Genomic DNA, 66,916 nt, shown 5'->3' on the forward strand with positions numbered 1-66,916 from the left:
AGTGTGCCATAGGATGGGAAGTGTTTACATTGTTTTGCGTGTAAATCTATCATTATCTTTATTTTTCAGAATTCCCATTTGCAGAAACCCTACGAGATTAATCTGATGGAGGAGCTGACTTTGAAGGGAGTTACTCAGTACTATGCCTATGTCACTGAGCGTCAGAAAGTGCACTGCCTCAACACGCTCTTTTCCAGGGTAAGGAGTAGGGCTTCATCAGAAACATACAGAAGCTTTTTTCCTCTCACAACTAAGAATAAGACTGAGTGTTTCGAGGGTGGCTTAACAAAACATTTTCTTTGTCAAAATGTGTTATGTAGCTGAAGATAAAAATGCATTCTTCTTGTCATGCACCTTTATGTTACAGAATTTTGTTAATTTTTTTTCCTCTGTACAAAAATACATCCTATGTAAATTACCAGCAGCATACCTGCCATGCTTTCTTTATGGTAGGGATTTAGACATGTCTGGGATCATTTGTTAGTGAAATGCTGCATTTACTGAGCACTCTACTTATATGTTCAGCTCCAGATTAACCAGTCGATCATTTTCTGCAACTCCTCTCAACGGGTTGAATTGCTAGCCAAAAAGATCTCCCAGCTGGGCTATTCCTGCTTCTATATACATGCTAAAATGAGGCAGGTGAGTATGAAGTCTGCAGTGGTTTATTCCACACCACCCCAAGTTTACTGCATAGCTGAATTAAGTCCCATGCTTTCTTTAATTTTGCATGTTCTTTGTAAACTGAAACATATATTGCTTTGCTATAGGTTTGTTTTTAGATGCCCACTGCCAGCCTCCCTGCCATGTTCCCCCATCCCAGTCATCTTTCCAGACTGTTCAGTGTAGCTGGCCAGTTGGTGTTTAGGACTACTTCAGGTCAGGTTAATTTGTCCACCGACTGCAGCCAGAAGGCACAGTTCTTTCTTAGTGCTGCTGCTGCCTTGCTTTGGCAGCATGGGAAGGCAGGGTAGGCCACACAGTGTAACTGACACAGGTGAAAACAGGCTTGATTTCAAACAAATGACAAAAAACCCAATGCTTGGCCCACCGAGTGCCATGTGTGTCTTTGCAAACAGAAATCTTGCACTGTGACTGCAGGGGAATCTGAGAAGTCGAGGAGGTGGCTTTGATGGAACTTCTTGGAGAAAGCTGCATCTGTTGTGTGGTGACCAGGCACTTGTGCCCTTGATGTAGATGATGAAAAATGCTATTGCAGCTTTGCTGGTGAAGAGGTTTCTGTTAATTGCATGGTAGCTCACATGTCCTCACAGTACCTCACATGATATTAAAAGATGTCAGAAGGTTGAAATGATGTGTGTAGAACAGAAGTATTTTGAAACATTTTTTTCATTTTATAATTAAGCTAAAACAAATTCAAATGAAAGCTTTCAGTCTAGCTTGCTGCTCATGCAATTGACAGGTAATGCCAATGTTTGGTGGGCCAGACCAGTAATTAATTAAGCAGAAATAGGGGTGGTGTTGGTATTGAGAACAGAGAGATATGCAAGCGGATTCCTTGAAGTTTGATTTTTGTATGCTTTTGATTAGTTGGTAGATGGTCTTTGTGGCGAAGTGCAGCTCTGTTTTTGCCAAATGCTTCAGCTTGTTTATTCCCTCTCTAAATTTCACTTCTTAACAGTGATATTACTTAATCTTTGTGTGAGGAGAGTCTTCACAGAACATTGACTCATCCCACACCTAATTCTGCATCGGTAGTGAAAAACGCTTCATACTAGAAAAGGAAGTTTACTGCTGAGTTCATTTTTTAAGGGAGTGAATAAAATGTGTTAAATTCAGCAAGGGACCAGGGAAAGGCAATAGTCAAAATACCAGTTTAACTTCCTTGGTGTGGGTTTCATGTAATTGTAACTTCAGATAGTCGTTTTCTGAGATGGCTCTGATGCCACTGTAGGAAGCTTTAAAATGCAGTCAGTTAAGTGCCTTTGTCACAAAGTGGGATCAAGGCCCTCTTGGCTAAGTTCTTTAGAATACGTGGTAAGGAGCGCTAAAAAAATATGTACTGGCAGCTTGTTTCAACTCAGCTGTTTTCTAATGAGAACTAGGAGAAATTCACATGATTGAAGTTTGGTGTTTGTTACGTGAATATACCTGGTTGGTTGGTTTGTGGGTTTTGGTTTTTTTCCTCTCTGTTTATATGTGTGTATTTCCAGGAGCACCGCAATCGTGTATTCCACGATTTTCGGAATGGCTTGTGCCGCAATCTCGTTTGCACTGGTAAGAGCTGCTCAAGGTTTTCCCGTTTCTAAAAGATGTAGTAGAAAGTGCATTGGCCCAGGTATAATAGACCAGTTATTTGTAATAAACCAAAACAAGGTGTTTTGGTAGATGTCTTTGTTAAGCCTGCATGTTGCAGGACACAACACTCCTTTGGACACGTGGAGTTTTGTCTTTTGTGACAAACTGTGAAAGTGCACCTTTGCCAACAAATCATTTCACTGCGATAGTGTTTTCTGTTTATTTTCACATGCAAGGGCTCCCTGAGATGTTGGGCCATAAACTTTATGAAATATCAGTAGAACTCTGACTAGGAGGATCATGTGAATAAATTTTGTTGATTCTTTAGGTGCTCATAGCTCATTTTTTTTCTAAATACTTTTGTGATTTTGATTGGCCTGTGTATGATCCAAGTTCTCTATTTTTATGGCCTGTTTGGGCAGTACCCGGCAGTGTCTGCTATCAGTGGATCATCTTAACAAGTCACTGCTATGTCTGGATCGTCTTAACAAAAATCACTGGAAACGGAATAGAAGTAGTTGAGGTAGTGGAATGTAGTTGAGGTCTCAAGTCTGTTGTGACTTTGGCAGCGCACAGTCCTGTGTGAGAAGATGCTTGTTTAAGAAGACCTGTGCTGAAATAGTCTAATGTGGAAAAAACTAGCTTAATGTGCAGATCTGGTGGTTTTGATAATTTTTCTTATATTATTCATGTTTATAGTGGATACAGAGCAAGAGGCTGTAACAGGATTGTATGTAAACTGTCTTTGATACAAAGAAAGCTTATATCTGGAAAATAGTGTGAGGCAATGTTAATCTTTGCCCCCTAAATACTGTCAGGATTTGATCTCATTGAAATAAACTTTCTTTGTGACCTGGATTTGTCTTTCAGATCTGTTTACCCGAGGTATTGATATCCAGGCTGTGAATGTGGTGATAAACTTTGATTTCCCAAAGCTGGCAGAGACTTATCTCCATCGCATTGGCAGATCAGGTGAGAGGAAAGACGTGTTTTAGGTGCAACTTTGCTGATGACTGTGATGCTTCTTAGCCTTGAATTCACTTTTGGTTTTTATTACTGTATCTGAGAATTACCTTAGATAGCTTTAATTTTTCTGACAAATTTATTTTTGAGTATCACCTCAGATGGTTATCCTCACTGAGGATTTTATCTAAATAAAGGCCCATTCTCTTGAAACTGACCTGACTGACAAATGAGAAATAAAGGCTTATTTTGATTTTTATCTCGGGAGACTTACTATTGCCCCTGTTTGCAGGGAAAATTCTATACTGAAAACTTAGCTTCCAGGGTATCTCAAGCATAGACATCTGTGCTTTCTTCTCCATGTATTCTGAGGTATGTTTCTGCTGACTGGACATCAGCAAAATATACCCCTAAGGAAGGCAGTAAACGAACTCAGTATACTTGAACTTTGTAGTTCAGCCTTGCTCAAAAACTCTGTTACTGAAGAAGGGTTGGATGTGCATAATGCAGGAGTGGAAGACTTTTCTCTGATAATTAACCGGGAGCTTTGGTCAGAGTGTATTGAACCTCCTGAGTTTTCTTATTCCTGCAGCAGTATGAAACTCCTCACCAAAAACTGATGTGAAACATGTAGAAACCTGCAGCTGGATTTGTTTTTACCATCAGAGAGCAATGTTAACTTCACAGTCTGTAGACTTTTTCATTCAGCCCTCTGATACTCAGTTCAGTTCAGAAGTGTGTTTCTTTTTTTTTTGTCAAGGTCGCTTTGGTCATCTTGGCCTGGCCATCAACTTGATCACCTATGATGATCGATTCAACCTGAAAAGTATTGAGGAGCAGTTGGGAACTGAAATTAAACCCATACCAAGCAACATTGACAAGAGCCTGTATGTGGCAGAATACCACAGTGAACCTGTAGAAGATGAGAAACAGTAAACATGTATGTTTGTAAGTGTCTCCTGAATACCAACATTGTGTGGGATGAAAGGAGAGTTGATATGTCAGTAGTAGCGCAGGGGAAGAGGGAAACTGATGTGATGAAAAGGCTCTGAATTTGAAAACAAGGGTTTGAAATAGACTGTCAGTGCAAGGAATTCTGTGGACATGCTAAGCTGGGAGGGGAGGAGGAGTATTTTTTAGTTGTTTTAATTTAAATGCTGACCGTATGCTAAGGAGACCAAAAGTGGGGGAAGGGGGAGGGGGGAATGCTGTTGGGAGAGGCCATGGTGGGGTACTAGTAGCCTAAGGAATTCTTTCTGTATTGCTTAGCTAAAATGAGAAATTGGTGAGGGGCAGAGAGGAAAGTGGTCCTCAGAAAGGTGAGGAGAGAAAATGGATAGCTGTGAGAACAGAGCACCAACAGAAGAGCTAAGCACCTCACCAGTCAGACGGAGCAGGTTCCAGTGTATCCTTTGGTTCACAGAACTCCTGCAAGTGAACAAAGTAGGGAGCGAAGCTGTAATTCATATTTGCTGCCACTCGAGGTCGTCTACATAGTTTTAAAAGAAAATGAGGTTGCACTGCTGGAGACTCCTAAGTGCTCCCTTTCTGATCATTGTCTGAGAAAAAGCTGCTGAGTCGAGCCCTTTTATAGGAAGACTACTTGCCCTGGACTGCAGTCAAGCAAAGTAGCTGCAGGATGACGTTTGATCTGGCCTTAGTTAAGATGCTGTGTCGTGCAAGATCCAACACCATACAGTTTGGGCTGGAAATCAGTCTTTTGTGTATTCTTCTCAGAGATCATGAATTAGAAAGCGAAGCTGCTGAAATTTGCCTCAGGTGACCAATAAAAAAAAAAAATGGCCGTAGAAGCAGACTGCTTGATAGTGTTAGAATGAACTGTGGTTCCTTCTTTGAAATCATCCAAGGACAGCCTTAGCCAGTCATGCCAAGCTGACTTATAAACCTCTGCTTTGCTGGTTGAACCTCCTCCAAGTTTATAAGTAAATAAAAAAAGGAAACAAGTGATGAACTTGGAACAGGCTCTTGGGTGGCTTCTTTAAGGGGAATACTCTGACCTTGCCAGAGAACAGTTTGCTGCTTCCTAAAAGGCAAGAAACCAGGAGATAATTGTGCTCCTAAGTACAGTAGAGCATTAGCAGCACCTCTTTCTACAAAGCTGAGGCTGAGGTTGAGCTGTTCAACATGCCCTTTGCTTTTCCAGAGCTGGTGCATAGTCAGTGTGAATTATCTCTTACATTCTAGTTTTGCATAGAACTGATTTAACTGTGGGTGTTGTGGTTGTGTTTTTTTGTGTTTTTTTTTGTTTTGTTTTTTTTTTTCCATAGGCTTTGATTACACATGCCAGAAGGTGAAGCCCTATGATCCAGATCTGTGACACATCGTTTCTTTGGGGATACCCTTCTCTTTGTGGGTTTTTCTTCGTCTTTTCATTTCGAAACTATGAAGACTAAAGAGCTCGGCCTTTTTTTATTTTTAAATTTGGCAGCAAGGAAGAAAGAAGATAAAAGGAGGAATGTCTTTTTGTTTTTCCACTTGTTTGCACTGTGTGCTGATTGAACATTAGTTGCACTAACTGCTGGTTTTAAATTTTGTTTTCTTTGGGTGGGAGGGGCAGCAAGGGAAGAAGAGAAACCCTGAAAAGAGAAGAATCTTGATGAACGCGAGCTTGTCTGCTATTTCAAATTCTTTAACCATCGACTGAGTGCATTTCAACTTCTCCCTGGTTACTCATCTGTTTTTTAAGCTAAAGAGCTTGTTACTTATTCGTGCAAAGTGCCTTATGCTATGAGACCATTCAGAATATCACCTTTCCAACACAGCCCAAGGAATCAACAGCTGTTTTTGGTTTCAGGTCAAAGTTCCCCTCTCTTCCCCTTCTCCTCCTTCCCAAGTACTCAAGCCCAGGGCTGGGAGGTGAAATGTATTGGTAATACTACTTTTTTCTTCAACTTTTTTTTTTTTAACTGGAGGAGTTGATATGCATCTGCAGTTCACCCAAACTGTAAATATCTGTATTTAAAATGAAACCAACTTAAAATCTGGGCTGATTAGGTGCAGCATCATAGCTCCAGAAGGAAAGAGTAGCCTGTCATCCTTTGCAGGAGCCATAAGAAAAGCCCTGTGCTCTAGCAGAACACTAAAAGACTGGTTTCCATAAGAGTCTCCATTCGTAGTTACAGCACTTGATATGTAGACTTGTTTCAGAGCCATGGCCCTCTTTCCTCTGGTGCAGTGTGTCCCATAGAAAATCAGATGTGTATATTGTACAAACTTTGTAAATATTATTTTTTTTCTCTTTGGGTTCATATATAACTTTTTCTTTTGTGATGAAGGTTGCTGGGGTTAAAGGGATTAGACTGATTATGGGAGCAGCTAAAGATGAGAGGGGCTCAGTTTTCTGCAACACTAAACAGTGAGAAGTGCTCTGACCTCTGTGAAGTGCAGGCCTCCACAAGTGTCACTTGTCAGCGTGGCTGTGCTTTGGTGCTGGCAACACTGTCCTGTACCACTCGTATGGAAGAGATCACTTGGGGGGCTCCAAGGCCTCCAAATCCATAGCTCAGCCTTTTTGGAGATGCTCTTTGATTTCCCCCTTAGAAACTTCAGGAGCTTGACAAGCTCTGAAGGGGCCCATGACCTGTGTTCCACCATAGTGGGAGGGGGAAATCCAGTGAGTGTCAGAATTTCTGAGCAGTGGATGTTTAAGATGTGGATTTGAGTTTAAGAGAGACCATAGAAAACCAGTTTACATGCATAAACTGACAGTTCTGGAGCTTTATGGAGTCGATTCACTTCCTGCAGCACTGTGCATTTTCTGCCAGGAGCAGCCTCTGTGCAGAACTGTGAGCAGGTAAGGGCAAACCCCTGTTAACGTCAGAAGCTGCAGGAAGCTGCTTGCCATCTCCTCTGGTTTGGCATGAGTTGCTGTCTGTCATTTTGCATTGTATATTGCTGAAAAGTGCTATCTGGTCAAGTAGTGTTGCTTTAAATTGTGCCCCTCCCAACATGCTTGATGTTTGGCCTGATCTACAGGCAAAAGGAGTGAGACAAATCAAAAACTACTCTTTTTAAAATCCCTTTTAGCCTGTTCACCACCACTGTCAGGAGGCACCTGGATGAATGCAATCCCTTTTGCTCATTTGTTTATTGCATATACAAATGCTGCACTCACCATGCTTGCTTACCTTTGAGGCAGGAATTAATTGTCTTAATTTCTCCCATTTTGGCCCTTTTTCTTTTTTTGAATTGGAGTAAAATTGTTTGGAACAACAAGGCGGACTTAAGCCATCTGTTTCCTTGAGGATCATACATAACAAGCCAGGTGCCTCCTGACAACAACTTTACAAGATGGAAAGGTTTTTGTGTTTGGGATGTTTTTCTTCCTTTTGTCAGCAGTGACTCCATAATTGTAGCAAATGCTGCACTAGAGTACAAACTCAAGAGCTTGGTCACAGACACACTGTGAGCCACACAGCTTACATCTGACTGGCAGGTACTAAATGTAAACAATTTTGGGGTGCTTTTTGGGGGTGGGGGGTGGGAATTTGTGGGTGGTAACTTTGACCAAAAGTAAAATCTTGCTCTTGTACTGCAGCCAGCTTATGATTTTCCAGACAGAAGAGGGATCATTTTAGTGCAACGAAGACATGACAAATGTAAATAAGTTTTGTATCTTACCAGGGCATGCACATGTACCAAGAACAGGATAGCGATGTTGAGTCAGGTGTGTGTGCTCTGCTTGGATTTGTGGTAGGTTAGCCTGGTGCCATGCGTTGATGGTCCCTCTTGAAGCACAGAATTTTTGAAAGTATTACTTTAAGCTTGGCCTCTCGTTGAGGATTGGCACTTAATCTAAACTATCAGGGCACCATCTTTAGGTGGCTTCTTGTCAAGAAGGAAGCAGCCTATTTTTGGTGCTAGTAGGCTATCTTGAACAGATGCGATCTTGCAAATGGAAAGATGCTCCAAAGGACTAGGATAATCCTAGTTTTTTTTGTTTGGTTTGTTTTTTTTTTTTTTTTTTTTTTTTGGTTGTTGTTGTTGTTGTTTTTTTTATTATTTTGTTTTGGGGTTTTCTTGGTTGTTTTGTTCCCTGTACAGGAGTAAGGAGTATGTATAAATCTTGGCTTCCTGAGATTCCTTGTGAGCTCCAGTTCTTGCTGGTCATGTGCCAGCCTTTACATATGCATTAGTTGGAGCCTTCGGTGGTGAGCCCTAGGTCAAATACTTCCTCTGACAAAGTTGATGTGAATGAGAACCTGATGTATTCTGCACTTTTTAACTCGGAAGTCAAAAGCGTCACTCCATGAATCTGTGAAATGGAGTTTCACAGCTGGGCGAGGTGGCTGTGAAGAGAGTGATGGAACCTTCAGCCACTTGAGAGAACCTGTAGGGTGGTCTCTGGGTGTGCTGGGGGGCACTGCAGCTGCTGGAGGCCTTTTCCCAAAGGGAGGGGGGTGGGTTGGTCTCAAATACATGTTCCAATTTCCAGAATGAGATGGGAGCATCTTTCCTTTGTCCTCTGTGATTTTTTTTTTTTTTGTGGGTAAGAACAGGGAAGCTCAACATGAATTCATGTTGTGTATATGGTGGTATCAAATCATCTCATTCTGATCTTCTGTTTATTTTCATTTGGGGTGGGGGGGAGGGTGTCTACTCCAAGGATTTAAAAATGCTTCAAACACTGTTTCTCTTTACAAATGACTGATAGGACACAAATCTGAGCAGATGGCTGTCTTGCCTCAGTTTCTGTAGGAGAGGTTACAGAGATGCCATGCCGTGTCTCCTGAGCTGCCGTTGTGGTGGTTCTCGCCCTGGTGCTGAGCTTTGTAGTGCTGCTGGGGCCAACTGGTTGTTGCTTTCTGAGGACAAAGTGAATTTTGTTCCCAGAAACTCCAGCAGTACAGCTGCCATGGTAGAGGTTGGGCAACTGTAGTCCCTGCAGGGAGTTTTCTGGTTGCTGTGAACTTCTGGTCCATCTTTTTTGCATCACAGCTTATCTCTGTAATAAGCCAGGTCTCTGGACCAAAGAGCATGCATCTGAACTTCATAAGGAGGCTTTGGCAGATTAGGCTGTAAGTTTTGCTCAGTTCATTGTTGTGTTGCTGAAATGCCTCTATGGGGAAGCATTGTTAAATTCTGCTGTAGACAAGTTAGGGAAGGGTAAGGAGGGAAGGGGGGGGATGGGTTTATTAAGATACAGCCTTGCTGTATTTTAACCAATAATTTTGGGGAAGGGGTGTCAGGAGAAGGAAAATAGTCACTATTCCCTTTATTGAAAGAAACTGGAACTTTTATTTCAAGAAAAGAAATTATTTGCGATTTGAGTGGTGTCATAATCCACTGGTCCCTAGACAAGGGGTTGGTATTCTTACTGTTAACCAGCAAACAACATGGTCTAGTCCTTGAAAACAGTCGGGGGAGGGAGGGGAAAATTGGCGTTCTGTTAAATTGGCAAACTCTCCAGTGGAGCTCAGATTTTGTTGAGATGTGTTTTTCTGGCTGTATCTGTGTTGCAGCACTGACTTGTGAAGAGCTTCATGAGTTGCAAATGCAAAAAAGATGAATGGTAAAATCCTGATTTTGTTGATTTAACTCAATAAAAGCTCCCTGGAACTCCTGTTTGTTCTGGTTTTTTTCTGTTAATTGTGCTGTGTGAAAAGCGTGCTGATGAGACCTGTGGCACTTGACAAGGGGAAGGGTGCTCTGCCTGCGCAAGCCATCTTGGGTCTGCATGGACCCTCCAGCCTAAGTGGCAGCTGCTCTTCCAGGCTCCAATGCTCCACAGTCTTGTCTCTACTAGACCAGTAGACTTTAACTGGCATCTGGTTGCAGATGCCAGTGGGAGTTTCTGAAAGGGGCCAGAGCAGCACTCCGGGAGTCTGTTGGGGCTGTGTTCTCATGTCTTTCATCAGGAGTCATCCTGAGCTCGGCTGCTTGTGCTGCAGAAAACCTGTGTGCTGTGGCTCTGGTTGCTAGGAATGAGTGTTTTAAAGTTGCTTAAAAAATCATGAGCAACAGTCCTATGAGGAGGGGCTGACGGAGCTGGGGCTGTTCAGCCTGGAGAAGAGGAGGCTCAGGGGAGACCTCATCACTCTACAACTACCTGAAAGGAGGTTGTAGCCAGGTGGGGGTTGGTCTCTTTTCCCAGGCGGCTATCAGTAAGACAAGAGGGCATGGTCTCAAGTTGTGCCAGGGGAGGTTTAGGTTAGATATTAGAAAGAATTTCTTTACAGAGAGGGTGGTCAGACGTTGGAATGGGCTGCCCAGGGAAGTAGTGGGTTCTCCGTCCCTGGAGATTTTTAAAGAGAGACTGGATGTGGCACTTAGTGCCATGGTCTAGTAACCGCAGCGGTAGTGGATCAAGGGTTGGACTTGATGATCTCGGAGGTCCCTTCCAACCCGTCCAATTCTATGATTCTATGAAAAGCAGGTTTAATACAATAGGGGAAGCAGATTTAATATAAAAGCACGACAGAGTTTGTTGGGAAGGTTCACTCTAGTGCTGACTAGATGGTTAAAGCATAGAGAAAAAGCAGACCACAATCAATCTAAAACCAATATCAACCCAGAAGTTATCTACGTGGAGGCTGGGGGTGAGGAAGATAAGGGTAGATTGAGTCACAAGATTCAGATCTCTGTTATCTCTGTTACAATCCACCCTAGAAGGTGAGGGTAACCCAGGTTCTTGTTAATAGATCTCTTTGGTGGTCCTAACGATGTTTAAGCCATTAACCATTTCTGTTTCTCACAACCCCCTTGTTCAGCTGGGCCCTGGATGTGACCAACGGTTTAGGCCTAACATTTTGTATATACTACTGTGGCCCTGTTGGGGAGAGGTGAGTTAAAATTTGATGGTCTCTCAAAGATTAAATATTAGTTACTACACTGCAGTAGTAACTGCAGTAGTAGTAGTAATAAAAATTATAATAGTAATAAAATAGTAGTAATAAAAATTATAACAATAATTTTTATTATTGTAAAATGAGTCCTTCAAGGTTGTAGACACCCGGCTGAATTTTAAATCTCTAGCAGGCTCAGATATGGGTTTTTTTTCCCTCGATAAGTGTGTTCGAAATTCAACCTTTAAAATTAAATTTCTTGGCACCCCCGAGGGGCGGGGGCCCTGGTCACGTGATGCCGGGCCCCGGTCACGTGAGCGGCGGGCGGGGCCGGCCCAACATGGCTGCGTACCTGCAGTGGCGCCGCTTCGTCTTCTTCGACAGAGAGACGGTGAAGGAGCCGCCGGGCTCGGATGGGGCCGGTGCGAAGCCCTTTGCGCTGCCCCCGGGCATCGCAGTCTGCGACTCGGGCCGGGGCAGCCTCGTGTTTGGGGATATCCTGCCCGGGGCCGAGCGCTGGGGCCTGTGCGGGGCTCAGCGGGGCCGGAGCTGGAGGGTGCTCCAGCTTCCTGCTCTCCGCTGTCCTTTGCTTTAAACACGAACAAAAAAACCCTGCTGAATGTGTTGGTGCTCCAGGGTCGTTCTGCAGAGGTGTTTACTGAAGCCCTACGAGGGGTCAGCGAGAACCATTAACCTGTTTGATCCTACTATGACTGGAGGTGTGGGGGTTTGGGGTTTTTTGTTTTTTTTTTTCCCTTTATGTGCCTTAACTGTGATCTAAATATGGAAGGTCAGATTTGGTTTTTGCCTCGCTCCCTTCAACTCAGTAGTTTCCAGGCTTACAAGCTGAGGGTAACGCATCTGTACCAGCTGAAGCAGCACAGCATCTTGGTTTCTGTTGGAGAGGACGAAGAGGGTATTAACCCCTTGGTAAGTCAAATGACAAAGTGAGGAAAATGTATTTGTAATATGTGTCTTTCTAAAGGCTACTGCGATTATCTCAGATGACTTTTCTTACTTTAGGTACCTTGATCATTTTGGGCACTGTAACATTTGATACCAGGTCTTGGCCTTCTAATACCACATGTTTTGCTTATGGCAGATCGTTGTTGTTTGTAGGTGAAAGTCTGGAACCTGGAGAAGCGAGATGGTGGCAATCCTCTGTGCACACGAATTTTTCCAGCAATACCAGGTAACAAGCCCACGGTTGTATCCTGCCTAACTGTCCACGAGAATCTTAATTTCATGGCTATTGGTAAGTAAAACTGAGCTGTAACAGCTTAAGAAAAATATTATGAAAAATAAATATTTTGAAAATTAACCCTTACTCAGATGTAAGGGACACAAAAATCAGCACTGAACACACCGATGGGTTTTCTTCTTATGCAGTTGTTACGTTATGCTCTCCGAGAGATCGTGTGTCTTGTGCTGTCACAGAGCTTGAGAAGATAAATGTGTAAATTTAGCCCGAGTCTGTATATTTTACACAAATAACTTTGGTACTTAAAAGGGAAGCACATATTTTTAGTTGATATCCTCTTTCTCTGCCAGTTGGTCAGGCTATGTATTTATTGAACTTAGTACTAAATTCAGCTTCTGTTGGTACAGGAGAAACCATAGGTTTTGTGATACCTAGTGTTACAGAGAAATTTTTTTTCAAGTATGCTGTAAAAAACTTTTTTTAAAATAAGAAAGCCAGTTTCGCCTTTTGGATTTACCCATTCCTTTGTAATGTTTCTTGCTTAACTTCTGTCAGACTAAGAGCAGTAATGTTGTAAGGTTACATGGTCCCTGCACTGAAATCAAAAAGCTTTCCCTGTGCGTGTGATGGCCTCCCATCCTGGGACAACTTACAGCATTGGGGCTGTTGGCAAGTTGTGAAAACTGCATGATTTCACATAGAAAATCTTCCTCTTGTCTTTTTACAGTGTGTTTTGAATAAGCAAGGGAGTTAAAATGATCATTACAGTTGTGAGATGGGAAGGCTGTTCATAGAGCAAAATACAGAGAGACTGAAAACAAAATTAACCTGTGCATGAGATTTGTGTGTGGAAAGCAAGCTGACCCTTGTTGAGCAGTGCCCTCCTGTATGCAGTAATGTGACAGCTCTGAACTGGAACAGGAGCACTGGGAGGTGGTTTGGCCAGATTGACTTGACACAAGAACCTGTGGCAATCCCATCACTTCATACCTTGCCGGTGAGCAAGGTGTCTTTGCCAACTGGAGCTGCCCTGACTTGTGCTGAATAAAATTTCAGGTGTGCTGTATAAGTAATAGTTCAGTCTGTCCACTTCACCAGGTTTTGCAGATGGGAGTGTTGTTCTTACAAAAGGAGACATCACTCGAGACCGGCACAGCAAGACCCAGATCCTACACGAAGGCAGTTACCCAGTTACCGGCCTTGCATTCCGACAGTCTGGCAAAACTACACATCTATTTGTGGTGACCACAGAGAACATCCAGGTGAGAGGTTAATTGGAAAAAATGAGACTCTGACTTGCAAATTTCATTGGTTTCAGAGTCTAGGCCAGAGCAATCCCCAAACCCTTGAATTTCCTCTGTAGTCTTATATGCTTTCAGTGAAAGACTATCCTCACCTGGAGCTGGACACTCACGGTTGTGGATTGCGCTGTTCATCTCTCAGTGACCCCTCCCAGGATCTCCAGTTCATTGTGGCAGGAAATGAATGCGTGTACCTTTATCAACCAGATGAACGTGGCCCCTGCTTTGCCTTTGAGGGGCAAAAGCTGATTGTTCACTGGTACCGGGGGTACCTCATCATCGTCTCCAAGGACCGAAAGACTTCACCAAAGTAGGGCTTCTCGGAACAGATGAGTTGTTTTTGCTCTTGCAGCTTCCTGCTTTCCCACTTTTTCGTTCTTCCCTGCGAAGCTTTGCTCTTGGAGGCCGATTGCAACTTTGTCAGAGGCTGTTGAGGTTCATCCAGACCAATCTATCAATTAACTTCCATTGCAAGAGCAGCATGGTTAAGCATGCTGAATGAATGGGAATTTTTCCCGGTCCTATGAATTTCTCAGTATAACAGGATAATGGAATTTGTGTATAAATATGAGATGTTTTGCCTCTAGGCCCACTTAATTTATTGCCCAGGTGAACCCTGCTTGTCTTGCTCTCTGTACGTCCCTAGTTGGCACAGGTATAAAGAGTTCAAGTTACGCTGTCTTTGTTTTTTAAAACTTTCTTCTGTTCTCCAGGTCAGAGTTTGCTGGGAATGAGGCACAGAATTCGGACAAACAAGTCCTGAATATCTATGACTTGTGCAACAAATTCATTGCATACAGCTCAATCTTTGATGATATAGTGGATGTCTTGGCAGAGTGGGGTTCTCTGTATGTACTGACCAGAGATGGGAAGATCCATGTACTACAGGAGAAGGATACACAAACCAAACTCGAGGCATGTAAATCTATTTTTTTATTAGTCTCTGCTTTATGTCTGCAAGATTGTACTGGCTCTGCAGACTGAAAAGTTGAACCATTGAGGTAGGTGAGTTACATAACAAGTGACCTAATAGCTTTTCAGCATAACCAGTGTTATAAGGCATTTGCTGTTTAAAAGCCTAAAGGCACATATGCACTAAAAGGAAGAAACAATTCGTTTTCCAGGTGTATTTGAACTTGTTTCGTGGGGTGGTATTTCCCTTACGCAGCTCTTACTATGTGTTTAACAGATGCTATTCAGAAAGAACTTATTTGAGATGGCCATTAACCTGGCCAAGAGCCACCACTTGGACAGCGATGGTTTGTCAGAGATTTTCCGGCAGTATGGGGATCATCTCTACAACAAGGGGAACCATGACGGGGCCATCCAGCAGTACATCCGGTAGGTCCTGTGGAGCCAGGATATTGTAGTGCAGGTAGGAGCTACAGAGGCTTTGATTTCTGTTTCACCCCAAGAATAAAACAATTCCGAACCAAAAAAAGCGTGACTTGAGGTGAAAGTTCTACCCATAGAGAGAAACATTTCAGTGAGATTATAAGTCTTTGAACACATTGCTTGAAAATTGCTCTGTACACCTTGGGATGAAGTTCCTTTTGATCGTATTTTAACATGAATAATGTAGGCACACTGAGATGGAGTGGGGCCTGATGACATCGTTATAAAGAAGGAATCGCTCTAGGTAGGATTGATGATGCAATTTGACCATGAATGGCAGTCCTTTTGGAAAATACTCAAACAGTTCAATGTCAGCTTTAAAACATTTTGGGTATTTTAGAACTCAAACTTGGAGCAGCCTGGGCTTGGGGCTTACTGAAAACTTCATGCTCAGTTTTTAAAATGCCACACAGTGTTAAGTTAATGTGAAACTGAGCCTCTGGAGTCCCCAATGTCTAATGACAGTTGACACGTATTTTTACCTTTGTATCTCTGTGCATGCAGATGGGTAGTCTTACACCATAACTAGTTGTTGTGTAGCTGAGTGATCACCCGTGGGTTAGTGCCTGCTGAAATTAAGGCTTCTCTGTGCTCTGTTGTTAATTGTTCCATTTATTTTGACTTCTTGGGTATACAGTATCTTGTAACATGACTCTTTCCCTCACAGAACTATAGGGAAGCTGGAACCATCATACGTTATTCGAAAATTCCTGGATGCTCAGCGTATCCACAACCTCACTGCTTATCTACAGACGCTCCACCTGCAGTCCCTGGCCAATGCAGACCATACTACACTTCTGCTGAATTGCTATACCAAACTCAAAGACAGCTCCAAACTGGAAGAGTTCATTAAGGTACTGGGGGGAGGTGAAATCGTGCCACATTAATATGTCATCATATTAATTAAAAAGAGATAGCGGTGACATTGTAAATTGGCTCCTGTAGGGCTATTAAGACAGAGAAGAATGGATTTGTCACTCAGTACCCCTTCTTTACTCCTTGACTTCCAAGGTCTTGCTTACATTCTCAGTTTGGTTGGCTTGCCATCTGGGTCTGAGTGTGCTTGCTTCTGCCAGTGCAACTGGCAAGAGAATGAGAGGTGGTCAGACTCCTTCCTTTCTGCACATGTGACCTTACCCTTGCCTGAGAGGTACCGAGTTGTTCCTGCTCATGCTTTCTGTCTCTTACATAAATGACTGCTGCTTCTGAACTGTGGGAATGTTCCTGAGGGACCATCTTTCTGCTTTTGTTCTTGGAGACGAGTGACAGCGAGGTCCGCTTTGATGTGGAAACGGCCATCAAGGTGCTCCGCCAAGCAGGTTACTACTCCCATGCTGTGTACCTGGCAGAGAAGCACGAGCATCATGAATGGTACCTCAAAATCCAGTTAGAGGACATCAAGGTGAGGAGACATAACTGCTCCCATGTTCTTACTTGGGAGAACACCACATCTCTAGCCTCCTCTTCAATGAGAATACCATTTCACTGACCTCCTTCCTGAGGGTAGCATGCTGGTGGGACTGCTGAGGCAGCAGCAACAACACTTGATGCTGCTTGTGTGATGCCTTTCTCCTTTTGGCACGTGTGGTGGACTAGGGGTGGAAATCAGAGAGTCTTACTTGTTCTGTTTCAGATGTGGCTTTTTACAGTGCCCTTTAAGAGGAGGGAGAGGTGGTAGCAAGGGACTCATCTAAATTTCTCCCCCAGGCCACATCCAGTCTTCCTCCCTGAGGAGAAAAACAAGTGGGAATAGTGAACTAGGTTATAATTCAGAGCAAATGGTGTTTGTGGCATACTCACAGTACGTCTTCAGTGCTTTCTGTCCTAACCTCAGAGTGGAGAGCAGAGGCCAATGTCCTGTGATTGTTTTGTTGGCTATCTCCACAGAACTACCAAGAGGCTTTGCACTACATTGGAAAGCTGCCCTTTGAACAGGCAGAGAGTAACATGAAGCGCTATGGTAAAATCCTAATGCACCATGTCCCTAATGAGACCACGGAATTGCTGAAGATCCTTTGCACTGATTACCGGCCCTCGGGAGACAGTGAAGGCCATGGGATGCTGGAAGGAAAAAAGGTACCATTTGTGTTGACAGCGAGTTGTTGCTTTCCAGTAGTAACTTTGCAGCAAGTGAGTGCTTCTGCATACCTTGTGGTGTCAGCCTGATGGCTTAGGTATAATGAGACTTATACCTAAAAGTATGTGTGTGTGTATATATATACATATTTAGCCTCCAGAGGAGGGCTACAAAAATGATCAGGTGAATCGAACACCTCTGTTCTGAAGAAAGGCTGAGTGAGTTGGGGTTGTCCAGCCTGGAGAAGAGAAGGCTTCAGGGAGACCTCATTGCAGCCTTTCAGTACTCAAAGGTGGCTTATAAGAAAGAAGAGGACAAACTTTTTAGCAGGCCCTGTTGCAATGGGACAAGAGGTAATGGTTTTAAACTAAAAGAGGGCAGATTTAGACTACATAGAAGAAAGAAATTTTTTATGATGAGGGTGATGAAACACTGGACCAGGTTGCCTAGAGAAGTGGTAGATGCCCCCATCCCTAGAAATGAATATTCAAGTCAAGTTGGATGGAGTCCTGAGCAACCTGATCTAGTTGAAAATTTCCCAGCTCATTGCAGGGGCATTAGACTAGATGGCCTTTAAAGGTTCCTTACAATGCAAACTATTCTGTGATTTTATGAGAAACTCTGTCCTGGTGTACTGGTAGTCCCAGACGCAGGAGACCACTTAAGGCTATTGCTCAGAACTGATTCCTGATGTAGTTGTCATCCTGTGTCATGCTGTATCTGTCGTGTCTCAGAAATGAACATTCCTCACGGCAGGGAGGAAGCACCAGTCCAGCTTAGACTGATTTGGGTGCTTGTCTCTTTCTGTCTGTGTTATAGGCTAATTCAGAGGAGTTCATCCCAGTCTTTGCAAACAACTCCCGAGAACTGAAGGCTTTTCTGGAGCACATGACTGAGGTTCAGGCTGACTCGCCACAGGGTGTCTATGACACTTTACTGGAGCTTCGACTCCAGAACTGGGCACATGAACAAGATGAGCAGGTTTGAACTCTTCCATCATTGTGTTTTGAGAGACAGATTTGGTGTCTTTGAATCCTATTTGCATTCCTGCAAACCTGTAACCTTTCCAGCTGGGCATTGGTAACAAGAGGCAATACATATGCTGTGCTGGACAGATGGCACATAAATGGGAAAGCAGCCTGCTAGCTGGGAGAATACTCCTTTAAGGGAGGCTGAACTTATTTTGTATGAATCTCATTTAAGAACAGATTCCACACAATACAGCCTCTGTGAGCAGATGCCTCACCCATAAAAGTAACTATTTGCTTGCCTAGATCTGTGAGGATACTGGCTATTTGGGCAAAGAAAATCATGTCCTGTTTGCTTAAAAGGGATAGAGAACAAAGAGCAAAACTGTCCTCTGTGAAAGAGCTGCAAATTGTCAGGCCTTAGTGCAAAATAGTGTGTACTATGTGTGTGTCTGAGTTGCTCTCCCTGACCTCTCCCCCTTCTTTGTAGATCAAGGAGAAGCTACACGATGAAGCCCTCACCCTCCTGAAGAGTGGAAGGTTCAAAACAGTCTTTGATAAGGCCTTGGTCTTATGTCAGATGCACAATTTCAAGGATGGTGTCCTCTACCTCTATGAGCAGGGCAAACTGTGAGTGTTGCTCTTGTCCGTAGAGTCCTTCCCCTTCTTCCCCCATTCAGCCTTAACTGTCTGTGCCTTCAGTGGTAGTGACCTCTTTAGTGTTTCAAGATGGGAATGGTAGTTTATTGCTCAGCTGAAATACCCTGTTGTTAGAGCAAGGTAGTTACATAGAGAGTGAATGACAGACTTGTCTTTGGCTTCTGTGTGAGTTTGGGGACTGCATAGCTGGGTGGAAAGCCGAGGTCCCTGTAATAATTCAAGGGGAGAGATGGATTGTGGCAGCTGATGAGTCTTTCTCCCATAGTTTCCAACAGATCATGCACTACCACATGCAGAATGAGCAGTACAAGAAGGTGATCGAGGTGTGTGAGTTGTATGGAGACCAGGAGGCTTGTCTCTGGGAACAGGCTCTTGGCTACTTTGCACGGAAGGAGGAGGACTGTAAGGAGTACGTTGCTGCAGTGCTGAAACACATTGAGAACAAGAATCTTATGCCTCCGCTGCTTGGTAATAATGATGTGTGGCACTCAACCCACAGCACCCCTCCAAAAAAAAACCTAACCCAAGCAAAAACCAAGAAAAAATAAAAACCAAACCACAAAAAAATTCAACCCAAACTACTTTGTAGCAGTCTGTATAGATCAGAAATTTGAGAGGTGAATCAACGAATTTGGAGCCCACCATTTGAAGTAATATTCCCTGCTCTGTAGGGAAAATGTCAGTCACAGCTCCCTAATTAGGTAAAAAGATCTACAGTATCAGTGAGATGTCTGTACATGATTTCTGTTCTGTCAGTGTGGGGCAGTGAAGGGCCTGCTGAAATTCCTGCTGTGCCTTGGTGGAGAAGTTGAACTGGAATCCAATCCACTACTAGATCCTTGCTTTGCTTCTTTTGGTCTGAGCTGTCCAGACATGCTCCCAGTTGCCCTTTTCTGGAAGAGGTCAAACTGAAAGAAAGCCTTTTCTAATTCCATAAGAATGTGAACTGTCTTTGCCTGTAAGTGGCCTTTCCCAGGAAAACAGTCTGCCCAGGCAGGACTAGTGTAACTTTTGTGCTTGTGTTTAAACTAACATCTTGGTTGCTCTCAGTTGTGCAGACGCTGGCTCATAACTCCACAGCTACCCTGTCTGTGATTAAGGATTATCTTGTCAACAAGCTGCAGAAGCAGAGTCGCCAGATAGAGCAGGATGAGCAGAGAATTCAAAAATACCGAGAAGAAACTACAAGGATCCGCCAGGAGATTGAAGAGCTAAAAGCAAGGTGCAGGAGTGTGTGCTGTCTTGTCTTGTCCTATATAAGGACAGAACTGCTGTTTTCTTTTATTAAGGTAAAATACAGTTTGTCTTTCTCATGCTTCTCCATCTCGTCACTCTCTCAGTCCCAAGATCTTTCAGAAGACCAAGTGTAGCATTTGCACCAGTGCATTGGAGCTGCCTTCAGTCCACTTCCTGTGCGGTCATTCCTTCCACCAGCACTGCTTTGAAAGCTACTCCGAGAGCGATTCGGAATGTCCTACTTGCATGCCAGAAAATCGCAAAGTCATGGACATGATCCGAGCCCAGGAGCAGAAGAGAGATCTGCACGACCAGTTTCAGCATCAGGTAGGGTAATTTGCCTGTCTTACCAAGTTGAAATAAAGAGTTTAGATTCATTTACAGACCCATGGAGGCTGGTAGAAAAGGGGAAGGCTTGAAAGTATTTTGTAAACAAGGTTGAGTCTCAATAATGAGGCATTAGACCCTAGGGTGACTGCATTGTGTAGAGGGCACGGAGAGTTCTTGTCGCTCTGAGAAGGTGAAAGGGAATCCATTCTCACCTCAGATGGGTCGAGACCTATTGGTCAGTGTCACAGCTGGTCAACAAGTTGTATAGAACAAATCAGGGAGAAAGAAAAAAAAATTGTGTGAATCGGAATGGGGACAGGACCAAAATGTTGTGTTTCCCAAGGATGAAGCAGTGAGGAAACTAGAGCAGCTGAGGCAGTCACCTTCCTGTTTAATTCAATTGTTCATTATCTCCTCCATGCATGGCTCAGATGTAGGTTCGAAACATGAGGTGGAATGGCCAGTGGCAGCAAATCTGGCATCTTCCTCTGCTACATGCAGTCCTTGCATGGAATGAGCAAAGAGCCAGGGAGTGACATGGGCTGCCCTGTCCCTAATAAGGAGGCTCTAAGTGCAGGGATTGAAAGGAAAGGGGCTGGAGGCAAGAGGCTCTGGAGGCTTCTGCTGATGCTGCTAATGTGTGTCTGGCAGCTCAAGTGTTCCAACGATGGCTTCTCTGTTGTTGCTGACTACTTCGGTCGTGGCGTCTTCAATAAGCTCACACTCATCACGGACTTGCCCTCGGGAAAGGCGGCGACGACGCTCGAGGCTGGCCTGCAGCGGGAGCTGCTCATCCACACCAAGCGCAGCACCTGACCCCGGGCCCTGTCCACGCGCCCCCTCGGTTGTACGGAGTCCCGCGCAGTGTCCTCAATAAATCAGACCCCTTGGCCCCAGTAAACCAGCCTGGCCTGGCAGTGCCGCATCCGGAGCGTCCTCTCGACCCCCGCAGACCGGACTGACCGGGCCGAGTGCCGGGGGGGCGGGGCCTGCAGGGGCGGGGCGGAGGGCGGGCCTCCCTGAGGGCCGCGGGGGCGGGGCCGGCGGTGACGTGCTCGGCGCGGCTCGAGGCCGGCGGTGATGGCGGAACCGGGCGCGGGAGCGGCCGGAGGGGGCCGGGACCGAGCGGGGAACGGCACAGGGTCCGGCGGGGCAGGCGATGACCCGGGCGCTGACCCGCCCCTGCCGCGGGGCGAGAACGGCGTGGAGGGCAGAGCGGTCCGCGTGGGCACCCGCCGGAGCCAGGTAGGCAGCAGCGGGGCCGGAGCGCGGGGAGCGCTCCCGCCCCGGTACCCGACTCGTTCCGGCCGACGCGGGCTCCTCGGGGCTGAGGGAAGGGCTGGGCTTCCGAAGCCCGCGCATTCCAGTTCCTTCCTTGGGACTCCGGCAAGAAGTTTGGAAAGGGCTCCCTGCGGAGCCCGGGGGGCAGCCGGCTCTGGGAGCGCTGCCCCGGCGCGGGAACCGGGGGTGAGGCGCGGGGCCTTCCCGGGTCTGGCGGGGGCTGTGTCACTTGCAAGGCCTGTGCAGCTCTTGCAGGGAAAAAACGCCAATGACTGACGGCTGCAGCCCGCTCAAGGGCAGGGAAGGGACGTGTCCGGAGATACAGCAGGTATCTCTTGCCAGCGGGCTGCAGCGGGAGGAGCAGCCTCGCAAAGGGAAGATAAGCGACCCTCAGACCTTTGTTCTGAGATAATCTCGTTCCTTCTGGTAGCACGTTCTAGGAAAAATTCCGTACTGTCACGAAGGCATTTTGTGTAGACATCAGGGAAAGGGACATAGCCGTGCCTGTGTGCTGCCTAATTTTCTAACCTGAGGCTCTTGGGGCACTTAACAAAGGGAAGAAGCTACTTACTGACATTTTACTTGTAGGGAAACTACAGTCCTGAGAACCACGTTAATTACCAAAGGGTCTTTAGCCCCTCGGTGGGAGAAAAGCTGAAACTCACCTGTAGTTGCTTGAGTCTGCTGCTTCTTGCATCTGCGGAATGATGATACACTGTGTGATTCTGGGTTTATTTTACGTGCTTCTGCTGTTCTTATGCAAAGGAATGTTCTTCTTGCAGTTCACTGCTTTGAGATTTGTTGCTTGCTGTACATGACGATGTAAGGTGTTACTTTTCTGCGTGTGTGTCTGTAGGACCTATAAATAAAGCTCTGTTTTTACAGAGGATAAGTAACTTGCATTTGACAGTAACTATAGATTTTTCCAGCAGCACAGTGAAATCTCATTGGCTTCTCCCAAAACTTGCAGTATTGGTAAAATTCATACTCTTAGAGAAAGCAAGAGGCTACCCAGTGTGCAATATGACTTATTCTTTCATCACTGAGCAACAGGAGGATAGTTTTGCTTACTTTTCTGCCCACTTGCTGATGAGCGGGTATCACTCAGCAGTTGTGTTCCACGGAGGTGAAACACAAGTAGAAGCATGAGAATCCTGATCTGCAGGCTTCTGCTCTAGTCACTTCTCCTAACTTGATCATTTGCTGTGCCTCATGAGCGCTTGGATCACAACAGCACTGGACACAGGGAAATGTTGTGCCACTTAGGCAATAAAAAAAGTTCTTCAGTGCAGTGGTCTGATCATGATAGGAGTTCACACAGTTCAAGAAGTTTGTACCCATGAGTGATTTTACTTGAGGCTACCTATTTCTAATGCTTTTGATTTCAAGAGAATGTACTGGGCATGCATGCCTGACTGTTGAAGAATAGGAAAGCCTCCTTAGCTACCGTATGGACAATGTACTCTTTCTTTAGGACTTTCTGCTTCCTTGCAGCTGGCCCGGATTCAGACCGACAGCGTGGTTACGATCCTCCGTGAGCTGTACCCTGACCTCCACTTTGAGATTGGTAAGTTTTTTTGGATGCTGCCCTGGGGGTGGATGGCAGCAGGAGCCAGTTGGTTATCTTTGTGTGCGAGAGGTGTGTGTAGAGGAGGAGGATTTGACCCCACTTATCTAAGAGTGCAGTCTGAATTCAGTTACGTTGTGTGGCTTAGCAGTTGCTACTGGTTTCTTCCAGAGGAGAAAGATGGATTTCATAGGCTTCTGATGACTGAAGCGCTGAGTATGTGATGCAGATGGTGTTCTGTTGCTCCGTTCGCAAACCTGGTATCATTCTGGCTGCGCCGCACTGAGCATTAGGGGCATTTTCTGGTCTGGGGCTTGAGGCTTTCAACAGGAATAATGTGAGCTTAGCCTTGCACTGGAGAGAACTGCTGCATACGTGTTCACTGGCACTCCAGAGACAGACTGTGGCAGTTCCCATTGGGTTAGCTCTTCCGAAACCTGCCCCCTTTCCCCTTGCTTTGGTTTTGATGACAGTGAAGGAAGTCTCCATTTCACTTGTCTTGAGTGCAGAGTATTTCTAGAAGTGAGCTGCTCTTGTACTGAGCCTGAGTCGATGCTCACCCAGCAGTGTGTGACACTGCACTGTGTGTGGCATTTCACATAGGTGTTTTCAGCCTAAGCCCAGTGCTCTTACTGAGCCTCACATTTTACCTGTACTATCTCTGAGCAGTTGCCATGTCAACAACTGGAGACAAGATCTTGGATACAGCACTTTCCAAGGTAAAGAATCTCTTCTTCCTCTATACAAGAACTAACTGTATTTGAAGTTATATTGACTGATGCTTCTTTTGTGATTCACGTCCTTCCGTTTATATGTAGATCGGGGAGAAGAGCCTCTTCACCAAAGAGCTGGAAAATGCACTTGAAAAAAATGAGTAAGAGCTTATTGTTTTCCTTTCTTCTTCTGGCATTTGTTGCTCTTTGGACATCTTTGGCTTGCTGCATATGTGATCTACTTTCCTTCCGTCCTGGTACCTCTGGCTAAAAAAAGAAATCCTTTGATAAGTCACTGTCTTTTTCTTTCCCTTTTCTCTCTCTACCGTGGGCTTAGGCCATGTATTTTGAATTGGAGTTGTGTCACTTTGTCTGCCGCAGTTTGGTTTCTTTTCTTCTGTGATATGTGTATTACGTATGCATCAGAGGATGTAATTTCATTTGATTTCTGCTTATGAGTATGTTCTTTTAAAAATACTTTACTCGGTGGTGGTAATGTATTGCAAAACATATATATTGTTAGCATATTAACATTTGTTAACATGTTTGCAAGCAAAATGTGCAGGAGAATTTGGCGTGGGCAAGTTGTGTTGTGTTCTAACTTCTCTCTACAGAGAACCTTGGTTCAGGCTCCTGCTGGAGGAGAGAGAGATTAGTGGTGCTTTTGTGGGATTGAGGTGTTGGGTTGTTGTTGTTGTTTAATCTCTTTCTTTTTTAATATTCTGAGGAGCGTTGCCTTAGTTAAGGGATGTTTAAAAACAAAAGTATTCTTCTTTATCTCTGACACATAGTTACATCATACTTCATTTTCAGTGAAGTTGGTGAAAACATACTGGGGACTCAAGCATTTATGATGTTCACTTGCTGTGTGATGAAGCGGGTGCCCTGTAGTTTCAGTTGCTGCCACTTTCAGTTTGAAGCATAATCCAGCCCCCAGACTGATGCATATTGGTATGAGTCTCTCTGTGTGAACATCCCCAGCATCTTCCCCTCATTCAACTTAATTGTTTCTAAAGTGTCTTGCATCGCTGCTGGAAGGAAGGCATTATCCCAAGGGGAAAAGAGAGGCAGAGAAAGGTGAGGTAGCTTTTTTTGGAGTAACATAAGAACTCTATAGTAATTCTGGCTGTGGAATCCTGAAATTCCTCTCTTCTCCAGATTAATTCCCAGAGTGGGTTCAAACTTTTCTGTAGGTGACCTGCGGGCCTCTGATAGATCACCACATGAGCTCAACAATCTGTTCGCTGATTACTACCCTCTAATTTTTAGAGTTGACCTTGTGGTTCACTCCTTGAAGGACTTGCCAACTTCCCTTCCTCCTGGCTTTACAATCGGCGCTGTCTGCAAGTAAGTGTGAACATTAGGCTTGATTCTCTGAAGAGCTTGCATTTTACAGTGTTGGTAAAGAAGAGCAAAGGCAGCTTAGGTCCGTTTATGTGTTCAAAGTTTTGTCACTCTCTGAATAATCTCCAGAACAGTGGAAACATCAGAGCTGCCCTAGTATTCCGTTGCCAGCAGGTGTGCTGAAAATACTTGCTTTTACAATGACGATGGGGTATTTTGGAGCCAGAGGCCGTTCCTCCAGGGACTGATAGCAGAACTGCCTTCCCTTAAATGATGTGTCATTCATTCTGTGCTTGCATTATTTTGCAGAAGGGAAAACCCACTTGATGCTGTTGTCTTTCATCCCAAAAACTGTGGAAAAACACTGAGCCTCCTTCCTGAAAAGAGGTGAGTGGGAGAGGAAGGGGAAGATAGTTGTGAAAACAGAAGGGGGCAGTTGGTTGATTCTTTCCAGTGGCAAGTCAGTGAGCTCCTTGCTTTATCCTGTAGTGATTTTACACTGCCTTTTGTGAGTGTTCCACAGACATTACACTGCACTCACTAGCTGGGAAGAGCAGCAGCAGGGAGTACTGCACACTGTCTGAGACTGGATCTCTCAAGCCACCCTAGAGCTGCAGTGCTGATTCTCAGGTTAGACGCTTTCTGTTCAGGATCTCCAGAGTGAATTCCTGCTTCCTTGTATTGTGCCTACTGCAGGGGAATGCATACAATGCAGACAGGGTGTCCAGTGCAGGATTTTGGCTTTCGTGGACCTGAACTATGCTTTTGTTCTCACTCAGCCAGTTCTGACTTTTTCCTCGAATTTTTGGCATCACTTCCTTGTGGTTTTCCCATTTTGAATTACCTGCCCTTTAATAGACGTTATTGGAATCTTTTGTCTGAGACAGCTGAGTGAAATTACTCAAATTAAGGTAGCTGTTAGAAAGATATTTTTTTCTGTGTTAAAGTGAAAGAAATAAACTAGCTGTAATAGAAACATAGACTTGTGCTTCTGCACATTTGGATAGCAGGAAAATCATGTCTGGTCTAGGATCTAGGTTACCAAGAGGGGGAAGCGGAGGGGCAGGTACCGATCTCTTCACTCTCATGACCAGTGATAAGACTTGAGCAAATGGCTGGAGCTATGTCAGGGGAGGTTTAGGCTGGATATTAGGAAAAGGTTTTTCCCCCCAGAGGGTGGTTGAGCACTGGAACAGACTCTCCAGAGAAATGGTCACAGCAGCAAGCCTGAGAGAGTTCAAGAATCATTTGGACAATGCTCTCAGGCACATGGTGGGATTGTTGGGGTGTAGGGTGAGGAGCTGGAACTCGATTGATGATCCTGATGAGTCCCTTCCAAATCAGCATATTCTGTGATTCTGTGAAGAGAAGTAAACAGCTTACATCTTGAGAAAGGAAATGCTCACTGCCTAGACTGGCAGTTTTCTGTGGTTTCCAATTAGGCTCTCAAAGGTTCTCTATTTACTGCATCTATGTCACTGATGAAGTCCATCCATTTTAGTCACTTTGGTTGTCTGGTTTTGTCTGCTTCGTTTTGGGACAGCCAAGTCTTTTTTTCTAATATAAATGTTGTGGTCTTTAAATGAGGTTTATCAGTGCTTGACAGTGGCTGGGGGTGCTCTCCAGAAGCATATCCTGTAGATCGTCTCCTTGGGCGTGGCTTCAGCCAGGCTTTATGCTAAATTTCACAGAGTGGTTTTCTTTCTTCTAAGGAGATATAAATCTGATTCTTAGATCTTCACTTCAATATATATGTAAAAAAAAAAGTTACCATTTGTTTCCTTGAAAGTTCTGTCATACTTCTGTCTGGAGGTGTTAGGAGTATGCTGTATTTCACTGATTCTATTTTTCCCTACAGTGTGATTGGAACCAGTTCACTTCGGAGAGCAGCTCAGCTCAAAAAGAAGTTCCCTCAGTTACAATTCAGGGATATTGTATCCTTTCCTGGCAAAACGTGGGAGCTGGGTAAAGCTGCAGAGGGGAAAATACAACTTAATGCAAAGTCTACGTTCAAGGCTGATTTGTAGCAGCTGACCTAGAAGAACAAACTGTTTCCTCAAAGGCTGCCTGCCCCCTGGTACCCTGTTCAGATGATGGGGGTAGCACTGTAGCCATTCTATCCTCTGCTTTATCGGGAGGCTGTGAACAAGGGGCCAGCTGTGATCTCACTGGGGTTCAGGATGCATTGGATTGTATGCTATGCAGTGTTTGAGGAACGGTGCCTCCCATGTGTTTGTTGAAGGCGTGTGACCAAATGCCAGTGGGTTCCCAGTAACCCTGGATGTGATTCGGACCACTAGTTCCAATGTGGGTGGCTGAACTACTGAGAGAAGGCATTATTACTTCGGTCCTAGGAGCCAAGTTCTTTGGAGTGCAGAAGGAGCTGGGTATTAATACTTAAATGACGTGCAGTCAGCACTTGAATTAATATTCCATAATGCTTGGCAAAATTCTATTTAAAGAAACAATTGTCCATATTTAACACTTCTTTCAGGATGGTACCAATGTTCTCATTTGAAGGCTGTTGGATTCTGTACAGTCTGTAAATGCTCATGTGGTTGTAGGACTGCTTGCCTGCTGTTTCTGTGCTTGCTTAACCACTTCTACAGAGAGGGAACTTAAATACCCGCCTAAAAAAGCTAGATGAGAAGGAAGACTTCAGTGCCATCATCCTGGCTGCTGCTGGGCTGAAGAGGATGGGCTGGGAGCATCGCATTGGCCAGGTGAGGAGCAGCAAAGCAGAAAATACCGTTCTCTGCCGAACCGTCAACTGCTTGTGTTTCAGACCTTGTGGTTGTCCTGTCCAAGATGTGCATGCAGTCTGCTGACTCCATTGCCATGTTAGCTTGTGATTTGAGGTGCTTCAGGGAAGAGTTCTGGGGTTTTTTTTGGTTGGTTGCTTTTTCCTTCATACAGAAATTTATACTGTTCAGCTTTCCATGGTTCAGTAACAGTTTGTGATCTGGTCATCTCCCAGCAGTTTGCAGCACTCATGTCTGGCAAAGCAGTGTTGTGCAAGACTCAGATCCTTGTGACTGGCTATTTCACAAAGTGCTACAGTCCAGTTGATGGAAAGTGCATTGTTTCACTTTAGCAGTGCAAACATTGGGGCATGGGAAGGGAAAGGTGATATTTCTTTGGTCTGACATGAAATCAGTTGGTATTAGAGACAAGCATAGAATTTGGCTCCTGTTTCCTATATTCGGAACACCGCGACTTAACTCTGATTTTACTTTCTTCCAGCTCCTAGGCCCTGAAGATTGTCTGTATGCTGTTGGACAGGTATGTTACAACTTTTGTACTTTAAGCCATGCTATGTATTGAAAGCCAGCAGCAGCACAACGTGTCTGAGTGGCTAATTGTGCTGAAGACTTCTTGCTTGTCGGTTGCCAAAAAACTATTACATCCATCTCTTTTGTTGGCCGTTATGCTGTTTTAGGCACAGCTTGTTGGAAGAATGGAGTCAGCTCAGTTACTCAGTGTGGTGGGGGCTGATTTCTGTTCATAATGGAAAAACAGTAAATGGGAAAGGTAACACATGGACAGCTAGGATGGGTGACACAGCAGGTGTGGGGCAGGGTTGGTGTTACAGTGCACCAGGACAGTTGTGCAGAGCTGCAGCATCTTTGCTCTCTGATGCTCCATCTTTCTCCCTTATGGTGTCCTGACTCCTGCAGGCTGGAGCTGAAACAGTTGTCTTGGAGCACATTCTTAGGGCTCTTGTTTCTGGGCGGGCGAGTGGTTCCAGTCTGTTCTGGGCACGTGGCTGAGTTTACACAGGATTGCTCAGCTGGTGTCAAACTTGCTAAACCAGAGCCGTTAGTGATTGCAAGTGACCAATCCGCACATTCGTTCTGAAACAGTGATTTTGATCACGTGTTGGTCAGGTACTGTGCAGTGCCCTGCACCCCCTGCCCCACTGTATATCCAATTTAGGAAATAATTTTTTTGTCATTGTTACTCATTCAGCACTTGATCTGTTTCTTGATAAAAGGTTGTAAACCTTGGATTTATCCAGCCTACTCATCCCAAAGGCACAGTAGGGTGGGTGTTTCTATATATGCAGACATAATTGAGATAGGTTCTAGAGTGGTTTGTGGTGGCAGCGTGACCTTTAATATTTGGCTGATTAAGTTCCGATCATCTGTTCATAGCAGCTGCTATAGGATGACTCTGCAGCCAGTAGAGTGTTTTGTAATTCATTTCTGTAAACATCACTCCCTTAGTGAAAAGCGTTCGAGCCTCTAAGTTCTGTTTCGTGGTCAATGCTGAGTGCACACACAGATGCATGAAGTTGAAGAATTACTATATTTTGTTGTGTTTCTTCTTCTAGGGTGCCTTAGCAGTGGAAGTTCGTGCCAAAGACCAAGAGATACTGAATATGGTATCTGCCCTGCATGATACAGACACTGTGTTGTGCTGCATTGCTGAGAGAGCCTTTATGAAGCGTTTGGTAGGTCTGGCATCCTTGCTCTTCTGCCTGCAGCAGTAAATACTGCTCTGCTAGTTGACTTGATGCCATAGTATGGGAAATCCATTACGCTTTCCTAAAACTGTGAAGGAAGGATTACTTCTGAATCAAGAAGGGCCTGAAAGTAATGGGTGGGGGTTGTGTGCAGCCTAAACTTTTCAGAGGCCTCTGCTTTGCAAGTTTTGGGTAGGAGCCTTAGCATCAGCTGCTTTTTGTTTTAGGAAGGTGGATGTAGTGTCCCTGTTGCTGTCAGCACCCTGCTGAAGGATGGCCAGGTGAGGAGTACTTTGTTCTTTTCTGGGATTATTTCTGAAAACCTGTTTCAATTGTGTCCCCGATCCTTCCCTGAAGATAATTTCAGCAGATATCTTTATAGCTGATTAGGGCAGATAGTCTCCTGACTTGGCCCTTCCATGAATGGGTCTGGCTACTGAAGCCATCTTCTAGAAAATTCCCTTGTAATACATACCAGATTTCCCCTCTCACCCCCCTTGCTTATTTTAGTGTTGCCCTGAGATCTGAAAGTCTCGCTTCTGACCCCACCAAATCTGTTTTTAGACAATGGAGTGTGATTAAGGAGGTGGGAAACGAGAAAAAAATTCCATCCTTTTCCTTGGGAAGTTGCATCTTCCTTAACAGGGATTTCTTCTCTTATGCCTGTATCGTACTGCTATTCTTGCTGTTCCCACTGCATGACAAAAGCCTTCCTCTCCAGACTTAGCTTTGTATGTTGGGTGGGGTTTTTTTAAAGAGGGGGTAGTTGGCTGTTTGTTTGTTAATATGGTATTAATCCATTCTGTCTGTCTTTCCAAGTTGTACTTGACAGGAGCAGTCTACAGCTTGGATGGATCCGATAGCCTGAAGGAGACTATGCAGACCAGTGTCAACTACCCCCATCAGGTACATGCCCCCCAGTGGCTTCAAAATTCAAACCTGAAGCTAAATGACAAAACACAGACCTTTAGAAATAGATTATTTTTGGTCTGGTTCCTTGGAAGTTGTTACAGCACACTGTTCTCGAGGCTCCTCGTACCAGATTTTACCCTGTTTTGTGGGCGTCTGAAACAGCTCCTTGCCTACTCCTCCCTGCTGCCTTACCTAGGGGTGTTTGTATTTGCAGAATGAAGACGGACCAAACGACGATGTGCAGCATGTTGGCATCACAGCCAAGAGTGTCCCTAATCAGGCCCAGGAAGCTGCAGAGAACCTGGGTGTTGAACTGGCTAATTTACTTCTGAGCAAGGGAGCAAAGCATATCCTTAGCGTGGCAAGGCAGCTCAATGACACACGCTGAAGCTGAACTCGGTGCAGCCAGGAGTGCTACACCACCAGCTACAAGATTGCAGCTACACCATCATCCTCTGGAGGATGGGATTTATTTAAACACTCATACCAGTCTTGCCTGATGTTTGGGTGCAAAAATCTGAAATAATAAGCTAACTAACTTGAGTAGTTTGTGCTGTTCAGGGTTTTCATCCCTCTCCACATTTCTCTAAATTGCCAAGTGTCTCTTTGAAGTATTTTCAACAATTTTTGTAGCTAGGAAGTTAAAAGCAAAAATTAAAAATAAAAATCAGTAAGCGTTCTATTCCATTTAGGAACAAAGTGCTCATTACAGATTATAATTGGAGACTCAACTGTGCTGGTAGTAAAATGCTGTACTGTGCTGAGAGAGTCCCTTATTTGGGCCGGTTCACCCACTGGACTACTGAAGGCTCCCATCAGGTTGATGATACCATGTTTGTTTTAGTAAAGTAGCACAGATACCACTTTGAACCTTGCTCTCCGTTAAGGTAAATTAAGTCTGCAGTTATCAGGTAGATGCAGATTTGCCAATTTGTCAGGATTAAATGAGGGAGTGGACAGCCAGTGAGTGCTTGCCCACAAGGGTAATCTGAGCCAGTTCATCTCCACTAGCCAGTGAATGGGGAGCTGAAGCAGAAGCCCAAATTTGGGCTATTGTGCCTTTCTTTGTAACAGCTCTTTCCTTTTACTTTGGCTCCTTGCACTCACTACATCATCCCAGCAGGGTTTGTGTGCTACAATGCCTTGTAGAAATACTGAAATGGCACCCTATTGGGGTCCTGTTTTGTTAAAGAAGCACTGTTTATTCTCTGTGCAACGTCCACTGAAGGTAAGAGAGGTAAATACAAGTAAATTACGAGCCCTTACAGAGCAGCTCTTGTGTTCGGTATCTGACGGGCCTCGGGCCAGCTCCTGCTCGTCCCCCGCAGCCGGCCCGACCCCCCCTCTCCTCCCCGGATTACAGCTCTCCCCGTGAGCAATGGGGTGGCCCTGAAAAGGGCCTTTTGTGTGGCGCCGGAGGGGCGGCCGGCCTAGTACTCCTGTGACTGCTGCCCACTGCCCTTCTTGCCGGCCTTGGCGGGGCTCGCGGCGCCGCCGCTCGTCTTCTTGGGCAGCAGCACGGCCTGGATGTTGGGCAGGACACCGCCCTGCGCGATGGTGACGCCGCCCAGCAGCTTGTTGAGCTCCTCGTCGTTGCGTACCGCCAGCTGCAGGTGACGGGGGATGATCCGCGTCTTCTTGTTGTCCCGCGCCGCGTTGCCCGCCAGCTCCAGGATCTCGGCCGTCAGGTACTCGAGCACGGCCGCTAGATACACGGGCGCGCCAGCCCCCACCCGCTCCGCGTAGTGCCCGCGTCGCAGCAACCGGTGAACGCGCCCGACCGGGAACTGCAGCCCAGCCCGGGACGAGCGAGACTTGGCCTTAGCGCGGGCCTTACCGCCGCTCTTGCCACGGCCGGACATGGCGCCTCGCTCCTCCGCTCCGGCCGCTGTGGCCAACTGAGGCGGCACCGGCCTCGCCGGGGCCTTTTATAACCTCCCGTCAACTAGGACTCAGCTCATTGGACACCGACATCGCGCCTCGCTATTGGTGCGTCTGCCGTAAGAAGCTTTTTGCTGACTGGTCGTCTGTGAGACGCCGCCGCGTTTGCCCTGAGTGTATTGGCGGCGGAGCCCAGCTAATCAGCGAGCGCGGCGCCAAATTTAAACCGCGCCGAGGCCGTTGGAGGTGTGCGGGGGTTTTGCGGCGCCTCCCGAGTGGAGGGTCTGGCAGGACTAGCGGCCGGTCCCGCGGAGTCCCTCGTGCTGTCCGTCCAGTGCTCCGGATAGCAGCGGGTAAAGCTGCAAGGTCAGGTCTGTGTGAGGAGCTTTGGCTCTGCCAGCTCTCAGGTTACTCAGGGATAGGACCAAAGGGGCAGAGGAGTGATGGCAGATGAGGCACGCGATGGCCGAACCAGCACGATGGTCCCCCTCCTGGGCTGCTCCCAGAGGTTTTGAGGACTGGAGTCAGCCTCTGGGCCTGGGCTTTGGTCTTGGCCTGGCTTTCATCCAGAGTGAGGCAGGAGGGCTCCTGGGATTGCCTGCAGGCCAACGGGTGTCCTCATTCATACAGGGGAAGAGCATTTGGGAACGAAAACCTAACATGAGATCCTTTTAGGGGATTGTGGGAGTGTGTGAGATGTATTATGGGTTTATAGTATGGGTATATCAAGAGAAGCACCAAAGGCGGGGAAGGAGTCAAAGCTGACTAGGGGGAAAAAAATATGGGACCATTGAAGGAGAAAAAGTGTGAAGAAAGTGGCCATGTCTTAATATGTTGCTGATCAGTAATAATTATCTCCGCAGCCTGTCCCACCTCACTAAACTCCATTTCTAGGGTTTTTTTCTAGGGTGAGGGGACTGTCAACCCTGTATGTTTATGTATGTCTGGAGGTCTTAAGTACCAGCCACTGGCATCAGGCCATAGGTCAAAGGGGCCAGTGTGTATGCAGTTCCAGCAAACAGGAAGACCTCAGTGCATGCAGGGAGAGGAGGAGCCAGGGCTAGGGTGGAATGAAAAGATGTGTGATCCCTAGTGAACGAGCCAGACCAGAGAGTGAGTAGGATTTAGAGCCAGATATCCAGGATCTCATATGGGAGATCAGGGTGGGCAGGATGCTTACTGGAGGTAGGGCTAAGCCAGCTTACTGAAGAAAATGGGGTGGCTGTCTGGGCTTTACCTACTGGATCAGAGCAGAGAGATTAATTTCTCTCCATATGCCATGAAATCCAGCAGCACATTTTTGGACAGACCGAGTGTTTTAAGGCCAGGTACTGAAGGGTTTTGTAATGTTTGTGTATGTATATGTTTATGAATATACTCTACCAGTAGACTTAGGAACTGGAGAAGAGGAAGAAGATTTGGCACTTGTGCCATCCACACTTGAGTGCTATGTGTTGTCTCTGTTACTCGGCGCCACTGGACATACATGTTTTTTCATACTGGAAAAAGATCCCAAGCCTCGCTACTGGCTGGACATGGGTGTGTGGAGGTGCAGCGGCCTTGCATCTATTAAGGTACTGGACCTGGCAACTCCTACTCAGCCACCTCAGCATCCCTGTTTTTGCCGTTGCATTATTTCACTTTTCACTGCCGTTAATCTTGCGCAGACTCTTTAACCTGGTGCTCCAATGGCTGTTCTGTGTTTTTCTGCTGGGTAAGTAGCAATTCTGTCTTGAACTATGGTGCTATACCGCTATATAGGTAATTATTTATATTTGATGAGAAGATAATGGCAGCCTGCAGGGTCTTAGTTCCATGTTAATCTAAGGACACAGCGATCCTTACTCTGCTAGCCTGTTCCAGATGTGTCCTCTTCTACAGAGGAAGGCAGATGATGATGTTCAAAATTAAAAGCCCATCAGCAGGGAACATTCCTAGTAGCCATAAAAAAGGAGGGAGTCAACTGCAGAAATGATCAGCCCCCTAGCAGGGTAAAAAGGTACAGGGAGGGATCGTGTAACCCAGTTTTACTGCATGTCAATACTGTCGTGGCAAAGCACTGCAGGGGAAAGGGTACCATGAGTTATTTTATTCTTGGAGCGTTCTGAGTTTTGAGCATGGTTTATAACATGTCACTCTATGTCCATGGACCAAAGGATTGGAAAAGCCAGGAGCGAAATCTGGTTTACTTATTGTGCTCTACAGCATCTCACAGAATTTAAAGTTGCTGTTTCCTCTCTTGAGGAACAGTAACATCCTTGTTAGATGTATAGAGATTCCATCTTTCCCACTTCCCTGTCAGTAAACATTTGGGTCATTTGCTTTCCCTCTGAAAGGTAATTCCCAGTAACAGTGATGTCCAAGTAGCAGTGAACCCTTTCCATCAACAGAATTGGACAAAAGCCTTTTTGATGCACCAAAAACCCCAAACCAAACGGTTCAAGACTAGCCCACATAGAGCAGTTGCTTGTGTTTTGACAGGTGTTCTGAGGTTCTCAGAGGGCTGGAGTAAGATCAGTTGAATCATTTGATCAGCAACTGGAGAAAATGGACTGGCTGGTACAACTCTTTCCCCTACTCCTGACGGTCCAGTCAGACATCATAAAACAAACGCACTAGTTGGTACCGGATGGAAAATGCAATGGTGCTGCCCAGGACCTAGGTAAAAAAGACATACAACAGAAACATTACAGTGTTGAATGGCCTACAGGCTGTCAGATTTCTCCTTTCCATATGGATTTGCTAAGCATTCCACCATGCCTCCTTTGATTAAATAGCAACATATAGGCTAAATGTTTTAGGTATAGTCTATCCACAGACCCAATTTCTTTGAGAATTTTAGGTATCAGTGGGGGATTTCTGCATGTGCCTGCACACGGTCACATTCTGAGAACATGTGGATGAAATGAACGGTTGGGAATAACTCATTCCTACTTAAGGAGCCTATATCATAATATAATATGGTTTGTAATGGAAAATACCTCATGTCAAGGCTGCAATTCAGCATCCTTACAATAAGGTGCTGTCAGGAATTCTTTGCTGTGACTGGGCTCTGTACTTCCTGTCTTCTGCGATCCCCGATGTCATCTGCCTAAGGTCTGTTCTACAGGCTTCTGTTGGAAGTCCTTTCTCCTGAATGGGAATTTTGCTAAGTGTCTCTTTTGTAATAAGACCCTCTTATCTTAAATCTGAGATTGAAAAAAAGAATTTATCATAGGCAATTAACCAACACTTGCCTTTCCAAAAGTGGTGTTTCTACTATATCATGCATGAGAGTTCATATGCTGAATAGGGGTAGTGGCAGTATCTGTGAGGTGTATTATCCTTGTGTTCCAAGTGGCTCCAAAATGCTCCTGCTCAGATTCTGGGGACTGCTGAGCCTTGTGCCACCCTTACACAAGTCCACCTGTCAGATAACTCTCATTTGCTATGACTAACAAACAGGAACATGCAGAAAGGCTGTACTTGGTCAGAGTCACAAAGCACTCTGCTGTCCTCATGTTTTTCTTGCAGCCAATAATCTGTGCCTTGGGAATCTCCTCAAGCTAACCTAGAGACTTTGTTTTTATAAGCTCTCAATGAACAGGGAGGTGTGCATGTGAATTTGCTTCCTCCTTGAGCTTGTGTAAGCCTCCCTAAGTTCCACAGCTCAACTGCATCTTGTGTGAAGAGCACGATAATTTACTTCCCCCTTTCCCCTTAAAACTCTTGAGACTGACTTGGATCTGTTTCCATTCTAGAGTACATCTTTCTACTGGAGGAACCTGTTGTCTGACCTGAATGAGTAGCAATAGAAGAGTGAGATTTCGCTCCTGGGTGGGTCCAATCAGCTTTATGACAAAGTTAATAAGTGTCATATTATTGCATTCAGTGTATTCACCATCTTCATCCATTCCACTCCTCACATCTACTACATGCAAGATCTTGACTACCTGGGGAAAGAAATATTGCACATTATTGCACCAGGTACGTTTGGTGCTCACTGGCTTGGTTTTGTTCAAGAGCCCTTTTGTTGTACCATCCCTGAAATCTGGCCTGTGTTCTTACTATAAAGACAGGACGGGCTTATGATGGTCCTGGGACACTGCTATGTGTGGTTATTCTGAAAGACTGATTATTAAAACAATCAGGTGACCGTGAGGGATGGTAACAGAATACGCAGAATATTTTCTTCTGGATTTGAGCCAGGAAGTAACTACCGAACCTAGAAGTTTGGCATTCCCTTCCATCTTGCTCCTCTTGCATTTGACCACTGCCTCAAAATGCATCTGAATTTTGAATGTTTTCTGGGTATTACCTTCAGAATGTTTGATCCTAGGGCAGAGAGGCTCTTAGTTTTGAATTTGGAGTAGCTCATCTCCAACTTTCCTGTAGTAGGGTTAAGCCTAAAAGAAACATTAAAAATTTAGTCCAGATAAAACAATGAGACAGAGACGCCTATGTAAGCAGACTTAGATGCACAGCTGAGTAGCCAAGAAAGAAATCCAGTGGAGGAAAAAAAAAAAGTAACAACAGCTGTTGATACCTAGTCCCTCAGAGGGAGCAGAGGAGTCCCTGTACCCCCTATATATGCATAAAGCTATATAGTTTAAAGACTAAAATAGAAGAATCTAACATCTGCAGAGACAATAGCTGACATGGCATAGTGCTGCAGAATGCTTGCTACTATGAAATCTTAGCAAATCTCACTGCAACAGCATTAAAAGCACCCTGTGTCAACTTCTCTCAATCTTGTAGCTGAGAATCATCATATTCTAATATTGTTAAAAATATTCTTCTGTATCTGAGGAGTGGGGTGGTCAGAAAAGTTCACTTTTCTGAGAAACCTCTACAATATGACTCAACTGTAACTGACAGAGTGAGCTGGCTACCTTTTAACTAGAAAACATACTTTGATGGCTTTTAAAAAGAGCACCTATCGCCACCTTTCTCAGCTGGTGTTGAAGATAAAAGACACAATCTGTGGTACCACTATAGGTCACTCAGGTACATTACCTTGGCAGCCGGTGACGGGGACAAGGAATGATGTGGAAGAGTTGAGGCAATGAGTAGAGGAAATTGAGCACTTGGGGGATGAAGAAAAGCAGCATGGTTTTGCTGAAGTGCCCCAAGATCCCCACCACAGCAAAGGTCATGCCGGCAAAGTAGCAGAAGGTGTCCCCAACAAACACTCGAGATGGGTACCTGCAATCCATGGGGCAGAAAAGCAAAGGTCTGTCATGATTACTGTTGCCATGCAAATTACTTTCTAACCACTGAACGTATGCCCACATCACAGGTTAGCGGCCAAGAGGGATCTGCAGCAGATCTACACAGTAAAAACAATTGTAGGTATTTATTCTAAGAACTGCAGGACTGGGACTCACCACCCGACTTGTAGAGAACACGGTAGGAAAAGATGTCCAGTGAGGCATGGGAGGGAGTGTATTCTGACTCTGTGCATTTGGGTGTGCTGGTGGAACCACAACTGTTCTAATAAAAAGAAAAGCTACCACCACATAAATGCTTTGTGCTCTTAGTTCTGGCAAGAAGCCTATCTACCCTCCAGCATCCCATCTGCACATTGTTAAGCGGTTTGTGTGTTTGGAAAGGGAGAAAGTAGAGGGAAAGGATGCTTCCAAAGAAACCGATGTCCTTCCTCTTACCAGTTGTGGTAAAATAGGCCCAGCGTGGTAAAAAAAAAGGGAATCATGAAGTAGAGAGAAAAGATGTGATCATCTCGATAATCCCCTATAGAAAAAAGGAAAACGTGTTTGTTTGTGATAAGACAGGACTGGTTGATTTTTATTAATAACAGCTATTGCAGACTAGGATTCAATCTCCCTTTGCTTTTTGTACCCACAAATGTTTGTTATTTTCCTTACCATTTAACTCTACAATGTTGAATACGATAATGGAAGCAGCTATCACCAGTGACTGTCCTGCTTCAATCCCGTTAATTCCAGCGAGAATGTTGATGGCGTTGGTGCAGAACACTGCCAGCATGCCCATGTACACATAGTAGAGGATACCTACAGATCAGAGCAAGCCAAATGCTTTAGTACTGGCAGGCAAAGCAGGCCTTGGGCCAATTCACTAAAGCTCTCACTTCTTGCTTTGTACAACAATCCTTTACCTAACAATCTCAGTGAGTTTTGATTGTGGTAGCTTGCAAATAGATTGCTTCCTCTCCTATGAGCTGGCCATCATGTGTACACATACATACAGCACTGCGACTGCAGCAAACTGCTGTGCCGTGGGGGCAGGCTGCAGGGTTCTGTCTCTCTTTCAGTCATGCTGGTGTTAGCAACTAGGTGTTGTGTACACCCGTATTGCCAGAATCATGGGAAAATGATCGGTGCCTATCTATTCACAACTGAAGGTGTGCTGGGTTTCTGGATGTTCTTTCAGCCTAATATTTAGTGGGTGGAGTTCCACCCTTTCACTGGTTACTTAACCAAATCCTTTTGTTTGCTCCCTCTGCAGCACAGACAGCTTCAGGTGATTCCTTCCACCAATTGCTCACCAGTTGGATGATGGCTTCTGGTGACTCATAACTCACCCAGGTCCAAGTGCATGCCCAGCAGCACCCGGAAGGGCTTAGGCACCACAATGGTCGTGTTCCCAAAGTTGGTGAAGTAAACCATGAGCAGTGGGAGGGAAGCCATGGTAGGAAGAAGCAGCTTGTGGCGCCAGCGCAGGTTCAAAACGTCATCTGCAAAGCCCAGGAAAATCATGCAGCAGATGGCAAGGAGCGAACCGATGAGCTCCACGAACTGCAGGACAGAGAACAGGATCCCGGTCACCAGTGGCCGCTCCCGGCCCGAGCCTGCTGCGCTCGCTGCGCCAGGCAAGCCTCACCTCGTCGTGAGGAAAGGCCGCGCACTGCTCCTCCACAAAGCACCTCAGGAAGGGCACGGGGATGAAGCAGAAGAGGATGATCAGGAACACGGCACCGCTGATGACGCCCTGTGCTTCGGGGCTGGAAGGAAGGCAGAGCGGGGAGTCAGCCGGGCCCCGGCTGGCCGCGCGGGGCAGCTCCGGCGGGCAGCGCTACTCACACGGGCCGCCGCGAGGCCTTGTTGAGGTCCTCCCCGAAGAGCCGCGCAGCGAGGAAGCGGTCGGTGAAGGCCGGGATCAGCGTGAGCGTGGCCGCGAAGCCCAGCAGCGACCCGCCGAGGTTGATGAGGAGGGGCACGGCGGGCAAGGCCGCCATGGCCGCGGCGGGCGCTCGCCCTGCCAAGGGCAAGGAGCGGGGCGGGGCGGGGGCGCCTCCCGCCACCTCCCTGGCCGGGCGCTACAGGGGCGGTGCCGGCTTCGCGGGGCCTCTGCGGCCTATCGGGGACGGAAGCGCCATCTTTGGCCCTGGCGTGAGCTGCCCGCCGGCACGGGGCTCTGGTCGGACGCCGGTGGGACCGGGAGGGCTTTTGGCCGCGTCTGTGCCCGGCGCCGGGATCCGCGCAGCAAAGCTCCGCGCCGGGAGCAGCGCTCGCCCTGGCGCGGGGGCGGCCTCGCCACGGACTCCGCCCCGCAGTGCCCCCCCCCACCATGGCGGCCGCGGCAACCGGAAATGCTTTCTGATGGCCTTGTCCGTGCCACCTAGAGAGCTGCTGCTGCGTTGAGAGGCCGCCCCTGCTCTGTTGTCTGTTGAACGTGAATTTGTAAACTTTAAATAAACTCTGAAGCGGGCACATAGTACTGCTGGGGAGGAAAGCGCAGCACAGAGGCGTGATGGTCTCTGGCTGGCCAGAGACTCTGAAGCTGCAGCACCAAGGAATCGCCACCACCTGGCCTTGGGTTGCGACTGTCGTGAGGCGATCAAAACTCGCGTTGCTTTTGCTCCACAGCGAAGGGTGGCACAAACTGAAGCAGACGAACGGAAAGGTTCCACCTCGGTGGCGAGTCCTGCGTGCCTGGTGCGAACGGGGCAGCGGCTCCTAGCGGGAAGGAGCGTGACGTGAAGAGAAAAGCGCCGTTAATGGGAGCTCGGAAAGCCGGTGGGGGAGCTGGGCTTTCAGACTCGCAGAAGAGAAGGCTGGCGGCAGCCGCCGGGAGGGTCCCTGGCCGTGGAGGCGCGGGACGAGCAGCGGGCGGAACAGGCCCAGCGGTCCCTCCGGGCCGCGGGGGGCGCGCGCGCTCCGCCGCGCCGGAAGGAAGGAGGCGGCGGGAGCGCGCGCGGGGCTGCGGCGGGGCCACGTGCGCCCGGTGCCGTGAGTGGAGCGGCGCCGCCTCCCCTCCGCTCCCGCCGGGCCGCCCGCCCGCCATGCCCTGACCCCCGCGCCATGGGACCGGACTTGGGCTGGGCCGCGCTGGTGCTGCTCTTCGCAGCCTCGCTGCTCACAGTGGCGGCCTGGCTGCTGCAGTACTGGCGGTCCGCGGCCCTGCGGGCGCCGCGGCGGCGCGGGGCGGCGGCGGAGGAGGCCGGGGCCCGGGCGCTGCTCGCCGCGCTGCTCGCCCTTCGGTCCCTGCGGGAGCAGTGGCAGCGGGCCTGGGTGCGAGCCCTCAACAGCCAGGCGCGCCGGCACGGGGTACGGCGGGGCCCGGCCGGGGGAGTGCGGGGGGCGGCGGCGGCGAAGGGAGCGGAGCTGAGCTGAGGTGGGGCTGCCAGCCCGCCCGCCCTTTTTTCGCTGGTGCCGGGGCAACCCTTCCCCGTCCGGAGGAGCCGTCAGGCACTGGGAGCCTTGCGGGCGGCTCGGCTCGGCTCGGCTCGGCCTGCGCGGGCCAGGGCGTCGCTCCCGCGAGTGCTGGTACCGCGCTCGTTTATCCTGGGTTGGGGCAGGAGCCGGGCCAGCTGTGGGGAGCCGGGTTTCCACAGCAATTTCTTAAAAATTTTTCTGGTATTTATTTCCTTTAATTTCCCAGTATTGCTTTTATACTGATGCGTACTTTTGGCGTTCATGAAGAAGAATATGCCTAGCTGATTTTTGCATGGAAATAATTGCTTATAGCAAATAGTTGCTTAAGCAAGGCAGGGGCTTAATGCCCACAAAAGGCTGTGGTCCAAAGCTCTCCAAAGTCTGTTGTAGTCTCCTTTTTTTTTTCTGTTGTGTGAACGGGAAAGGGGGGCATTTCTATTAAGTGGTATAGGAAAATCAAGAGGTAAAAAAGGTTAGCATGAGGCTAACATGTTTGAAGAAAAAGCAGTCAAAGCCTTGAATAAGGATGCAAACTTTTTTTCCGGCAAGGCAGAAAAATTGTCACCCCTTTTGACAAGGTGACAAATTCTAGGCTAGATTCAGTGTGAAGTGCCTCTTCCCCCCCCCCCCCCCCCCCAGGAAACGCACCCTCTACTTCCATGTCCCTCGACACAATGCCATGATGGAAGTGTCAGCAGTTGTCCATATCTGATAAACTGTGCTTTTCTGTCACATGTTGATTTACTCAGATTCTCACAAAAGTTATCTGAATTTATAAGTTCCAGAATTTAGAATTCATGTAAAGTGAAGATTAGTTGACGGCTGAAATGGCATAGAGGGCCATGCATCAGTTTCTGCTGCAGCCACTCCTCATCTGGAGCATATTTACTCAGAAAGCAGCATTGCCACTGTTGCTGGGTCTAAAAGCTGTCCCAGAGGGCTTTTTGTTATGTGGGATTCTGGATAAGATTGGGACTTACCTGGAGCTGTTTGTATCTGTTAACTGGGAAAAGTACTCCATCTTAGACTCTTCTGCTCCTCAGGCATCCCATTGCTGCCAGTGCTCTGCTTCTGAGCTGCAGAATCCCAGCATTCAGCTCCGCGGTCCTCATGAAATGGGATAAATCAGTTTTTTCCTCTGTGTTTTCTCCATGCCTTGGGGGATATATAGATTCAGACTACTTTGTGCACATGGTTCGTTCTGAGCTGGCTGAGTAACGAGACCTTTTGAAGTTGACTGGTGCCTCCCAGTTTGGTGAGACAGTGACATATTGGGAAGAACAGGGCAATAGCTTGCCGTGGGTCATTATATACTTGAGTCATTGGGCAGAGAGAAAAGACTGGTCTGATATTTTGGACTGATTCACATGGGTGAACACAAGGCTCTGGTGGAGGAGACTTGTGAGAAAAAGAAACAGCAAGCATTAATATTATGAAGCAGCAGAGAGCGATCCGATATTGTTTGTCCATTCAGTCAGTTTTGAAGTTTGGTCTCTGGGAGAGCTGCCTCGTGTCTGTGTTAGGAGGAGAGCATGCATCTAGTCTAGTTTTTGATGGGCAAGTAGCTCTTCAGGTTTTAGTGTGTATGCTGGTCAGATTAGTGTCCGAGAGCCTGTTCCACCCCTCACATGGGTCTGTCTGTTGCACAGACTTGGCAGCGCACAGTCTCATTTACTTGAGAATAAGAATTGGCTTCCTGCATCTCTGTCATCCCTCTCGATCGTCCTGGCCCTAAAATGCAATCAGCTCAGCAAATGGTCATGTCCTAGTGCCCAGATTGCCTGTTCTCTCTCTCTTTTTGTCCCTTGTGAGCAGAGGGAATCTCTGAGGGCTAGGTTTTGTTCAGGGATGCTCTCAGCTCTTTATCTTGGTCTTGTGTTTCTCAAGAGGGATTTTTTGTACAGAACTGATCCTATAATATGGGGATAGGGGGAAATCCTCAGATGAAGAAGAGGGATGTCTTCACAGTGGAGATTGTAATCTAATAAACTAGGAGAGGGTGGAAAAAAGGAACAAATTGAGCAGAGGAGCTGATGTACCATATGCTGAGGGTGTGGATTTCGTTGTTGTTAATTGTTTATTTGGTTTGGGGATTTTTTGTTTTGGTGGTGGTGGTTTGGTATTTTTCTTTCTTTGAAGCAGGATTAGCACAGAGGGGAAGAGAGAGAAGAAACAGGAAAGCTTCTGCAATGGAGAAGGGTTAACACACTTGACCTACTATCCGGAACAATTTTTCCATTCTCATTTGGGCTTATCTGTCTGAAATTAACATAGCGTTAGTGAGTTTGAGCCTTAAATGGAGACCTTGTTTCTTTTCGCTCTACGGACAAGCCAAGGTGGGTAGAATTGCAGTGTGGGATGGTTTTGTGTGCTGGCTGGATTTGTGAAAACAGACTGGAGCATCTCTGGGTTCCCACATCAGAATCATTCATCCTCTTTGAAACTGTCTGGGCTACTCTGACTACTGGGAACTAACAGAATTTTCTCTTCATAGAGTTCAGTGCAGATCACGTTTGAAGAGGGTCCTCAGTTGCCACCAACCGCAAATATAAATTGTGTGACGTGCAAGGGCCAGTCGGACCACGGCATGGTAAGTCTTTGCTGTTCTGAATTGTGCATTGACCGATGATGTGTTCTATGGAGATTACTGAGACCGTTGTGACAGGGATGGTGGGACCGAGGAAGTTTTGGGCAAGGTCTGTTGTAGAGTTTGGAGGCCTGTCTCCTGTTCAGAGGCTCTGGGGCTGTACCTCACTGAGCTCTCGGAGAGCTCCGTGAGCGGAGATGTGTTGGTGGAGATGGGGTGTATGAATGCCGAGCCCAAACATCTTCTCCTGCAGTGGAGAGAAGAGAGCTACTGTCACCAATTTGTCCTTACTGCCTCACGTACAGAGTCTGAAGTGGCAGGTTCACATTGTAGAACGTGGGGAGAGTAACACAACTGCCTCTTGTTGGGATAGAAACTCATCTCTTCTCCCTAGGTGCTGTGCTGCCATCTGTCAACTGAAGCTGTGAAATTCCCTGTCTCTGTTACTCAGCAGTCCCCAGTTGCTGTTTCTGTGGACACCTATCATGTCACTTTGGCTGTAATGCAGGCTCAGGTAAAAATTGTAAGAAGTTAGACATTGACCTTATTCTTTCATCCAGCCCCGCACTGGTCGAGGAAGGAGGACCAGATTTAGGGCAAATAAAGACGTCATTGGGCTGGAAGAAGCAGCGTGCTGTCACTAACATTTGGTGAAGTGGCAAATATTCCCCTTTAGCATGCCCAGTCCTGTTTTCTGAGTCTTGCTCTGCAGATTTTGGCTATGAAACATAGCTGTAAGAAAACCCAGAGAGTTTTGAGGCATGGCAGCATTCTATAATGTGTTTTTAAGAGGGTATTTAAGAAGTCCAGAGAATTCAGTTCCTCTCAGGGCATAATGGATAGGTAAAGGTACATCCTGTGCATATGTACAAATATGGTGTTGTCCTGGTAGTTGGTGTGAAAAAGAAATCTGTTGTGAGGAGTAGCTTAGTTGTCAGTGTTCCCCCTATTACCTTCACAAGAGCACGATACAGCTTTTTCTGTGTGTTGAATATTGGAGATGCTTCTTCCAGAACAGAAGCTTTGTGAAATTACAGTGGGTGGTAACTCCACAGTCACTTTCTGGCCAGATTTGATTCTCTGGAATGTGATTTTGTTCCCATCGTGATGAAGGATGTGACGCTGGGGATGGTATCTTGTGTGGAGGCTGTGCATTCATTTGCACTATAGCAAAATAAATAAATAAAAAAAATAGTTAAAAAAAAAGTCACAGCAAAATTAGAAGTAACTCGGTGGTAGCAGAAGCCAATCCCGTGCTATTGCAGGTATTGCAGTTGGAAAGTTGTTCTGGAACCCCTTTGCTCTCAGAAGCCTTATTATAATTTTGAATGTACATCCCAGGTCATCCCAGTTTTATTTTGAGCCTGTGTTCTGCGGTCGTTTAAATAGCTCCTCTCTCTCCTCAGTATTTAGTGTGCCTGCTGCCAGTCTAGTTGTGTGCAGCAACTGAAGTTGCTTTTCATCTTTGAAAGTCCCCTGTCTCACATCTCATCCAATTGCTCCCCTACTCACTAGCATTTTCTAGGATTCCTTGTCTGCACCTGCTGAAGTGTTGGGTTGATTATTCTTGTACAGAATTGCATGTGGTACTCTAATTGAGGTCTTGCTGCTGCTTTAGGAAATGCTGGTTAGATTATCATATACCTGACTGTTGGAATACTTCAAGTACTGTATTCCCAAAAATTGTGCCTTTCTTATTCTATGCACCTCTTACTGGTTACTTACCAGTAGTGAGGAAGCCAGATCTTGCTATGGAGCAATGAGGCTTCTGCAGCTGCTTTATCCTATAGGCCTGGGAGCACTTTTGTTCTTATGTTCTGTCTCTTACTGTTGCATTGGTGCGATTGCCTTTCAATCACTGAATTTGAAGTGGGGCAAAAAGCACGTAATGTAAACAGAAACTGTTCCTGACTATGGGTATTTGTTCTGAGCCAGGTGGAGATCCACTTGGAGGAGATAGAGAATGAGGGTCTCCTGGTGTCATGGACATTCAAGGACAGACCAGACTTGGACCTTTTGGTTCTTCCAAGAGTTCAGCTTCCTGAGGTGAGTGGCGCATGGTGAGAGGCTGACCTTGATGCAGGAAGGGAGGGAGCAGTAGAAACAGTGTTGAGCTGGGAGAAAGGCTGCTGTGGAGGGGGAAGGTTGGCAACTTGCTGCTGTGGCCCTTTAGGGAGAGGATTCTTTCACTCTGGAATCGATACTAGCTCAGCTGTGTCAAAACAACGCATCTTCAAGAGACATGAAGCGGTACCAATAACTGTTGAAGGCTTTCTGTCTATGTAGGTTCCTCCTGCTTTTGTCAGATGTAGAGCTGCAAGATGAGCTGGGTTGGCATGTTTTTTGTATGTGAGGAGTGTGTGAGGTGGTATTTGCTTGTTGTTGTGTTTGTTTGGGGTTTTCTTGAGAGATTAATGTGGGGAACCCACAGGTGTTAGAGGTTTAATGGGCTGAATGTGGGTGTGCTTGCGCTTCTGTTATTCAAATAGGTTGGTCGATTTGTTTGTTTTATCGACATCTTTGTTACTTTATCCCGAGTAGATGTAGGAATGTGTCAGTTTTCCCAATAGTGCGGTAGTACCATCTTGTGAGGTAGTGAGGATGTGACAAACTATAAAAGCTGTATTGCAAAAATTTACAATGGGTAGACTACAGATGTAGAGGCCTAGTTTGTCTCATTTAGAAAACTTCATTTGTGCGGCTGCTACATGGAAGCTCACTGGGGAGAGTGAGTATGGGATACAGAAAGAGTATCTGGGAGGTTATTACTGGGAGAAAGACTGTGTTATACCTTAGAGGCTTGGGAGGCAGCTGTAGTTGTAAAAGGAGAAAATGTGGGGTTTTTTATGACTTTCCTGCATTTCCTCTTGATTTGTGGAGAGAAGGATGAAGGGAGAGCGGATCTGTCCACGATAAGGGATCTGATCGAGGATACCATTGTCAGCACGCAGCCAGCCATGACAGTGAACCTGGTGGCTTGCACCGCTGGAGCCAGTGCGGTAAGGCACTCTCCTCCTGTCATCCTTGTGCCTCCAACTCAGGCCCCAGGACACTTCTGAGGGCTGAGGCTCAGGCAGGAATCCAAGGGTTGAGTCTCACTTCTGGGTGACAGCTGAATCCTGACCTGCACTGTCATAGGAGTTGGGGTTCTGCAACTTGGGGCGTAGGGATAATTAGAAACTGCTTCGAAGGGCAGCTCTGTTTGTGCCTTGTTTCTTGAGTGCTGATTGTCGGTCGTGTTGTTTTGGAGCCAGACTGCCTGAGACACATCTCAGTTTTGGCAGTCTCCCTTGCCCTGAACACCAAGGCTCTGTCCGGGGCAGCCTTTGCAGACATGGAATGGTCCATGGTTTGTCATTGTCAATTGACCGTCTGGCAGCCAGCAAGCTTGTTCTTGCCTGTCTCCTTTTCTGTCTGCCTTAAACTTCCCATCTGACATAACACGAGGGCCCACTGGAGCTTGATAGCTGTAGCATTTCTGGATGGCTCTGTGGGTGTTCCCGTGTTGGTGTGAGGAGCTACTTAGTAGATATGAGGACCAACGTCATGCGTCTTGCTGCTGTCTGCTGGCGAGTGAACGATAAAGGCATCGGTCTCGCTCTCGTCATTCCTCAGGTACCCAGCAATAAGTTGATTCGAGAGTCCCCGTCCGGAGTAGCAGCAGCCCCTCTGGGTTCTAAGCTGTTGCTCCGGAATCTTCGAGTGCTGAACTTGGGCTGCCAGGGGAAGGGAGGTAAGCGTGAAAACATTGCTGATCCACAGGGGCAGGTGCGCAGGTGGTGAGATTGGGGTGAGTGGATGTTTTGGGTGGATTTGAATGGAAAAGAGGGGTGTGTGTCTGCTGAACCATTGCCTCATGCTGATGAGTGCACGCATGCCCTCTGTCCCTCTGTTGCAGGAGTTGGGGAGATATGCTGTGTAGCGGAGCTAGACAGCCCCCCGCAGCAGAAGTGGACAAGGCCGATGACAGCTGGCAGTGCCAGTGCTGCAGGAGAGATGGAGTGGAATGAGGAGCTCTTTCTGTAAGTGTCTGCCCTTCTTCCGAACTGGCACACTCTCTGGGTGTCATTCCCACACTGCAGTAACAGTTGTGGTTGGTGCAGAGGTGGAGGCTGGCACCACAAGGCAGTGTCTGTTTGTGCTGCTCCTGTGGTGGTGCTGCTGCTTCCAGCAAGTGGCCCCAGCCTGCGTGTACATATTTCCCACTACTCTGGACACTCTGTATTTTAACTGGGTGGGATGAAGCGCTGATTGTGGGAGCGGCAGGCACAGGAGGGCTGTAATGTATCTCTCAGCATTCCAGACAGATTGCCCTCTCAACTTCCTCTGGCGGCCTACACAGCCCTGCAGGGGACACAAAACAGAGTTCTGTTCTGTGTAGTTTCTGCCCTAGACATGTCCTCCAAAGCAGTGCACGCGTACTGGAGCTTTGGAGAAGGTGACGAGGTGTGTGAGATTTGAGGGAGAGAAGATACAGAATGGAGTTGTTTGCTCTGTGGCCACTTTGCAAACAGTGCCTAACAGCAGCCCATCTTTTTCTGTTTCAACAGGGAGTTGGGGCCTAAAAGCAAAGAGCTGAAGCTACAGGTGCTGGGGAATAGCGACAGAATGGGAAGTGAGTATGGGCAACCATAAGATGGGTTGTAAGATAGGGAGACAAAAATGCCTAAGGGACTTACTGTGCTTTAAGCTTGTGGTAGTTCTGTGTCGATATGATGCGTGATGAACTCTGCAAAGGATTTTTCATATCCAGCTTTATGTGAGCCTCTGTCTGCGTGAAGTAACTCAGTTTTTCTTACCAAAATGGTCTGAGTCTGACTTGAACTCAGAGATTCCTCTGTGGCCTGCCCATCTCTGCTCTGAAGCAGTAGAGGCATGCCCCCATGTATTGGAAGAACTTCGCAGAAGGCTCTTAACTCTGTTCATTTGTACTCAGTCAGGGACTAACTGTAGCACCTATTTTTGATGGAGGCCACACAATGGCCACCTTTTTAAGGGAGTTGATTTCTGGATTGTTAAAGAGGAGCGGAGGAGTGCTGCCTGCCCTTTCTCCCTCTTGAACCTGGGAGCTGGCAATATTGTGGGAATCTGCTTTGTTGGCCCGTGGGGCTGCTTTCCAAGAGCAGGGAGATGGCTGGGAGATATCTGAGGTGCTAAGGTCATTTGGTGTGTTTCATTCTCCTGTTCCTTCTTGCAGATGTGCTGCTGGCACATGCCACACTTTTGATTGATTCTTTGGGCAAACAACCATCTGGAAGACACGTCTGCTCACTGGTCCCAGGGCCTGGGCAGTCACTGACAGCTGAAGCTACCATTACATTGGAGGTGAGCTCACAACTCCACAAGCTCTGCACTAATGTATGCTCTGAAAGTGTTCATGATGTGAGCCTCTAGCTGGAGACAAGCATGATTGGGGCTGAGCTCGAGTTGGGGGCTGGCAAACCCTTATGTCAAGGAGGGGTGTTGCCTGAGCCTCGGTTCCTGAGCTTCCCTCTTGAATTGCCACTGTAGTGGGGATGGCTCCTCAGTACCCAGAGCCCTAGCTTTTGCTGCCCCAATATGCCTGCCTTTGCATCTGGGAGGAACAGACCCTCTCTGAGCAGTGCTTTACTCTTTATAGCTGCTATTCCAGGAGTCTCCTGCATCTTTGAATGCTCAGCACACCACATCTCTGAGAACCAGCATCACCCCCACTAAGAAGGTGGAGATGGACCGGACCATCATGCCCGATGGCACCATCGTGACTACTGTCACCACGATTCAGTCCCGGCCCAAGGCAGACTGCAAACTGGGTGAGGCTGCCCTGCAGCGGGTATACTGTGCAGGTGGCTACTATGGCAGCACAGTCTTAGCCACGATACTCCCGAGGCAGCTCATGCAGGTAGTAGCAAAACTGTTTTGCCATCACATGTGGTTATTGCAGGTTGCGCATTGCTTTCGGCTTGTGGGTCAGAACACGGGCATCCTTGCTGTTCCCTGAGTGTCTTGTGGCTGGCTGGAAACTTGAGTATAGCCCTGGGGGAGGGAATTGATGCAGCCCTGTGTTTGCGGGGAGGTGAGGGAGGGATGAGCCTCTCTCACATCCTTTGGTGGTGGGAGGTCTAATGCATATGCCGTCACATAACCTCTGTGTGATGTTGGGCTAAGTGTTTAGCCACTCTTCCTCTGTTTCCTTCACTGCTAAAGAAGTTATGCTGTATGTAGTGAATGTGGAGCCAAAAGGGTCTTGACCTTACTTACTAGGGATAGTTGCTGCTTGCAGTCTGGCATCCTGATGCATGTGGTGCTGGATATTCCATGAGATGCGGTTGGGAAATGGCACAAATGAGGTCCTGCGAGCAGCTGCTTCACAGGATTGTGGCCCAGAAAGCCAACCGTATCCTGGGCCGCATCAAAAGAAGCATGGCCAGCAGGCCAAGGGATGTGATTCTCCCCTTCTACTCTGCTCTTGTAAGACTTCACCTGGAGTATTATGTCCAGCTCTGGGCCTCCTACCATATGAAAGATGTGGACTTGATGGAGTGAGTCCAGAGGAGGGCCACTAAGTTGGTCACAGGCCTGGAACAGCTTCCCTATGAAGACAGGCTGAGAGGTTGGGGCTGTTCAATCTGGAGAAGAGAAGGCTCTGGGGAGACATTATAGCAAGCAGCCTTCCAGTACCTAAAGGGGGCTGAAGAGGGACCTTTTACAGTGATAAGACAAGGAGGAATGGATTAAAGCTGTAGGAGGGTAGATTTATATTAGCTATTAGGAAGAAATCCTTCCCTGTGAGGGTGGTGAGGCACTGGCACAGGTTGCCCAGAGAAGCTGTAGCTGCCCTATCCCTGGGAGTGCTCAAGGCCAGGCTGGATGGGACTCTCAGCAACCTGGTCTAGTGGAAGGGGGGTTGGAATGAGATGATCCTTAAGGTCCCTTCCAACCCAAACCGTTCCGTGATTCTATGGTTTTCTCAGTAGGCTTCTTACTGCTTCGTTGCCGCAAAGCCTTACAGAGCCAGCCTTGCAGGATCTCCGCACACTCGATGGAGGCTTTTTGGGGTTGTGTGTAGGGACCGCAATACAATAGCATAGTTGCCTAAGCTTCATCTGCACTTACTGGTATCTGTGTCTCTTTTGCCATGAAGATTCACCATCGAGGTCACCTTCTAAGGTGGAAGTGACTGAAAAGAAGACAACAGTGCTTTTGGAGACTGGCTGTCCTCATGGCCCCTTGCCCAGCAGTAGCCGTAAGTGCTTAAAAATTCGAGGCTCTTAGTGGAGTAACTGTTTTTTTTCGCCTTTCTTGGAAAGTGGTAGTCTGAATGTGGTTCACTGAGCTTGTTTACATTTGCTACGGCGGAGGATGTCCAGGTGCCTGAGTGAAGGCAGGGCCGGAGGACCAGTGGTGAGGTGGAGGCAGGTATAAGACATTCTGCTTTGGCTATCCAGTCAGTGAGTCTGAGTGTTTCCTTGCTTGACAAGAACTTTCCAGGCTCTCCGGACCCAAAAAACTTTGGTCACCCTGCACCCTGGGCTCTGATTGTCTCTGAAACAGAGCACTGAAACAGTTTGGACAGTTTGCAGCCAGGGCTGCCCAAGCTCTTGGGAATCCTTGGAAGCTTTTATTGAGTGGTAGGGATATTTTAATGATATGCCTGCTGGGAAATGCCTAAAAAAGCCAAGAGCTAGCTATGCAGAGCTTCTTTCCTTTGGGTTGTTTGGACAGGTCTGTAATAAATTCTGTTCTCTACCTTTGTGTGCATGTAAATTGCCTATTACAAGTATCGCAGTCAGCAAGCGACCTTTTGCCTGTGCTGAAGGTTTGCTACTCCAAGCACTGGTATTTTTCTTGTGTTCAGGGGATGGCCATATGCCCAATGGTTTGGATCCAGTGGCTGAGACGGCGATCAGGCAGCTAACTGAGACAAATAACAGGACCACCAAGAAGACACCAACAAAACGTAGCACACTGATCATCTCAGGAGTTTCCAAGGTCTCTGGTAGATCAGAGTTGCATTTCCAGTCTGGGAGGTTGTTTCTAGGAATGCATGTGTGAAACTACCCTGTCCTGTAGGGACCAGTTTGGGAAGGTTCCAACACAGATGACTGGCTCAGCAGAAGCCTTTTGCTGCTTCCCAGTGAGCATTAGAAGGTACCTTGCCAGGCTACAGGGCAGCTGCCAGTGGGAGTTCACTAAGGGCATCTGCAGAAAGGGAGCCTGCTGCCATAGCTGGTTTTGACCCTCATGGAGAATATAAGGAGTTCTCCTTGAACTTGACTGTGGGAGTGAGGGAGGTGCTGCAGAATGCTCTGTAATCGGCAGTGTTGCAGTATGTTTCAGCAAAAAAATGATGATTGTGCATCAGTGCTGTCTGATGATCAGAACCGGAGCATCCGTATGTAGGTGTAGATGGAAGAAGGGAGATGGTTGCAATTCTTTCGGTCCTGTCTCCATGTCTGTCTGCCCGCCCTTCAGGTACCTATTGCTCAAGATGAAATGGCACTTTCTCTGGGTTATGCTGCATCCCTGGAGGCCACAGCGTTTGGGGACTCTGCAGCAGAGAGCACAGCTGACCAGATGCACGATTCTACTGAATCGTCACAGCCGCTGGAAGCGTCACTGCTCAGACAACGGGCCAGTCAGGAGCTGGATGAGACAACACGTTCAGACATCTCTGAAAGACCATCAGTGGAAGATGTTGAGTCTGAAACTGGCTCCACGGGAGCCCTTGAGACCAGGAGCTTGAAAGATCACAAAGGTAAGATGAACTGTTAGATGGTGGCTAACATTGGCCTGTTGTATGTAAGGACAAAGTGACATCCGAGTTCCCCACCCGAGAATGGGGTCTGCAGCCAGCTTTTGGCATGACGAAGAGCAGCTTTTTACTGGAGCCTGGAAGAGCCTGTCTCTCTCCTATGCTTTCCACTGGAGTGGTTCCAAATCCCTCTATTTGTAGGTATACAATTCCAGTAGCCTTTTCAATTTCTGTGCTCTCTTAAATGGGAACCCTGTGCAGCTTGTGTACGTCAGAGAACCGTTTTCTTTCTGTGGCCTCTACATCTACAGATCCAGGTGCATGTCTGTAAATAATGATTCCTCCTCTGAATTTGGCCACCTCTGGTGTGGAAATGGAGGCTGCTCAACAATGTGGATTGTACGGGCCTTTATGCCCTCCTTCTTTCTCTGCTAGTATTGAAGCAGCTACTGCCTCTGACCTGTTATACTGTAGGATGTCCACACAAATTCTCTGCTTTTAAATGATGGAGCAGGCCTGCCCCAGCCTAGCTGCTGTTCTGGATTTTACTCGCTTGTGGCAGTTGGGTGGATGGCACACCTTGGGTTGGTCTGCTCGTAGCCACAACATTTTCAGTTAGCTACTGACTTATGTAAACAAATGCAAATCACAATCTTGATTGCTCAGAATATGAGAGTAGGACAAGTTTTGGGGGGTTGTACCCTGTTACAACCAGGTATGGTTTGAACTGTGGAGGCCCCCTGTTTTCATGTCAGGGGGTAGAAAGGTGCATGACCCAGATTCTTGAGAGACCTGGTGGGTGGGGAAGAGAGGGAAAACCCCCTCTTGCAAGAAATACTGTTGTAGTGCTGTATGGCGTGCAGGTTTTGAATATACCTTTCTGATCCATTTGAGACTGATGGCAATTGGCGTCTCCATTCTCTCGTGCCTGTGTGAGTCATAGGGAGCCATTGGCATTATTTGCCTCCAGATAGGGCATGTGAAACTGCGGGCAATTGTTCCAGGGGGCTTGATGACCAGTTAATCTGTGTGCCCTTGAGACAGGTTAGTCTGAGGCCTTTCCCCCCTGTGTGTTCTTCCCAGGGTCTTAACATTCAGGTGTTCTCGCTCATTTTCCATTCATATGAATCTTGGCTTTCTATTACAATTCTTCATACTTCCAGTGAGGGAAGGATGTTGTGTAAAAGGAAGGATGTTTATGCAGAGGGGACATGGTTTGGAATGCTTAGTGAATCAGCTTGTTGGCATTGCAGTCTATCATGAACAGAGACTTTGCCTTGCATTTGGGAGCTGGGATTTGCAGACTGCTGTGACTTCTGCCACCTGAGTTGGAGAGGTCTTTGCTGCAAATCTGAGAATGGCCAGGTGTGTTACTGTCCCTGAAACTTGCCCGGGCAGGACACTCTCATGGTTTCTGTCTTCTTCCTTTCTGTCTCTGCAGTTAGCTTTCTTCGGAGTGGTACCAAGCTCATCTTCCGGAGAAGGAGCAAGCAGAAGGAAGCGGGCCTGAGCCAGTCACACGATGACTTGTCTAACGTCACTGCCAACTCTGTTGCCAGGAAGAAAGCTGGTAGCTTCTCTCATCGCCTCATCAAGCGCTTCTCCTTCAAGTCTAAATCCAAACCCAAAGGCAGTGACAGCACATCAGCTGGTGAGAACTGAAGGAGGGAGAAGCCTATTGGAAAGATTTCTCAGAGATCGTTTTATAGTCTCTTGTCTTCCCACTCCATGGTATCTGTGACCTGCAGTCCAGTTCTTTCCAGCCTTGGCTGAGGGAAGGCACCCCAGTGCTTTACACCATCTGGGGAGTGGAGGTAGCAAACCTGGGACTTAGGCTGCTCGTCTGCCTTGGCTTAGCCTTCTCTGATTATTGTACCCCACTGTGCTCTCCCAGAAAATCCAGGTGTCATGCTAATCCCCCTGGGGGTCCCAGGAGCTGCAGATGTGACTCCACCTGTGTAGCCATCTGGCATCATGAGCTGCCTCTTGGAAATGGGAGGCAGGTCTCTCAAGTGGCAGCCTTCAGTGTTACAGATCAAGAAACTACTGGGTGAGCTACATGGCTGAGAAGTGTGAGATGTAGCCTCGCTCAGCTCTTTTAACGAGAGAGAATGATGCGGTCACTGATGATCTAAATGCTCTTATTGCTTGTCCTTGGTGCAGAGGCTGTAACCTGAGGTGTGCTCGGGGCCATGCATTCCTGGGCTGTGATCTGGCAGCGGAACAAGCTGTGGTTCTCCACCTGGGAACCATCCTTGGAACAGTCCCTGGTTCGGACAGCACTGAGGGACCCCTGCTTTCTGTGCTATGCTGGTGAAGGAAGGAGTCTCTAAGAAGAAGAAAGTTTTAACCACTGCACAAGTTCTTGTAGAAGCCTGGGCCCTTGCAAGAATGCCTGGTCAGTGCTGTCAGTTCTGCCATCCTGTGCATTCACCCTGTGGTGCAGCCCTCCTTCCACAGCCACGTTCTTGAACAGCGAAGGGGCCGTGCTGCATGTACGGCACCAGCTGTCCTATGAGCAGATCCCTTACCCTCGGGAGTGGTTGGGGATGTTGCCAAAGAGGTGCCAACCTGTCTTCTGGATCTGTGGAGGGCCCGGCCTCGTGCACTCTCGTGGTTCTCGTGCCAAGGACTGGCACCATGCTGGGAATGGATGGCAAGGAATATGGCAAGAAATGTGGTGAAAGGGCAGTCTGATGGGGAACCTAAAGGCACGTGGTAGAAAGAGACAAGACTTTACATGTTTTCACTGATGAAAGGGTTTCCTGTAATAGAAGGAACCTTTCTTGATTGCGTTTGGTATTTCCTTTCTTCTAGCAAACCCAATCCACTGCTTTCAAACAGAGGGGGCATTTCTGCAGTGGTATTTGCAGAGGGAGGGGCATGCAGGGGAAAATCGACTCCTTGTGTGGGAGGAGACCGCCCTTCTAGATGAATGGTTGCCTGGTCTCCTGACCGGTGCACATTGTGAATATAATGTCCCCAGAGGCTCCCTTTGAAGAGCGTAACAATGCTCTTTGGAGAAACACCCATGCCCCTGCCAGCATGCCTAGTTTGAGTGGAAGCTCCTCTTCTCCTGTGGGTTGTAAGGTTAAGGAAGTGGAACAGAGGGGAGGAAACAACTCACGGAAGATCTGTTGCCTAGGCCTGGCTGGATTCGCCAGCTTTGCTCCCCTGTCTCAGTACCTCCTGAGGTAATGGCTATTGCCCTGCCCAGTGCAGGATGCTACCAACTGGAAAAGTAGTTCTCTTGATGGCATGCATAAAATGTGTTGTGTTCTTTGGAAGGACAAATCCTTACTCATACTGCTGCCGTGTGCCATTTCCAAAGACTGGAACGTCTCTGGATATTGTGCTGTGAAAGGATTTACAGGTGAGAGCCTCAGGGTGTCTCTTGGGTGTTTGTGCAGGTAGGGAAGGCCATAGTCACCTGGGGCTTGAATTGAAAGTGCCAGTGTGTACCAGCAGGAGGAGGGACTCCTTGTTTTTCCTGCTGATTCCCCATGTGATTGGGCACGTGTGAAAAATAAGATTGGTCCAACTGGCTGACCAGGAACCTCTTCATTTGGTTTGGTGCCGGAGTCTTTGTCATCCTCAAGCTCTGCCATGTCTTCTATCCGTTGTTTCTTTCCTTGTCCACGTAGTACTGTGGCTTTGTTTGCAGTTCCATGCACTATGGGTGTTGGAGAAGTCTCTGTTTCTCTCTGAAGATCATTTTCCTCGAAGCAAGTGACCAGTTCATGCTCTGGTGCTGGTGGAACCTGGCAATCTGTGGCTCTCATGTATGGATCCAGCCACCAGTTGGACGTGGCCTTCCTTTGCTGGGTTGGTGGTGTCACACATGGTGCTGTCCTTCCCCAGCATGCCCTTTCTCCCCAGAGTCCTGGGGTTTGGTTCCAGTTTGGCATTCTCTCTTGCACCTTCCCCTCTATGAGTTGTAGCTGTGAAAGTATTTGATGCTTGATTTTTGGTTTTTATTTATTCTTTTTAATACCATGTCAGGTGAGAGTGCTGGCTGAACCCAGACAGCAGTGCTTCTCTAGTGGGATGACTGGGAAGCCTTGCAGTGGAAACACTGGTTTGAGCGGAAGGGAACTTGCAGAAGAGCCAGCAGCTCATCAGTTGTGGGTTAATCACAGGACTTGCCACAAGTCTGTTCTTTAAACTTCAAGAGCAGCTCAAGCTGTTGTGGTGAGGAGCAGCTGGAGGTGAACACCGAGGATGATTGGGCTTCTGAATCGGGGATCTGGGGCTCATGTACACTAGGAGGGCTATGAGGACTGGCCAGCGTTGTTGCTGTGGACTGGAGGCAGAAAAGGTGAGATTTATGTCTGACAAACATGTACCCAGAGTCTTGACCAGCATGTTTTGGTCTGACTCAGAGGAAGAAGTGATAGGAAAGGGAGTAAAACTGAAACTTGAGTTCCTCACTGACCTTGGGGACCTTTCTAGCTGTGTTAAATGGGAATTCCTGCCATGTGTCTGTGGGCTTTCCTGTATTTGTTCCTGGCTGGCTCCAGGCTATGCCTCCTGTTCACAGTGGAGGTACTGGTTTTGATTTTGAGCTTTGATGTGGCAAAGATTCCTGCACTGTGGTCAGCAGAATGAATGGCAGATGGGAAGCATGATGGTAGGGGCACATCTTCCCTTGAATTTTTAGCAATTTTTTTATCACAGGCAGTAAAGTGCACTGTAAATTTGTATCTGGTTAGACAGCTTGCAAAAGAAAGGGGTATTTTCAAGTGCTGACAGAGCACATCCCCAAACATTAAGTCCTGCATCTGCTTGTGTTTCCTAGTGGAGATGTATTTTCTGCCATTTTGTTTCTTATCAAAGTCATACTGATATATTGTAACCTTTTATATTCTTTTAAACCTTCCTAGTAAGTGCAGATTGGTTTTCAAGGTGTTTGGCTAAACTGCTGTTTTAGCTACAAAGGAATGAGGGGGAAAGGGCTCATCTGTGTGTATTGGAAGTTTTTTAGTTCTGATATGCTCCTGATTAACACGTTGATCCTTCCTCATCATATCTGTATATGGCTTCCTTTCTCCTTTGCAGAAACGTTTTGATCCCCCAAGCAGTAGGTGCTGATTTTGTTAGTCCCAACTATGTGAGCTTCCCAAAGGTGTGAGCCTCATGGGGCAGGTGTGGTTATTGGTGTGAGAAACAATTCCTCTATCCTAGTCTTCTCAGAAGGAAAGGGAAGGTCACACGGGGTTTTGGCCTCCAGAAGCTGTAAAGACTGAGTCCCTGGAAATTTTCCCCCGTAGAATGGCTGCTTAAAGAAACCTCTTTTGTGTTTAATTCCTGCCAGTGCTTCTGGCTTTAGGACAGAAGAAGTGGTATTTGAAATCTGATTTCCCTGTTTAACTTCTTCCAGATACCCATGCCCTCACCTTGGTGCTGCTGCAGGGTCTGTGGCATTTCATAATGCTGGGACCACAGAGCAGCCCCAGGGCGTGGCGAGGCTGCTGTCGAACTTTATAAGCTTGAATAATCTGCAGTTGGCAGATTGTTGTCTCAGGGTAGGCTCAATATTTGCACCTTGTGAAATTGGTCCTTGACTAAATATGCGATGGAAGAAGAGGAGCAGAGCGGTGGCATGAATGCATGGAGAGTTCTGAAGGAGTTCAACCTGCTGATGGGGGCCTGCATTCCAAATGCTGTGCTTCACTGTCAGATACACAAGCACGAACAGTGACTGGTAAATGAAGCCAAAGTAGCCATTTTGGTTTTTTTTTGTTTGTGAGGGGTATGTTGTTTGGTTGGTTGTTGTTTGGTTGGTTTTGGTTTTGTTGTTTGTTTTGGTTTCATTTTGCTGAGGGTTTGGGTTTGTGTTTTTGTTTTTGGTTTTTTTTTAATTTTGGCTGAACAGAATTACTAGAACTTACTTATGTTGTGTAGTTTTACTGCTCTGAAGAAAATAGATTTGCTCTAGCTGCAAGTATGCTTGTACGTGTATTTCTCTCTGGATACACCCTCTCCCTATGCTTTGGTAAGGCTTTTTAAGAGCCTCCTTATCAAAAAAAGCCCTTGATGTTGGCCCATTAAGGCTATGTTTGAGTCAGGCACAGGAAGAAATGAAGGGAACTACACAACCTCAGTGTTCTGAGGGTGCTGTAGGCTTTGGCACGATGGATGTCTGACTGAGGCCAAAGGGATTGTGTGTTTGCACATGGTTATAATTAGAGCACACTCTGCAAACACCTGTACTGGGAATGCTGCAAAGGGGCTGGGGATGACAGCACCAAGGGGTGGGTCGGGAAAGCCTTCTGTCCATTTGTATCCATTTCTTGCACAGACCTGAGCGAGTCCAACTCCTGCTCCTGCGAGCACCCTTGTGTTGTTTACGTAGTTGAGGACGGGTTTTTAGGTAGATTGGCTGAAGTGGGGAAGAGCAAGGGAAGACTACTCGGGTGGAGAACCGGTTCAGTGGAGGGGAACATAATGAGAACTTCTCCAAACCATGAAAGAACAACACGGGCATGTGCTATTTCTAGACTAGAACTGGGCACATGGCAAAGTTTAATCTTAAAAATGTTTTTGTTATGTTTTTTTTGTCTCTGGCGGTGCAATTTCCTTCCCGCAACGGCTTCTCTTGGCTCATTGTTTGCTAAACCTACAGAGAGGTAATTTCTGGGTAGCTGGGGAGACTCTTGAATGTTGGGAGGCTGCTGTTTGTGTTGGTTTGGTCTTTTGCATTGTTCTCTCCATCCGACCTCCCCCACTGCAAGGTCATGGTGAGTCTCATGGTAGAGTAACAATCCCGCTGGTGTTCAAACTTCTGGCAAAGGTCTTTGTGTACTTGTGATATTGCAGCTCCTTCTTACAGGCATGACTACTCCACACCACCTTTCCTTGCTTGTAAGGTACTGGACCAAATACCCACACGGAATTTGAATTAGTGCCCCTCCTTGTGTGTTCTCTTTTGTACTTTGATGCCTTCTCTCTGGGTGGATTATTTTAACCCCAGATTGTTTGGGGGAAAAGAATTGGAACTGTTGTAGCTATTTAAGAGAGGAGAATAAAACTACTTATGACTAAATGAAGTTCTTGCACCTTTGTAAATCTTGAAGAAGTCTATTGCTGTGTAATGGCTGAATCTGTTAATTTATTAAACCATATGGAAATCAAAACCTGGCCCTGAGTCCGACTTCATACCTGGCAGAGTGCTGTGAGTTGCCCTCCCACCTGTCGCTGTCTCCTCTAAATTCTCCCACTCAAATGATGGCAAACTGTATATACCCCTGCAAGGGTCCCCCTCACGAGTCCCCTTTGCCCCTTGCATGCCCTGCTCTCATCTCTTGACTCACCTTTTTTCCCTCTCTATTCTCCCCCTCCCTTCCCTCTTCTCTTTCCCCTTTCTGGCCCTTTGTCTGCCCTTTCCCTGGTTTCTCTCCCCTTCTGCTCTTATCTCTTCCCTGTTCCCTCCCTTGTGCTCTCCGCACCTTCTCTCCTCTCCCCTCTTTTTTCCACCCCTTTTCTCCTCTCCTCTTCTTGTCCCCTCTTCTCCCTCTGTCTTGTGACCCCAATCTTGTACCCGCTCTCCCTCTCTTCCACCTTTGGGGGTGAGTAAAAAGGGGGATGTAGAGGAGTCTGGGGGGGTGATGAGGTCATTAGAGGCATCCCAATGCCTCTGGGAGAGCGAGGATGCGGTGGAGGAGCAGGTGAGTGGGGGGTGAGGAGGGTCGTGCGGGGGTCCTCCCAAAAAAGGGAGATTACAGCACCAAAAGGCCTGAAAATTTGTGGGAGGTGGATGTGCGTTAAATGTATTAAAAACTGTAACATTTCTCTTTTTCGTAGAATCATAGAACCAGCAAAGTTGGAAAAGACCTCTGAGATCATCAAGTCCAACCCTTGCTCCGACACTACTGCAGTTACTAGACCATGGCACTAAGTGCCACATCCAGTCTCATCTTAAAAACCTCCAGGGGCGAAGAATCCACCACTTCCCTGGGCAGCCCATTTCAATGCCAGATTACCCCCTCTGTAAAGAATTTCTTCCTATATCTAACCTAAACCTCCCCGGCAGAGCTTAAGACGATGCTCTCTTGTCTTAGCGATAGGTGCCTGGGAGAAGAGACAACCCCCATCTGGCTACAACCTCCTTTCAAGGAGTTGTAGAGAGTGATGAGTTCTCCCCTGAGCCTCCTCTTTTCCAGGCTAAACAACCCCAGATCCCTCAGCCTCTCCTTGTAGGACTTGCGTTTAAGTCCCTTCACCGGCCTTGTTGCTCTTTTGCTATATATTGAAAAATAATATTAATTTACATATAAATTGATTTCAAAATAAAGCCCTGTATATATTGTATTATATACAGGATCCTAGAATATAAGAAATTCTAAATACAAATATAACTTTTGTATATCTAAATTAAACCACAGAGGGCTCAAAAATGTGACAAAATGTGACCGCTCTGGTGGCAATAGAAAGGGCTCTGTGTGTTGGGAGGTTTTTCCGGTCCCCTCTCGCTGCCCCCCCCCCCCGGCTGGGGCGGGAACCGCTGCTGCCGCCTGGTGGCGAACTCGGGTAGTGCGTGTGCGCGGTGACTCGCGGGTGACACCTGGTGACTGAAAGCGGTACTGCAAAGAAGGGCGCGCACGCGCAGGTGCTCCACTGAAGCGGAACGATGGCCTTCACACCATCCCTGCGACCCGTCCGGGGCAGGCTGCTGCCCATCGGCCCCTGATCGCAGGTGGATATGGAAGTGATGGTGTTTAGGGAATGCTGATCGTATTTCCCTGACTTTCGCAAACCGGTCATTAAAAAGAGAAAAATAACAAGTCCATGGAAATCCCCCGCAGTTGGGATCTTGTGGTGCTTGGGATTAAATCTTGGCTTAATAATGTTGAAACTGTGGGCGAGGCGAGGGGCGGTGGCCGAGCAGGGCCAGCGGCGATGCCGGACGGGGCCGGCCCGGGGGCCCCTTCCCCGCGGGGTCGCAGCCGCGGGACCCGCCCCCGCCCCGCGCGGCCCCTCCCGGCGCGCCCCGCCCGTCGTTGGGGGCTGCGGCCGCTCCCGGCGCTGCCGAGGCTGCCGGGGAGGGACCGGCCTGTGCTGGGGGCACGGGGTTCGTTCCTTGTGTTCGAGGGCGGCAGCGGGAGCGGCGCTGCGGGGCGGGACGGGCGGCAGGTGCCGGGTGAGGGCGGGGAAGCCGCGGCGGGGCCCGGGGGCTGCAGCTCTCGGGGCCTGGCGGCGGACGGGGTCTGCCTGGGCTTAGCGGGAGGAGCTGGGAGTTGGCATGGTGCGATTTATTTGTTTTGTTCTTTTTTTTTTTTTCCTGTTTTTCTGGTTTCCTTTTCGACCACTGCGGTGCTGGGCAGAAAAGGCTGGAAAAGAAAGAGTGGGAGTGGCTTCCCGAGTCGCTTTGCAGACATTTGCCACCTTCAGAGGAGGCACAAATCCCCGCAGGCCTGAGCAAGGGGTACGGGGAGTGCAGTAGGGTGCAGCGAGCTGGGGCGGGGCTGTGACCTGGGGAGGGTGTGCGCAGTGCCCCAAAACTCGCACCCAAAACCAGCCCAAAAGAACCCCAGAGCCCAGAGCGAAGTGCCGCGGGCTCGCGCCGGCACCAGAATGTCCTGGTGTCTGTGCTTTTGCCATATTTCCCCCCCTGCGTATCTTGTAGTGAGTCACTTTGACTGGGACAAGCCCACTTTGAGCCTTACTTGGTGCTGTGTATGATTTCATCAGCACTGGAGGAAGGGCACAACTTGCCATGATATTGGCCTGTTTCCTCCTCTGTGTTTTTTTTTTTTTTAAGTGTCTTAGTTGTTTTAGGATCCTTAAGCTCTTGACGTGCCTTTTTTACTTCTTCATCCCACAGAATTGCCACGAGAGGAAATACATCAAAGGGGCTTCCCTCCAATATGCCAGGAGGTTTCAGCGGGGAGAAAGGAGCTGTGGAAGAAAACCAGCCTAAAAATAGCCAGTGGGGATCATCAGGTTTTCCAGCCAAGAAAAACAAGGAGAGAGATGAGGGAATTGGGTTCCAATTAATAATGATTTGGTGGGTTTAGGAATGATTTCTGTGTGTTTTCCAGTCCCTTTTGATTCCTGAGATGATTTTAGAATCATGGCTTTAGCAATCAACTAAATTGGAGATTTTGTTTTTGAGAGCAAATGATGCCAAATAAATGCAGAGTTTTGGGTCATTTTTTGGGATGATTTGGATCAGTTTTGGGTCATTTTTTGGGGTGATTTGGGTCAGTTTTTGCGGTGAATTTGGGTCAGTTTTGGGTCAGTTTTTGGGATGATTTGGGTCAGTTTTTGGGGTCAGTTTTGCGTCATTTTTGGGGGTGATTTGGGTCAGTTTTTGGGGTGGATTTGGTTCACGTTTGGGTCATTGTTCCTCACCATTTGGTTCCAAATGAGAGGGGAGCAAGAGGCAGAACAGCCCACTGCTGCTGGGGCTGAACTGTCTGCAGTACCTGGGGGCCGGGCAGGACTTGGCCCCGATGCCTGCATTGCTGTGCAACGGCCAGGGAGGGGTCCCAAAAGTCATCCCCCCGCGTGCTGTGCTGCACAGCAGGGGCTGGGTAGCCTGGTTCCTGGCTGGGGGACCCCGGGGGAGGCCGTGCTGGGGATGAGGGGCTGCTGCTCTCTGGGCCTCTCAGGGTTTGCCTTGGAATCCCAAAGCCTGTGCCTGCATGGGGGGATGAGACAAAAGTGACTTTAAATTGTTTTGTTGTGGAGTGTTTTGGGGCCGAGTTAATGTTCTTCGCTTGTTGTGTGTCCATTCCCAGCCTCGGTCGGGGCTTTGCAGGGAGCGTTGCTGCTGCTGCTGCTGCCGCCGGGAGAGAGAAGTCCTTTGGGAAGCCGGGATAAAAACAGCAACTCTGTGAATTGCTCAGCTTTTCCTAGGTAAGGGCAGGTTTTAGGGAAGAAAGGCCCGTCCTCGCGAAAGGCGCCGCGGATCTCGCAAGGCGGGGGGGGGGCGCGCGGCTGCAGTGCCGTTCCCGGCCGTGTCCGCCAGGCGGCGACTGCGAGGCAGCGCCCGGCGGTCGGGGCGGGCTTGGAAATTTCCCTTGGATGCTTGGCAAAGCCCCCCTGGGTGAGCCCCAGTGCCTGGCATGAGCGGAGCGGGCTTCCAGGGAGGTACTCACCTGGTCAGCGTCAGGAGCCATCCTACCTGAGGCCTCGGTGAGTGCTTTTTGTGTGACTGGCCGGTGAAGCTGTCTGTGGGAATGACCCGGCTATTGCTCGGTGTGGTCCTAATTAAGGTGTCTTTTACTCCGTGTTCCCAGGCTCCCTCCTTCCCTTCGGTCGCCGTGGGTGTGCCGGACGCCTCTGGCAGGACTAACCCTGTGGCTTTTCTGTCCAACGTGCTGTGCTGTGTGTGCCTGCAGGTAAGAAAAGCGGGGAGTGCAGTCCCTCTGCTTTGCTTGCTGTGTCTCTTGGGTAGTGATTTTGGAGGGGAATCCCAGAGCGATTTGGTTTGAAGGGGACCTTCAAAGGCCAGCCTGCCTTCCGTGGGCAGGGACACCTTCCACTGTCCCCGGTTGCTCCCAGTCCCGTCCAGCCGGCCTGGAACACTTGCAGGGATGGGGCAGGCTCAGCTTCCCTGTGCAGTGTGCTCTAATATCTCTCCACTGTCATCAGGAAAAATGTTGTCAGCGTGTTTTGTTGGACGACGGCGAGCAGGACCCGGGTGAAAAGGACATTCTCTGAGGTGCTGGGGCAAGGGGGACTCGTGCGGGCACCTCCAGAGACAGCGGGAACGGGAGCGTGCTGCGGAGAAGGAAAATTCCAGGGGGTGGGTGCCGAGAAATTTGTCCTTCCCTCGCCCTGTGCTCTGCACTCAGCAATGGGTCAAGTGCAGAAGTTTCCTGGGGACCCTGGGAAATGATGCCGGGTCTGCTAAGAAAAGTGGGGCCAAAGGCGCAGGACCTGGGTCTGCGAGCGTGGGAGAAACAAGGGCCGGGTCATCCTCTGCCTCCGGGAGGGAGGGCAGCAGGAAAGGCCACGGACTAAAGCACTGAAGTGCCCTTCCCCAGGGAGCCCCTGCCCAGCACTGAACTTGCTTGTGCACTTGCTGTCCCTTTCCCAGCGGAGCCGAAGCGTCGGGTGCGGGTGCCGGGGGGATGGAGCTGCCAAGGACAAACTGGGAGGGTGTATGCGAGGGAAGGGGGGCGAAGGAGCTCTTGACGTGCTTTTTTTACTTCTTCATCCCACAGAATTGCCGCGAGAGGAAATACCTCAGAGGGGCTTCCCTCCAGGTAAGCCCTGAATATGCCAGGAGGTTTCAGCCGGGAGGAACGGAGCTGTGGAAGAAAAGCAGCCTAAAAATAGCCAGCGGGGATCATCAGGTTTTCCAGCCAAGAAGCACAAGGAGAGAGATGAGGGAATCGGGTTCCAATTCCTAATGATTTGGTGGGCGCAGGAATGATTTCTGTGTGTTTTCCAGTCCCTTTTGATTCCTGGGATGATTTTAAAATGATGGCTTTAGCAATCAACTAAATCGGAGATGTTGTTTTTGAGAGGAAATGATGCCAAACAAATGCAGAGTTTTGGGTCAGTTTTGGGGATGATTTGGGTCAGTTTGGGGTTATTTTTTGGGGTGATTTGGGTCAGTTTTGGGTCAGCTTTTGGGACGATTGGGGTCAGTTTTTGGGGTCAGTTTTGGGATGATTTGGGTCAGTTTTTGGGGTCAGTTTTGGGTCAGCGTTTGGGGTGATTTGGGTCGGGTTTGGGTCAATTTTTGGGGAGCACTGGGTGTTACTGGGGGTTGTTGAGGAGCACTGGGTGTTACTGGGGAGCACTGGGAGAGACAATGAAAAATAAAGAGAATAAAAAATAAACGAAATATAAAAGGAAATATAAAATACAAAAGAAAATTAAAAAGAAAAAAGGCAAAAAAACTAAAAAGGAAATAAAATGAAAATGAAATAAAAGAGGAAAAAAAAAAAAGAAAAAAAAAGAAACCCCTTCTTGGGCACCCCGTTTCCTCTCCTCCCGCCCCCCGAACCGTAAATTGCGGGGTCATCACCCCTAAAATGTGAGACGGGGACCCCAAAATGCGGGTGGGGGAACCCCAGGGAGCCGAAAAAGCGGAGGGGGAACCGCAGTAAGAAAGCGAAGCCGGGCGGTCGGGCGGCGGGGTGGGGGGGAAGCCAGGGTGGCGACGGCGGCGCGTGCGCAGTCGTTGGCAAGACGCCGGCGATCACGTGGTAAGTAAGGGCAGCCAGCAGCGGGACCGGCGACGCATGCGCAGTGGCTCTCGTGACGGTGCAGCGCTCCCCGCTCGAGTTAAGGGCCGGTTCCGGCGGCAGGGCGGGACTCGCGGTGTCCCGTCTCTCCCGGGGTGTGTGTGGGGGGAACAACACGAAGATTTTTTGGGGTGAAAGCGCAGAAATTAGCGAGGAGGGCCGGTAATTTGGGTAAACTCGGTCACCGGAAGTAGAGAGCGACCGGAAGTCCTCCAAGGCCCCGGCCCGGAAGTCCGCCAAGCCCACAGTAAAGATGGCGCCGCCAGGACCGGAACGACCACACTAAAGATGGCGGTCCCGGTCCGGAAGTCCGCCAAGCCCACAGTAAAGATGGCGCCGCCAGGACCGGAACGACCACACTAAAGATGGCGGCCCCGGCCCGGAAGTCCGCCAAGACCACAGTAAAGATGGCGCCGCCAGGACCGGAACGACCACACTAAAGATGGCGGCCCCGGCCCGGAAGTTCGCCCCGACGCCACACTCAAGATGGCGCCGCCACGACCGGAACTTAGCCGAGGCCACACTAAAGATGGCGGCGAGAGGCCCCCCTCGCCTCAGAGAGGCGTCTATCCTGTTGCCTGACCTCCGCCGCGACCCGGACCCCCGCCCCGCGCCCGCAGCGCCGTCTCGCCGCCCCCGCGCTTCCCGCTGTGGGGACGGGGCGGGGGGCTCGGCGGCGCCGGGCGCGGGCGGCAGGTTCGTGGGCGGCGGCAGGCACCGGCGCGGGCAGCCCCCGTCTCGGAGCCGCGGCGCGCGAGGACCCCAGGCGGCGGGTGGGGGGGGCCGCGCGAGGGCCGCAGGGGGCGCCGCGCCGCCCGCTCGTCCCGCTCCACTCCCGCTCCCGCTCCCGCTCCCGCTCCCGCTCCCTCTCCCGCTCCCGCTCCCGCTCCCGCCGTGCCCTGGAGATGCTATCGGGGCTGCGCCGCCGCCTTCCCCCCCCCCCGGAAGCGACCCACGGCGGCAGATCCGACGGAGATCGTCCCCGGGGTAAGCTGGGCGCGGCGGGTGGGCGCGGCCGCTCTTCTGCCTCTCCCGCGGCCATCGGGGACTGCAGGCCGGGGAAGCGACAGGCAAGTTTCCCGCCTCTGCGGAGAAACTCGCACCTGCGTGCCGCCGCCGGGCCGGGTTCGGATGTGCCCTGGCATTGCACACGCACCACACCCCCCCGCGGGGAGGGTCTGCGCTGCCTCGGGGACCCTGTCTGTGCTGCCGGGCGAGAGAAATCCTTTGGGAAGCTGGGCTGGAAACAGCAACTCTGTGAACTGCTCAGCTTTTCCTAGGCAAGGGCAGGTTTTAGGGAAGAAAGGCCCGGACGCGCGAAAGGCGCCGCGGGTCTCGCCAAGGGGGGGGGGGCGCGCCGCTGCAGCGCCGCGCGCGGCTGCAGTGCCGCTCCCGGCCGTGTCCGCCAGGCGGCGAC

At 48.2% G+C, this 66,916-nt stretch overlaps 6 protein-coding genes and 1 long non-coding RNA gene across 14 annotated transcripts in view; 5 read left to right on the forward strand and 2 right to left on the reverse strand.

Annotated features, from left to right (window-relative positions):
- The window catches only part of DDX6 (DEAD-box helicase 6), a 16,794-nt gene extending 7,972 nt beyond the window's left edge, over positions 1–8,822 (forward strand). For 2 of the 5 annotated variants that reach the window (XM_027718221.2, XM_039389391.1), the window contains 6 exons: positions 70–198; positions 526–642; positions 2,175–2,238; positions 3,130–3,231; positions 3,983–4,170; positions 5,511–8,822. In XM_027718221.2, coding sequence (XP_027574022.1) covers positions 70–198; positions 526–642; positions 2,175–2,238; positions 3,130–3,231; positions 3,983–4,158 — 588 coding nt within the window. In that variant the 3' untranslated portion in view covers positions 4,159–4,170; positions 5,511–8,822. Of the gene's footprint in view, positions 1–69; positions 199–525; positions 643–2,174; positions 2,239–3,129; positions 3,232–3,982; positions 4,171–4,491; positions 5,202–5,510 lie in introns of those variants that run through there. The other 3 variants (XM_027718220.2, XM_027718222.2, XM_027718223.2) reach the window with 3 other exon arrangements.
- Positions 8,823–11,351: 2,529 nt separating this feature from the next.
- On the forward strand, positions 11,352–21,096 carry VPS11 (VPS11 core subunit of CORVET and HOPS complexes). Its single transcript, XM_027718217.2, has 16 exons — positions 11,352–11,521; positions 11,809–11,957; positions 12,147–12,282; positions 13,327–13,490; positions 13,592–13,839; positions 14,243–14,444; positions 14,719–14,870; positions 15,592–15,778; positions 16,183–16,326; positions 16,812–17,000; positions 17,821–17,982; positions 18,460–18,599; positions 18,895–19,097; positions 19,680–19,851; positions 19,970–20,192; positions 20,847–21,096. Exons 1-16 carry the CDS (start codon positions 11,368–11,370, stop codon positions 21,009–21,011), a joined length of 2,790 nt encoding a protein of 929 aa, XP_027574018.2. The 5' UTR covers positions 11,352–11,367; the 3' UTR covers positions 21,012–21,096.
- Positions 21,097–21,265: 169 nt separating this feature from the next.
- HMBS (hydroxymethylbilane synthase) lies at positions 21,266–31,179 on the forward strand. The gene is made up of 13 exons (XM_027718211.2): positions 21,266–21,440; positions 22,971–23,043; positions 23,713–23,762; positions 23,862–23,917; positions 25,026–25,103; positions 25,410–25,487; positions 26,959–27,034; positions 27,710–27,823; positions 28,344–28,382; positions 29,434–29,553; positions 29,793–29,846; positions 30,385–30,471; positions 30,692–31,179. Exons 1-13 carry the CDS (start codon positions 21,276–21,278, stop codon positions 30,863–30,865), a joined length of 1,164 nt encoding a protein of 387 aa, XP_027574012.1. The 5' UTR covers positions 21,266–21,275; the 3' UTR covers positions 30,866–31,179.
- A 474-nt stretch (positions 31,180–31,653) lies between these two features.
- Positions 31,654–32,377, reverse strand: LOC113986478 (histone H2A). The gene has a single exon (XM_027718212.2). The coding sequence runs from the start codon at positions 32,337–32,339 to the stop codon at positions 31,908–31,910; it is 432 nt and encodes a 143-aa protein (XP_027574013.1). The 5' UTR covers positions 32,340–32,377; the 3' UTR covers positions 31,654–31,907.
- Positions 32,378–34,427: 2,050 nt separating this feature from the next.
- DPAGT1 (dolichyl-phosphate N-acetylglucosaminephosphotransferase 1) lies at positions 34,428–39,845 on the reverse strand. Of its 2 annotated transcripts, XM_027718209.2 has the most exons (9): positions 39,399–39,840; positions 39,199–39,319; positions 38,900–39,113; positions 38,223–38,369; positions 38,004–38,088; positions 37,354–37,542; positions 36,656–36,743; positions 36,135–36,290; positions 34,428–35,016 (listed from the first exon to the last, which is right to left on the reverse strand). In XM_027718209.2, exons 1-9 carry the CDS (start codon positions 39,551–39,553, stop codon positions 34,951–34,953), a joined length of 1,221 nt encoding a protein of 406 aa, XP_027574010.1. In that variant the 5' UTR covers positions 39,554–39,840; the 3' UTR covers positions 34,428–34,950. The 2 variants fall into 2 exon arrangements, with proteins under 2 accessions (XP_027574010.1, XP_039245326.1); XM_039389392.1 differs by lacking the exon at positions 36,135–36,290 and having other exon boundaries at positions 39,399–39,845.
- A 643-nt stretch (positions 39,846–40,488) lies between these two features.
- On the forward strand, positions 40,489–57,320 carry C2CD2L (C2CD2 like). 3 transcript variants are annotated; one of them, XR_005566498.1, is made up of 15 exons: positions 40,489–40,865; positions 43,468–43,563; positions 43,955–44,074; positions 45,496–45,606; positions 46,443–46,559; positions 47,176–47,293; positions 47,459–47,582; positions 48,111–48,175; positions 48,758–48,885; positions 49,181–49,352; positions 50,684–50,785; positions 51,398–51,531; positions 52,015–52,297; positions 53,736–54,344; positions 54,458–57,320. XR_005566498.1 is itself a non-coding variant. In XM_027718215.2 (14 exons), exons 1-14 carry the CDS (start codon positions 40,620–40,622, stop codon positions 53,954–53,956), a joined length of 2,037 nt encoding a protein of 678 aa, XP_027574016.1. In that variant the 5' UTR covers positions 40,489–40,619; the 3' UTR covers positions 53,957–57,320. The 3 variants fall into 3 exon arrangements, 2 of the variants coding, with proteins under 2 accessions (XP_027574016.1, XP_027574017.1); XM_027718215.2 differs by having other exon boundaries at positions 53,736–57,320; XM_027718216.2 differs by having other exon boundaries at positions 40,490–40,865; positions 46,446–46,559; positions 53,736–57,320.
- Positions 57,321–61,320: 4,000 nt separating this feature from the next.
- On the forward strand, positions 61,321–62,224 carry LOC120324843. The gene is made up of 3 exons (XR_005566499.1): positions 61,321–61,433; positions 61,618–61,718; positions 62,118–62,224. It is a non-coding gene; the product is annotated as an uncharacterized LOC120324843 (long non-coding RNA).
- The last annotated feature ends 4,692 nt before the right edge of the window (positions 62,225–66,916 follow it).

Source organism: Pipra filicauda, unplaced genomic scaffold, assembly GCF_003945595.2.
Source record: "Pipra filicauda isolate LSUMZ 115617 unplaced genomic scaffold, ASM394559v2 scaffold724_size131739_pilon, whole genome shotgun sequence".
Taxonomy (NCBI): domain Eukaryota; kingdom Metazoa; phylum Chordata; class Aves; order Passeriformes; family Pipridae; genus Pipra; species Pipra filicauda.

What these genes read in the sequence shown, in the direction of transcription:
- VPS11 (XM_027718217.2), top strand. Translation starts at nt 11,368, where the DNA reads ATGGCTGCGTACCTGCAGTGGCGCCGCTTCGTCTTCTTCGACAGAGAG. An exon ending in TCTTAATTTCATGGCTATTG is followed by an intron (nt 12,283 to 13,326) that starts GTAAGTAAAACT and finishes CCACTTCACCAG; the next exon opens with GTTTTGCAGATGGGAGTGTT. An exon ending in GACCGAAAGACTTCACCAAA is followed by an intron (nt 13,840 to 14,242) that starts GTAGGGCTTCTC and finishes TCTGTTCTCCAG; the next exon opens with GTCAGAGTTTGCTGGGAATG.
- HMBS (XM_027718211.2), top strand. Translation starts at nt 21,276, where the DNA reads ATGGCGGAACCGGGCGCGGGAGCGGCCGGAGGGGGCCGGGACCGAGCG. An exon ending in ACAATCGGCGCTGTCTGCAA is followed by an intron (nt 25,104 to 25,409) that starts GTAAGTGTGAAC and finishes ATTATTTTGCAG; the next exon opens with AAGGGAAAACCCACTTGATG. An exon ending in GGGAGCATCGCATTGGCCAG is followed by an intron (nt 27,824 to 28,343) that starts GTGAGGAGCAGC and finishes ACTTTCTTCCAG; the next exon opens with CTCCTAGGCCCTGAAGATTG.
- LOC113986478 (XM_027718212.2), bottom strand. Translation starts at nt 32,339, where the DNA reads ATGTCCGGCCGTGGCAAGAGCGGCGGTAAGGCCCGCGCTAAGGCCAAG.
- DPAGT1 (XM_027718209.2), bottom strand. Translation starts at nt 39,553, where the DNA reads ATGGCGGCCTTGCCCGCCGTGCCCCTCCTCATCAACCTCGGCGGGTCG. An exon ending in GGCCTATTTTACCACAACTG is followed by an intron (nt 37,543 to 38,003) that starts GTAAGAGGAAGG and finishes CATGGATTGCAG; the next exon opens with GTACCCATCTCGAGTGTTTG. An exon ending in CCCCGTCACCGGCTGCCAAG is followed by an intron (nt 36,744 to 37,353) that starts GTAATGTACCTG and finishes TGTTTCTTTTAG; the next exon opens with GCTTAACCCTACTACAGGAA.
- C2CD2L (XM_027718215.2), top strand. Translation starts at nt 40,620, where the DNA reads ATGGGACCGGACTTGGGCTGGGCCGCGCTGGTGCTGCTCTTCGCAGCC. An exon ending in TGGCTGTAATGCAGGCTCAG is followed by an intron (nt 44,075 to 45,495) that starts GTAAAAATTGTA and finishes GTTCTGAGCCAG; the next exon opens with GTGGAGATCCACTTGGAGGA. An exon ending in AAGCTACCATTACATTGGAG is followed by an intron (nt 48,886 to 49,180) that starts GTGAGCTCACAA and finishes TACTCTTTATAG; the next exon opens with CTGCTATTCCAGGAGTCTCC.